At 45.2% G+C, this 61,789-nt stretch overlaps 15 protein-coding genes and 2 non-coding genes across 17 annotated transcripts; 6 read left to right on the top strand and 11 right to left on the bottom strand.

Annotated features, from left to right (window-relative positions):
- Window positions 1-7,395: 7,395 nt before the first annotated feature.
- Window positions 7,396-8,249, bottom strand: QC763_512207 (uncharacterized protein; the record flags this gene model as incomplete). The annotated part of the gene is made up of 3 exons (XM_062913781.1): window positions 7,396-7,673; window positions 7,741-8,178; window positions 8,218-8,249. 2 exons carry the CDS (start codon window positions 8,247-8,249, stop codon window positions 7,821-7,823), a joined length of 390 nt encoding a protein of 129 aa, XP_062764568.1. The 3' UTR covers window positions 7,396-7,673; window positions 7,741-7,820.
- Window positions 8,250-9,590: 1,341 nt separating this feature from the next.
- Window positions 9,591-11,701, bottom strand: QC763_512205 (uncharacterized protein). The gene is made up of 5 exons (XM_062913780.1): window positions 11,003-11,701; window positions 10,721-10,952; window positions 10,248-10,665; window positions 10,084-10,194; window positions 9,591-10,026 (listed from the first exon to the last, which is right to left on the bottom strand). Exons 1-5 carry the CDS (start codon window positions 11,075-11,077, stop codon window positions 9,636-9,638), a joined length of 1,227 nt encoding a protein of 408 aa, XP_062764567.1. The 5' UTR covers window positions 11,078-11,701; the 3' UTR covers window positions 9,591-9,635.
- Window positions 11,702-12,156: 455 nt separating this feature from the next.
- On the top strand, window positions 12,157-14,115 carry QC763_512200 (uncharacterized protein; the record flags this gene model as incomplete). The annotated part of the gene is made up of 1 exon (XM_062913779.1): window positions 12,157-14,115. The coding sequence occupies one exon, from the start codon at window positions 12,157-12,159 to the stop codon at window positions 14,113-14,115; it is 1,959 nt and encodes a 652-aa protein (XP_062764566.1).
- A 1,649-nt stretch (window positions 14,116-15,764) lies between these two features.
- QC763_512190 (uncharacterized protein) lies at window positions 15,765-17,854 on the top strand (the record flags this gene model as incomplete). The annotated part of the gene is made up of 4 exons (XM_062913777.1): window positions 15,765-16,029; window positions 16,087-16,267; window positions 16,330-17,753; window positions 17,811-17,854. The coding sequence occupies 4 exons, from the start codon at window positions 15,765-15,767 to the stop codon at window positions 17,852-17,854; spliced, it is 1,914 nt and encodes a 637-aa protein (XP_062764565.1).
- A 1,690-nt stretch (window positions 17,855-19,544) lies between these two features.
- On the bottom strand, window positions 19,545-20,860 carry QC763_0087660 (uncharacterized protein). The gene is made up of 3 exons (XM_062906217.1): window positions 20,620-20,860; window positions 20,093-20,494; window positions 19,545-20,025 (listed from the first exon to the last, which is right to left on the bottom strand). The coding sequence occupies exons 1-3, from the start codon at window positions 20,800-20,802 to the stop codon at window positions 19,630-19,632; spliced, it is 981 nt and encodes a 326-aa protein (XP_062764564.1). The 5' UTR covers window positions 20,803-20,860; the 3' UTR covers window positions 19,545-19,629.
- A 1,191-nt stretch (window positions 20,861-22,051) lies between these two features.
- QC763_512180 (uncharacterized protein) lies at window positions 22,052-23,565 on the top strand. Its single transcript, XM_062913776.1, is given in 5 exon segments — window positions 22,052-22,554; window positions 22,624-22,883; window positions 22,947-23,203; window positions 23,281-23,489; window positions 23,509-23,565. 4 exon segments carry the CDS (start codon window positions 22,065-22,067, stop codon window positions 23,381-23,383), a joined length of 1,110 nt encoding a protein of 369 aa, XP_062764563.1. The 5' UTR covers window positions 22,052-22,064; the 3' UTR covers window positions 23,384-23,489; window positions 23,509-23,565.
- Window positions 23,566-24,181: 616 nt separating this feature from the next.
- QC763_0087640 (uncharacterized protein) lies at window positions 24,182-25,359 on the bottom strand (the record flags this gene model as incomplete). The annotated part of the gene is made up of 3 exons (XM_062906216.1): window positions 25,133-25,359; window positions 24,391-25,072; window positions 24,182-24,334 (listed from the first exon to the last, which is right to left on the bottom strand). Exons 1-3 carry the CDS (start codon window positions 25,234-25,236, stop codon window positions 24,182-24,184), a joined length of 939 nt encoding a protein of 312 aa, XP_062764562.1. The 5' UTR covers window positions 25,237-25,359.
- A 672-nt stretch (window positions 25,360-26,031) lies between these two features.
- QC763_512170 (uncharacterized protein) lies at window positions 26,032-26,887 on the bottom strand. Its single transcript, XM_062913775.1, has 2 exons — window positions 26,366-26,887; window positions 26,032-26,299 (listed from the first exon to the last, which is right to left on the bottom strand). Exons 1-2 carry the CDS (start codon window positions 26,816-26,818, stop codon window positions 26,141-26,143), a joined length of 612 nt encoding a protein of 203 aa, XP_062764561.1. The 5' UTR covers window positions 26,819-26,887; the 3' UTR covers window positions 26,032-26,140.
- A 567-nt stretch (window positions 26,888-27,454) lies between these two features.
- On the bottom strand, window positions 27,455-28,195 carry QC763_512160 (uncharacterized protein; the record flags this gene model as incomplete). The annotated part of the gene is made up of 1 exon (XM_062913774.1): window positions 27,455-28,195. The coding sequence occupies one exon, from the start codon at window positions 28,193-28,195 to the stop codon at window positions 27,455-27,457; it is 741 nt and encodes a 246-aa protein (XP_062764560.1).
- Window positions 28,196-28,657: 462 nt separating this feature from the next.
- Window positions 28,658-28,894, top strand: QC763_0087610 (uncharacterized protein; the record flags this gene model as incomplete). The annotated part of the gene is made up of 1 exon (XM_062906215.1): window positions 28,658-28,894. The coding sequence occupies one exon, from the start codon at window positions 28,658-28,660 to the stop codon at window positions 28,892-28,894; it is 237 nt and encodes a 78-aa protein (XP_062764559.1).
- A 672-nt stretch (window positions 28,895-29,566) lies between these two features.
- QC763_0087600 (uncharacterized protein) lies at window positions 29,567-30,552 on the top strand (the record flags this gene model as incomplete). Its single annotated transcript, XM_062906214.1, has 2 exons — window positions 29,567-29,593; window positions 29,654-30,552. The coding sequence occupies 2 exons, from the start codon at window positions 29,567-29,569 to the stop codon at window positions 29,939-29,941; spliced, it is 315 nt and encodes a 104-aa protein (XP_062764558.1). The 3' UTR covers window positions 29,942-30,552.
- A 5,455-nt stretch (window positions 30,553-36,007) lies between these two features.
- Window positions 36,008-37,358, bottom strand: QC763_512140 (uncharacterized protein; the record flags this gene model as incomplete). Its single annotated transcript, XM_062913773.1, is given in 4 exon segments — window positions 36,008-36,604; window positions 36,610-36,650; window positions 36,715-37,144; window positions 37,314-37,358. Coding segments are annotated over 4 exon segments (1,113 nt in total).
- A 3,296-nt stretch (window positions 37,359-40,654) lies between these two features.
- QC763_512130 (uncharacterized protein) lies at window positions 40,655-43,077 on the bottom strand. The gene is made up of 2 exons (XM_062913772.1): window positions 41,176-43,077; window positions 40,655-41,106 (listed from the first exon to the last, which is right to left on the bottom strand). The coding sequence occupies exons 1-2, from the start codon at window positions 42,350-42,352 to the stop codon at window positions 40,880-40,882; spliced, it is 1,404 nt and encodes a 467-aa protein (XP_062764556.1). The 5' UTR covers window positions 42,353-43,077; the 3' UTR covers window positions 40,655-40,879.
- Window positions 43,078-43,951: 874 nt separating this feature from the next.
- On the bottom strand, window positions 43,952-44,040 carry QC763_0087570. The gene has a single exon. It is a non-coding gene; the product is annotated as a tRNA-Thr (tRNA).
- Window positions 44,041-44,775: 735 nt separating this feature from the next.
- QC763_512120 (uncharacterized protein) lies at window positions 44,776-45,636 on the top strand (the record flags this gene model as incomplete). Its single annotated transcript, XM_062913771.1, has 1 exon — window positions 44,776-45,636. One exon carries the CDS (start codon window positions 44,776-44,778, stop codon window positions 45,634-45,636), a length of 861 nt encoding a protein of 286 aa, XP_062764555.1.
- A 351-nt stretch (window positions 45,637-45,987) lies between these two features.
- QC763_0087550 lies at window positions 45,988-46,094 on the bottom strand. The gene has a single exon. It is a non-coding gene; the product is annotated as a tRNA-Ile (tRNA).
- A 112-nt stretch (window positions 46,095-46,206) lies between these two features.
- QC763_512110 (uncharacterized protein) lies at window positions 46,207-46,736 on the bottom strand (the record flags this gene model as incomplete). Its single annotated transcript, XM_062913770.1, has 2 exons — window positions 46,207-46,254; window positions 46,422-46,736. The coding sequence occupies 2 exons, from the start codon at window positions 46,734-46,736 to the stop codon at window positions 46,207-46,209; spliced, it is 363 nt and encodes a 120-aa protein (XP_062764554.1).
- Between the last annotated feature and the right edge of the window lie 15,053 nt (window positions 46,737-61,789).

Raw genomic sequence — 61,789 nt, 5'->3', positions numbered from 1 at the left:
TAAAACTATATTATATTTTCCTTATAGGATATATATTATATAAATATTAATATATTTTTTAATAACTTTATAATTCTAATACTAACGACTTTCTTACTTTTCTAATACTCTTTTTAGTTTTTATATAAAAGTTTTATAGGCTATAATATATTTTATAAAATAATAATTCCGTACTTATTATACTATTTCTTTAATATTATTTATTTAATAAGTCTTTACGTAAGACCCTCATCTTTAATAATCTCCGTAGTAACTTCTATAATAATCTATACTATTTATTTCCGTAAAGCCTATATTTAGAAATTTCTTTTTTTATACTTCGCCTTTAGCTTTTTTAATATTTCCTTTACTTTTTAAAACTCTATATTTTTTTATCCGGCATACTAATTAAAGTTTTTTTCGGAGCTTACCGCTCTACCTTATTAATACCCAATAGTTATTACCTTTATAATCCTTAGTTCCTTCGATATAATAATTAATACAATCTTTTTTTTCTATCCGAGCCGTTTAAGTACTTTATAATCCTTTTTAAAGTATTTTACTTTACCGTAATTAAAATACTTAAGGTTATTTCTACCCTAGCCTTAGCCTTACGGCCTTTACTATTATATAATATCGACGTTTATCGGTTCTAAGTATATAATACCGGAGTAACTAGTACTAAAGTATCTTCGCTTACGCCTATTATTAAAGTAGTTACCGTTAAAGTATCCCCTATAGCTATTACTATAGCTATTTTTACCGTTATTTTCTTTTTTCTTTATATAATACTCGAATTACCGATCGTCGATCCGTATAGCTATAGCGATATACTTATCGATAGTATCGGGCCTTATCTCCTTATATAACTTATCTTTTATTTTATTTTTAAGGTTATAATAGAAAAGCTATATTAATCCTTTATCGTTAATAGCGTTACGTAGGTTATCGATCTTAAATTAAGCCGCGTAATCGGTTATTAAGCGCGTTTAGCGTAAACTTAAGAGTTTACCCTATACGCGCTTTACCTTATCGTACTTCCTAAATACTTTTTTAAGTTTAGCCTTAAAGGCACAATAGCTCTCGAAATATTTTATAGTAATTTTCTTTTAATCCTCCGGCTCCTACTTATAATAATCGTCGAGGATAGGCTTAAATTATATAAAAGCCCTATCTTTAAGCCTAGTAACCGCGAAAATTATTTTCGATTCTTCGTTAATAAATTAGTTTAGGTACTAACGAAAATAAGTTTTAAATTAAATTAAAAACCCTTTAAGCTTTACCTTTTCTCTTTTATAGCGCTTCGGTACCGGAAGCTTAATAGTTAACTTAAACGTAACCGAAATAGCGAAAATCTACTCCCGGGTTTATTAAGCTTCGTCCTCGAGCTCTTTAAAACGCTTAATAACCTACTTTACGGTAAAAGGTATAGGTTTAGCGGAAGGTCCTTCGGCGCTTAGGTTAGGCGGGACGCCTCTTATCTAAACGTTTTTAAGTCCGGCTATAGTAGTAAAAAGACGCCTTTAATTTATCTATAATAAAGTTAAAATAAGTATATAACGTATAACGAACCCCTATTTAGAACCTTTAAAAGGAATATCGGTTAAAAGTACTTTTAAATAATTTTAGTTCGGTATAGCTAAATAGTATATAATAAGATATCTCGATATAAATATTAAATACCGTAAATATAATTTAAATTATATACTACGGAACTATTTATCTACGCTAGCTAGTTCCTCCGTATATATAGACCTATGGACCGTAGACCGTCGTTTTATATACGGTCCTCGGTCCGCTCCGTATTAGCCGATATTAGACCGTGGACCGTAAGCCCCGCCGCGGTCCCTGGTCCTTATCTTATTAGTCCGTCTAATCTCCTGGACCGTGAGCCCCGCCCGATAGCGCGGTCTAGTCTTGATTGGTCCTCGTGGCCCCACTGTCTTCCAGAACCGTGACAATTTTATTTTAGACGGGACATCGACTTTTATTTCTTTGTATTTTAAGCCTCGCACGTGTGCAGGCAATTCTGGCCCTCTGATCAGGCCATTTCGGTGTTTATTATATAGTCTGCGAGCCTATAGTGTCTTTTTTTGTCCTGCGTAAAGTGCGGCCTGCGAGCGAGCTACTGTCACGCAAGTGTATTTATTTAGGGACCTGTTAAGGGTTATATTTGTCTGTTTTCTTACTATTTTATCGCGTATTATTATTTTTATATATATATTACTGTATTTTCTTACTTATTTTTGGGAAATAAGATTCGGGAAGTCCACGAATTTTTTTGCTTTTATAAAACCATCGCCCGTAATCTAGATTATTTAAACGATATTATTCTGGATAGTGCCGAAGCTTTAACGGTTCTATAAACTATTAAGATGTCTAATAGTAATACTAAATCTCGCCTATATTTAGAAACTTAACTTAGATAAAAGCTATTATAAAACAATTCACTAGTAATTATCTTACCTACTCTAAATATAAAATATTCTTATCGATAATAAACTTATTTTAATATCGAAAATACTATATATATTTTAATAGAATATATAAAGTCTTTTAGTATTTATTTTTCTCTTATCTCTAATAAAGTAAAGCTTAGTTTACTTAGCGACGTAAATAGTTACTTAGTTTTTATTATAGAGTCGAAATTATTAAAGCTCTGGGCAGAGATACCTATACTGTTCGAAAATAATCTAAACGAACCCCTAATTAAGGTAACTATATTATTTAAAAGCTCCTCTAAGCGTAGTTACTGTTTCCTCTTTATGGATTTTAATAACGATAAAAGTATTATCCGTAGCAAATAGTCGGGATAAGCTTTATAAAAAGAAAGCTTAACTAGATAGATAAGGCCGATAAAGAAGGTAGTATTATAGATATAGGGGGTAGAGCCAGTGCTCGCTTTTATTTAGAGCCGGGCTATTAGTTATTTATTTTAATTTTAAGCGTAATATATAAAAGTCGGGACCTCGATCGATAAATCAAATAGTTTACCTCGGTTCTTAATATAAATAATAAAATAGGTGCGAGATTATAAATACGGTATGTATTTTAATAGGAAAGATCTTATAATATCCCTATCGAGATTAATATACTTATTAATTTAGTATGCGTTAGGTTTATAATAAATACTGCGAATCATAGACTATATTTCTAGATACTACCTATGGTTGGGGGTTTTAGTTGCTAGTAGAGGGCGGTCTACCGTTACGCTAAACGGACGGGGCCCTAAATCGATTCCCTAGAATTAAAGGCCTCGCTTATAAGTTGTAGGATAAAAGTCGGCCGGTGGGAATGCAGAGGATCGTCTTAGGCGTCTTGCTATTATTTATCGTCTAACCTCACTCCTGCCTTCTCTGGAACCGTGTACCTTCGTGTGAGTCGGAGGACTTTTTGAGGCGACCTTATTATCAAGCATCTGACCAGCTAGATAATATATTTCTGTGGCCACACTTGCCCGAGAACTGGTGCAAAGATTCCTGTGCTTCTACCGTATCGAACTTACTCTGCCACAAAAGACAAATAATATACGGGAGACTCTCGGATAACCCTTGTTCAGGTACCTTATGTACCTAGACACATGCAACTGAAACTGTAAATTCAATGCTTATATATACATCGGGAGTTAAATGTAAGTTATAGTTAACTGAAAATCTTAGCCGGGCTAATCTGCATATACGACCCATGGCTGTAGCGGTGCTACCACAACAGACATAGGATAAGAAATAGACATGGAATAAATAAATCTCTAGTTGTGACCATAAGGTACTAAGTTCCCGAGACTTTTCTCGTCCACCCAGCGTAACCTTAAGATGTTAAAAGCTACCAACGACAAAAAAACTTTAATTTTAAGGTAGGGTCTTAGAGATTTACTCTTACCCGCTCTCTTATACCCGGTCCCTTTCCACTATTAATAGCATTGCGGGGCGGTTTCCGGACGCCAGCACCGAGATCTTTAGTATACTAATTAACGCCCTCTACCGTAAGTATAAAGATATTCGGCTTCCTCGAACGTTGCAATATGCTTAAGGCGTACTCAGTTGTGAATCTAGCGGCAAAGCTTCGTTAGCTAGCTATTCTAGGTCTATATATAAGAGCTATACTCGCCGTACTTTATAGTAATTTCCGTTTTATATTGGACTTTAACCTGGCGGTAGCCGCATCTATTGCGAACTATTTTAAAGATAAAGAAATCCTGGTTTTAGTTACTAATTAGCTCGCCATGCGTTCGAGACTTAACTAGGAAGGAGGCCTCGTATTAATATTAAAAATAATTTTATATTAGAGCGAGGGTAACTTATTAACTCCTTTTCCGCTTAAGGATACTGTAATCTTACTTTTAGGTTAGTAAAACGCCTTTACTATAATTTTCAGTTATTAATTTGCTTACTTACTAACAATAGATACTATTAAAACTATAAAGGAAGCTTATTTCCGTCGAACTATTAACCTATTCCGTTCCGAAATCGAGGGTAAACCTAAAGTAAATGAAGCTTTCGACGTACCTTTACTCTCGAATATACCTAGAGTCCTTTAGTAATTTCGACGAGGGCTTATAGGCATTAATAAAATCGATTAGGGCATTACTAAACTGGTTGCCTATTATTATATATTATACCGGATATATACGATTTTAATTAATAACGTACGGAAAGAGCTTAAGATACTATACATGCAAAACCTTTCCGAAGACCGGTTTAGGGAGGTCTTTTTCTCTCGCGAGATGTATAACCTTCTCACTCGATAACGTCGTCCTTTCGTTCGGTTTTTGAACCCTGTGTTTATAGCTATTAAAAAAAACAATATTATTATAGGGCAGAAGTTTAAAACACGGTTCGTCTCTACTAGCCCTAACTCGCAGCTACTTATTTGGAAGCTTACAGCTGTATGCACTCCTAGCGACTCCCTTCGGGAAGAGCTCTACCTTTATCAAAAGTATAGCGAAGATAATATAGTGTTTTATCTTTGCAGGCTTAATCCATTTACCGCCGGACTTGTTTATGGCTAGGTGCTGGCGATGTTTGGTATCCACGTATATATAGTATATCCGACCGTCTAGATTAGGTTGTTCCCGAAAAAAACACCGTTTTCTTTACGTACTTTAAAATCCCGACGAAAGATCCTGATGACTCGGACTTGGGCTTAGATTCGAGTACAGAGAAGGCGCTCGAATTCACGACCGCTGCGTTACGATAGGTAGGCATTATAGTGCTCCGCATTTAAATACGTATAATTTCGAGTCCAGGAACGTAAGGAATAGCTTTCTGTCCTTTATGGTAAATTAGGGCTATGGTGTACTGAGAGTTATAAATAGGTGAGTTGATTTTCTTTACCACTGATTCGAAGTTCTAACGCAGTATACGTATATATTTCCCGGACTGGTGATGTGCGAGGAAGAATTTTAACTCTGAGAGCAGACGCGTTCTTGTTATCGGAAAGTCTGATGTTCTAGGTCAACCTCTTGTTTGGAGGTAGCTGGCAGTTAGATAGGTAATTTGTCCTTGCAACCAACTTGATCACAGTACCGATCCAACACAACTTTGATTCCGTGACCGTAATGGTCTGGAGCTGAGAAGAATATACCAGTAGACATCAGAGAACAGAGATGATGTGAGGTGGGTGGTTTAGCCCTGGTAAGCCGCGGAACATTTCCTTCCCGAACTTTCAAGGCGCCCACAGACTCGCCCGCAGCGACTGGGCGGTTGTGATTTGACCAAACCTTTCATACTTCATAGTCCCGGCCTTAAATTGACAATCGATCTCCTGTTTTCTGTCCCGAGCTCACTCACGAACTTCCTTTCGAACTACCTTATCTCATCTCACATCACGCCTCCTCTTGTGATAAAGATGATGGAACACGAGAGCTTGTAAGTACCTTGGCAGAAAAATGACGTCTGGACTCAACTATTTCTTATTAGACCGTTCTAACCACAAATGAATGCAAATGGAGTGTATGTTCTTCCTGGTCGCGGGAACAAATGTCGCCCATGTGTCTTTTCCGCCAACTTCCAATGCTCCTCTCTCATTTGGCGCCTCCATTCCTCCCAATATTTATCCAACCGTGTCAAATAATCCAACTGCTCCTCCTTCACTATCTAACATGGAAAAAGTAGGACTAATTCATCCCGCCCATGTTGGCGATAAACCCACCTTTCCGACACAGTCTCCACCGTATCCACAGTCTTGGGTTGAGTCGTGGGTTCAGTCGCTGCGTCGCGAAGGCAGTCACTGTAAAACTCGACAACGCCGCAGTCTTTGAAGAGAATAACAACATCGGCAGACGGATGCCATTTGCCTACTAGCTAGAGCCAGGGTAGCTGTGCGGATAGCGATACTAAAATCAAGCGGCGACGGCCCTATTCGGCCCGCTAGGGTTTCCGCTATTACTAGTGTATGCTCTTTAAAGGCGTGGTCCCCGAAATGCGACATGGAGATACACACTTTAATCGTGCTGGGGACCTCCCCCGGTAGTAGTTATCCACGGGAAGCTGTATAACAGAGGGACTACCAAAGGGAGGAGCGCGTTTCCTTTCTCGATATATCTAGAGGATTAATACCGAGTTTGCTGCGATGATGGGGAATGGGGCCTTACCTAACGTCAAGATCAGAGATAGGAAACCCACGGAAAACAAGCCTCGCCGAATCCAACTACCCATTTAAATAGTTAACGCTGTTTTGGATAAATATCTGTGAGGATTCTGGTAGTTCGAAATTACGGTGTGCCCACCACGGGTCCTCATGGGGCACTAATGACCCAATCGTCACACGCATAGCATGGGTATCGATTGCATCCATCACTGCCTTAACCAGTCGGCCTTCGTCGGAGAAAATGTCAAGAAGTTGGATGGCTGTTCCCGTGATTTGTTTCCGTTTTCGTTCCATTTTCGAAAGGGAAAAGGGCTCGACGGAAAAGGTCACCGGGCACAGGTCCAGGCTCCAGATATGCGTGTAGTCGCAGAAATTGCCGGACATCCTCTCGTATGTCGCCTAGCGATGATATGGTTTGATATAGCTTACCGCAGTAGCAGCGCCACTCGTGATCCGTGGAAGCTTGCATCGTGACCCTCGGATGCTAACGGAATTCTGTGGACTGTTGGTCTTGTGAGTTGGTGCGGGGTGTCATTGACGATATGCATCTAACAGTGTGTTAGATAGTTAAGTGGATACCACGATACCCAGTCTTGTCTGTTCCAGGTTCTGCGTGCACTCTGATTGGCGAATTCACGATTGATTCAGCAGCCAGCGGTTAATGGCTGTTACTTGGACCCAAGGGACCTTTTTGAGGGATACTGGCGTCGGCCTGTGGCAATATGGGTGAAAATATAGTGGTGGGCAAATGGAAGGAATTGTGTTAAACTCTGAGTCTCTGAGCAGGCATATAAATTCGTTATCCATTCCATTTCGTGATGTCCTATCCATGGCATTTCCCTTGGCCCATCTCGATGTTTGACGGTTCACCCCAACCTCGTTTCCAAAACTCTCTATGGTAATGCAAGCTATCAGTTACATTCTACTGTCTGCCTTCTTCCAATCCCATCCCTTTCACTCACATGTTCCTTAGGTTTCAGGGGGAGATAGAAGAGATCTTTTCTCTGTTGCCAAAGCCTGATCGATCTCCCTCAGAAGAGCTGAGCTTATACACCAGGCAGTGTGACTTTGGGTAGGTTCCCTTATGTTCAAGCATCATTTTTGAGCTGTAAGTTTCGCAAGGGATTAGTCCAAGCCTTTCAAAAAACGACGCAGGGGGTCTCTGAGACTTACCCAGGTGGGACTGTCTTGATTGAACAAGTTCAATGGGAAAAAGCAGATTCCGGATGACATAGTCTGCCGAACTGGTTATCTTACCAGCCTGGCACTGTTTCACCACGCTTCCCTGGAAGATGAGCTTGGATAGGCACCGTGATGTTGACTGAGCGACCGTCGCGAACATGAATGGGAACTATTATATCTTGAAGCTGCCGGCACAGATGCCTCTGGTTGTAGAGTTTGTTTAGAGAGGGGCTCGAGGGGCGTGGTAGAATGAGGGGATTGAGACAACTGGTTGACGATCGGTACCACTCTCCTCGTAGCTCGTATGGCCCAACCAATGTTTTATGATCTTCGGCCATCTCGTGCCAGCGCAAAAATGAGGGAGCCGGCCAGGAGGAAGCCAACCACGCTGGCAATGCCGTAGAGGCTGGAAACATCCAGATATTCGGGCTGTTCCTGAGGGTTAGTGCCCATCCTTCCAGAAATCACCAATGACGAGAGGATATCCTGTGACTGACCATGATTGTCAGAGATTGTAGAGCTAGGCTGAACTGAAATATGGATATGTTCTCCGGGCAAATAACGGTGTCTGAAAGCGATGCGGTTGCAAATGTTGGCAATGTCAAAAGGTCAGGAGGCTAGCGAGAGAAGAAATTGATTGGTGCGTATTTTGTGGCATGGCAACGAGAGGTCTGCATTGAGATCGATACTCAAACTCGAGATATAGGAGCCTCGGGTTTAAGGCTGCTCCAGCTCATTGGACCTTGGGGGTTGCCAGCTGATATCACAAAGGGCCTCCGCTCCCATGACATGGAGAATACGGACAGAGATTTCCTCATAGTGACCTGACGTTTTGTCTGCTTCATAGATTACGACCGAAATGGCTTACGGGCTCATATCGTGAGCTGTTCAGCATGAAATCTGATCAGACTAAGCTGTTTAAGAACACGGATCCCTCCACACATTATTCCACAACTTCTGCCTAATTCTCGGGGTTCTCTTGAACCGGCACTGTCGCTGATGAAAGGCAGTTTATGTGGGGCGTGGGCCAGGCCCACTGCCTTGCTCTTCTTCTTGCCTTGCAGCCAGAACCACTGCCTTTTCCTCACCAACTCACCAATATACAACCACGTATTGCCCACACTTCGTTGCCTCCGACAGTTTATTCCATTCTTACAACTAGATACCTTACTGCCGCGACCCACTGAGGTAGCCGTGAAAAGTGAATCCGGACCTCCAACGCTCTTGTGAGCGTTCCTAAAATTCCGACCCTCTCAGCCGCTTCACATACAACCAGTGTTCCAGGTTCCGTTTCAAATTACCAACACCGAGGTCCATCCGCATTTTCTCTCGAGACGAGTTTGCTCTCCAAAGCCCATCATCCTCCCAGGTCGGTCAATGCTGCTACCAGGTCCCATACTTCTGTTTACCAACAACTTAGGTTTTTTAAAGTAAAAGACATTATAATGTTTTACATTAAAATATTTCAGTAATACTCATTTCATTTATATCTTTATTAAAGAAAAATTAAATTTTTAGCTCTAGGTAAAATCTTTTATACGATCCTATAAGTAATCTATTTGTTATATAAAATAGGTAGTTAGAAAGATGGGCCCCCAAAAAAAAACGTACGGGGCACCAAACCATTCGTTTTCAAACCATAGCGGTATAGGTTATAAGTTCAGTCCTTGTTGTACAACTGGCTCAACAGGGAGCTTGGACTAATCTGGGCTGATTTGTTTGGGTCTGCAGGATTTCTTAGTTTACCTTTCCATAGTTTACAACAATCAACACTTTTATACCAACAGAACCTTCAAATTGACATATATCTTTTCCTAAATATAAGAATGAGGATCCAGTTGCCATTAACAAGCTCCCCCTCCTCTCATTCACACCCACCACCCCCCTCACGTCAAAGCCAGCGGGCACCCCAAATTATTATACTCAACCCCAAACAAGCTGATCAAAAGCGCCTCCGTCGCCTCAACCAAAGGAGTAACAATGCCATTCAGTGTGCTCGGAACCGGCCTCGAGAGGATCTGATACAACAAACAAGTGACATCCTGGGCAGTGGTATTGGCATTGAGCGCACCATCATTGATGTAAGGAGGGTGGTTGATGCCAATAAACTCCCCTCCAGCATTGCCACCAAAGCCAACTGGGTTCTTGGTGTACATCTTGAAGATCTCCGAGGCGATGTCTAGCAGGAAGTAAGGCTTCTCGCGGTTGACCCAGTTGGAGGGAATACGCTCAGGGACGCGGAGGTAGTTGCCGTCTGGGAGGCGGTGGGCGCCAAAGCTTTGACAAGATTAGCATCAAAGGTGATGTGATGGATGAACAAGCATCAAAACTTACAAAGTGGCGGTGTTGTGCAAGTTGGGGACATAGCCCTCATTTCCATTCGGCCAGAGTTCGTAGAGGAAGGAGGCGGCGCCGTATTGGAAGAGGCCGAGGATGGGGAAGTAGCTGGAGTCAATGGTTAGGGGTTGCCTTCCGCTGCTTTGCATGTCCAGACTCACAATTGTGGGTTCTCAGCCTGGCACTGATGCCACCGTTCATGACGGTACTTGGAGATTCGGTCAACGTCAAAGAGCCCACCGGTGGACTGTTCAAACATCTTGAACAGGGTAGTGTTGAAGCTGAAGTTGTCACCACCGGCAGCGAAGAAATCATTCCGGGTGAGTGACGCGTCGATCTCCATCTTGCTGTGGCCGTTCAGGCCGGGCTCGCTGCCGGTGATGATTGGGCTCCACGAGGTACGTGTGGTGGCATCACAGCCGATGGACAGCTTCTTGGTGACGGGATCTCCAAGGCCGGCGACGTAGATGGCGTAAAAGGCAAGGAAGTTCGCCAGGTCATAGCCAACGTTGTAAACGTTCTGAAGAGCGTCGAGTAACTCGTTGTAATCGGTAATACCATCACGGGCAATAAAGTTATCTACGTAGGTGAGGGTTAGTAGAGTCCCTTCAATTGTCTTGCTAAGCGCACGCACGATTAGCCAAAGCATTCAGTCCAGGGCAAGGACCTCTGATGTCTTTGTCCGTCGGCGGCATGAAGGCATGGGCAGTATCGCCATCAGCAGGGACTTTATACCCCCCTTTGCCTTTGCCTGGGAGACCGAGCTTTGCGTGGTTGTAAGGGAAATCTGGGTCCCATCTGGCAGCTGGCTGGTGATTAGGGTTGAAGGGGCAAGTCAGAGGACCGCCGGGCTGGGCACCACCGGACTTGGGCATTGTCAGTGAAAAGCCATGTCATGGAGACGAGGCAGACGTACCTGTTGGCGCTTGTCAGCCATCCATGGGAGGGCATTTGCAAGGCCCACGAAGGGCAGAACCTGGGCAATCTTCATGCTGACTTCGAGTACCGAGGATGCTGTTGCAATCTCAAAGATGCCCGTTCGGAGACGCTCGTAGAGTCCTGCTTGATCTTTAAAAGCCTAGGACGATGTACTTCTTGCCGGTTCGGTGACGCCCGAATTCAAAGCAGGACAGGCAGCTAGGAGCTTCCGAATCCAAAACCTTCTTGCGAGCCCAACCTATCGCCATGTTTGCAAAAATAATCACTCCGCTGAAGCCTGAAAGCGCTTTGATCCAGCAGATCATTGCCGTGTGAGGTTAAGGTAGAGGGCACTTCACCATGACATGTTCGTCAAGGAGAGAATTCCTTGGAAGATAGTCTTTTTCGAATTCGGATCTATCCCGCTCGACGAAAGAGTTTCCAAATCGAGACGATGTTGATAGGACTGAACCTACCGTAGACTTTGGGGTGAATGTCACGGTTGCAGTAGGGGCGGGCTGTACCGCTGTCGTCCAACCGTCGGGTGCAGCGATTTGTGATGTGTTGCAGGGGTTTATGCAGGAGCATGGCTTTATTGATCGATAAAGCTTGATGACGTCTATCATTCCCGGGTTCCCGAGCCGCTTCTACCCACGCCAATCACAAATGAGACCACCAAAAATACCTACCCCGGCAGGTCTGGGGGTACTAACACAAGAGTTTTGACAGCTCGGTTTAGGCGGATAGATGTGGAGTTTGTAGCCTGGTCCGATGGACCTGGCGATGTAGACCAAATGCCAACTTCTGGCTTCCATGAAAATGTTCAGTTGGCTATCGGCTGTCCCAGTGGACCCCCGGGCAGTTTCCTCCGAGTTCGACCCCACTGATCAGGGTTTGCCCTCCAAGAGACAGCCTACACCACTGCCAGCTGTGGAACGCTTCAGCTTCCATGCGAGTTGCAGAAACAAACCTGGAAGCTTGTTTGTTTTGCCTTGGCGTTTGGCTGAATACCAACCTGACAACAACTGGCCCAAGCGCGGTACCAACACTGCCATGATACTTCAGAGGGCGGCGATGGCTTCCTCATTCCCGTTGTGGACAGTGGTTCCTCCCTGATCTCCTCACCACGACCTGCACCCTCCGCTGCCCATCATGAGGTTCAGCCTCCTCTCTTCCTGCCTGGCATTCTCGGCCAGTCTCATCGCTGCTGTCCCAACATTCCCCAACGCACAGTCAACTCGAGATGTCGATTCTGAGTTTGACTATGTTATCGTGGGCAGCGGTGCGGGCGGCGGCCCACTCGCTTGTCGTCTCGCCATGGCCGGCTACAAGACATTGCTTCTTGAAGCTGGAGGCGATGCCAACGGCAACGTGAACATCTCGGTTCCTGGGTACCAAGCCGTCGTCACGGCCGATCCCAAACTCAGATGGGATATTTTTGTCAACCACTACAAAGACCAAAACCGCGCCAAAAGAGATCCCAAATATGTCTACGAGATCGGTCCTTACGAGTATCATGTCGGTCCTAATCCTCCTCCTGGAGCCAAGGACTTGGGCATCTTGTATCCTCGCGGCAGCATGCTCGGAGGCTCCGTCACTCACAATGCCCTTATCTGGATCATTCCTCACAAGCAAGACTTTGACACCATCGCCACCATCACTGGCGATGACTCGTGGGCCGCAAGCAACATGAACCAATATCTCAACAAGGTCTACCAATGGCTTCCAAACATGCCCACCGACCCGAGCATTTTGCTCAGAGATCTCCCTCTGGCTCGGCACCTCGTCGCTGGAGCTAACGCCGTAGGAATCGACGTTCCCGTCCTTACGCCGCTGGCCAAGCTGTCCCAGCTCTTGCTCATGAGCCCCAATAGCCGGGTCAACCCAGCAAGAGATGCCACTGAGGGCTACTTCCAGGTGCCCCTCACCATGAAGTTGGGTGAACGATCCGCGGTCCGGGAGTTCATCCTCAAGACCGTTGCAGACGGCCATCCCCTCACCGTGCGGACAAACACCTTTGTCACCAAGATCAATTTCAACACCACCGGTTCCAAGCCTAGAGCTACGGGGGTGGAGTACATGGAGGGCGAATACCTCTACAAAGCCAGCCCCCTTCACCGCACCAATTTCGGCAAGAGGGGGTCTGCCAAAGCCAAAAGAGAAGTCATCGTTTCTGCCGGCACGTTCAACACCCCTCAGCTTCTGAAGCTAAGTGGTATCGGCCCCGCCCCGGAGCTCCTACGGTTTGGCATCCCCATCATCAAACACCTCCCAGGAGTAGGAACCAACATGATGGACCGCTACGAAATTCCCGTCAACGTCGTTCACGAGGACGATTTCTCTATTCTTGACGGTTGCACGTTTGATCTCAAGCCTCATGATTTGTGTCTGAAGCAGTGGCTGGACAATCCTTACATCCTTGCCGCGAGGGGAGCTTATGCGTCCAACGGACTAGCAACCATGATGCTCAAGCGGTCCAGCTTTGCCTCCACGTCAGACATTGACCTCTCCATCTTTGGAGGGCCGCTCAATTTCCAGGGCTATTTCCCCGGCTGGCACGACTTTTCCGTCCGTGATCACAAGCACTTTTCCTGGTACAGCCTCAAAGCCCACACGCGAAACCGCGCCGGGACGGTGGAACTCAGATCAGCCGACCCCTTGGATCAGCCAGAGATCAACTTTAACTACTTTGACACTGGCACCACCGCCGGCGGGGCTGATCAGTTGGACTTGGGGGCCTTGATCCAGGCAATCAGGAAGTCAAGGGAGGCATTGGCGGATTACTACAAGTTTCCTATTTTGGGGGGGACTAACTACACAGAGGAGAAGCCAGGGGCGCATGTGCAGAGTGATGAGGCTATTGGGCAGTTTATCAAGGATGAGGCTTGGGGTCATCACGCTGCTTGTTCTTGTCCCATTGGGGAGGAGGGGAGCCCGATGGCGGTGCTGGATTCGGAGTTCAGGGTTAGGGGGGTGGATGGGTTGAGGGTGGTGGATGCGAGTGTTTTTCCGGATATTCCGGGCATTTTTATTCAGAGTGCTATTTTTATGGTTAGTGAGAAGGCGGCGGATGTGCTGATTAGGGAGGCCAAGGCGGCGGATGGGGAGTAGGTAGTGTTTGTTTAGCGTTTGTTTAATTTTGATTTTGTGTGTTGTGGATCTTCATGGTTGTGATCGTGCAATCTTGGTGTGTGAGAGGCTTTGAGCTGGTGAGCCATGCCGCGCTGATTGGTGTCAGAGATATCACCGTCGGGATGTTTGAAGAACTCATGCATGTCATGGAATGTGACGTCTGTTCCTGATTGCCTGGCCGCTGTCTTGGTGGCGGACCTGTTGGGGTTAGCATTGGGAGGACTAACCGTTTGTGAAAGTGTCAACTGCCGATCATTTCTTCATGGGGTGCATGGTCTGATCAACAAAGTGGGGGGGAAACGGTGCCTAATTCTGCAGAGATCCAGATAATGCACAAGAGTGGCTGGCTGATGAAACAAGGATGTACTACACCAGAAAGTTTCTGTACACTAGCTGACTAGCCCTGCTGAATTGGTTGGAGGTATTTTGTCTCTTTGACTAAAATGAGGATGATCTGATGATATGATACTCCACGTGTCCCGCGTCTGGCAACCGACATTCGTTACCGCCAGGCCGGATATGGTAAGGCTTCGAGAGACTGCAACCCTCGTGCGTCAGTGGCTTGGTTGACAGCAACATGCTGGAAGACACCGTCGGTGACAGTGCATTTGCAGTACTACGTTGAGATGACATTGCCCTGAAAACTTGATGTGGGTGGGTTCCATCATGCACAACATCGCCAATCATCAGATCTCAGCTGAGCCGGAGTAGGTTGTCTGATGGTTCTGGTTGGTCCAACCAAGTGAGAGGAAAAATTGGCGCGGGACGACGCCACTTTTGTGGTACAGCAGAGCAAGGAATTATACGCCAGTAGTGACTGGTCCAAGGAACCATGATAGGGTGTAGCTCGGGAAGTTTGGCATCCCCAGTGAGGCACAATTAATTACGGGAGCTTACATGACTTGGCCCACGCTATGACCGGGGAGAAGGAAGATAGCGTACATAATGGCAGCCCTCGATGTGATTACTCCGGTTACATTGTCTATTGTATTGCGGTTTTGTCCATGGCAGGATTTCCTGAAGTCCATTTAAGGTAGTTCAACAAATACGAATACGTCCCGTGTCGATTCTTCAGTCGGCAAGAAAGGGACAGCTCGCTAGCGAACATGTTGATCCGGGAGGATCTCGAAAAACTTGGAAGAAGGTGGATTCGTGTTGGCCGGAAAGGCTTCCGAGTTCCCACTTCGAAAGATGGAAGCAGCCTGACGTCTATCACTTCCAAAAGTGCCATAGCTCAAAGCCCTTGACTGTTCAGCTCATTCTCTGCCGCAGCGGAGACGGCTTCAACAGTTCTTTTTCCAGTCGTGCATTCTGATCTTCACAACCGATCGCGAATATGTTATCTTGAGAAGATAGAAGCTAGCTTGAGCTCTTTTCACCCAGCGCGGGTATTTCCTCTGGACCGCTGATGTTGTGGGGGCACTTTGTGTCAAGGAAAAAGCATTTAGAAGCGGACTTACCGAGTTCGCGGGTCGATAGATAGTGTATAAGGAGCTGCTAATCCCCCTGACGATCATGTCGAGTCTGAACCACGTCGTTGAGGTTGCTTTGACTTTCGGTCTGCAGTTCCGTCATCGTCAGACAGTGCGGTTACCTATCAACACGGGAAAGATACCCTCTGTTTCACGATGCTTCTCTCCTGGCTGTCCTTCACAGCCGCGGTCGCCTCAGCGGCTCGCATCCCACCCCGCCAATCCCAACAACCAAATCATGTTCTTGAAGACTTTGTTAACCGACTCAGGAATCTTATTCCTGACTCACTGGGCGGCTTAACTCCTGTGCTCGGGACATCAACGGAGTATGAGTATGTGGTGGTGGGCGCAGGCACAGCGGGTACCACACTTGCTGTGCGTTTGGCCCAGAGCGGTGCCAGAGTTGCTCTTGTTGAAGCAGGTGAGATTTGTTGTCCTTCCCTTGCTGGGCTTGCTGACCTGACTTCGCACATTCAAGGCAGCTACTATGACCTGACGAATCCAATCATCAGCAGTACCCCTGGGCTAGATGTTCTGCTGATCGGCAGCGATCCCTTGAATTCCAATCCCCTTGTGGACTGGAACTTTGTTGCCAAAAACCAGCCAGGTACAAACTTTAGGGACATTCATTTTGCCAGGGGAAAATGTGTGGGCGGATCGTAAGAACCTTCTTACTGGAAGACAGCTCTCTTCTGTCACATAACTGACTGTTATGATACAGATCAGCCCTGAACTTCATGATCTACCAGCGTCCAACAGTCCAGTCGATGCAGTTGTGGGCCGACTCTGTCAACGACTCAAGCTACACCTTTTCCAACACTCTACCGTACTTCCAAAAGAGCGTCCAGTTCACACCACCAAACATGAACAAACGCTTCGCCAACTCCACACCAGGGTACAACGCCGCAGCGTTCCCGGCCACCAGCAACAACCCTCTTCACGTCTCCTTCGCCAATTACGCGCAATCGTTTTCCACCTGGCTGAAGGCTGGTTTTGCCACCATCGGGATAGGCGAGACACCGGACTTCAACAGCGGCAGCCTCATGGGAGCTCAATACTGCACCTCCACCATCCGGCCGGTAGACCAGACCCGTTCCAGCTCTGCGTCTTCCTTCCTCAAGACGGCTCTCGTTAACAACCTGTTCAACCTCAAAGTCTACACCGCCACCCGCGCAGAAAAGATCCTCTTCAACAGCAACAAAAAGGCCACCGGTGTCCGTGTAAAAACAGGGCTGGTTTCGTACACCCTATCCGCAAGCAAAGAAGTCATCATCTCCGCCGGCGCCTTCCACTCCCCTCAACTCCTCATGGTGTCGGGTATCGGCCCCGCTGATCAACTCCAAGCCCACAACATCCCCATCCTATCCAACCTCCCAGGCGTAGGCCAAAACATGTGGGACCACCCCACCTTCGGCCCCTCCTACCCCGTCGACCTCATCACCCTCACCAAAGAAGCCCGAGACCCAATCTACCTCGCCGAGCAATTGGTTCAGTACACAACGAACCAATCCGGCACACTGACCAACCCCGTCGCGGACTTTTTAGCCTGGGAGAAGATTCCCCCTCCCCTCCGCCAAACCCAGTTCTCACCATCCACCCAAGCAAAGCTCGCCCAGTTCCCACCTGACTGGCCAGAGGTAGAATACATCTCCGGCGCTGGCTTCGTAGGTGACTTTAGCAACTTTTTGCTTGTCCAGCCCTCAGACGGGAGGCAATATGCTACTATTCTCAACGTCCTAAACACTCCCCTGTCAAGAGGGAATGTGACGATTACTTCTGCTAGTACGGCTGATTTACCTGTTATCAACCCTGCTTGGTTGACGGATCGGGCGGATCAAGAGTTGGCAGTTGCGGCGTATAAGAGGGCGAGACAGGCGTTTACCTCTAGTGGGCTGGCGCCGATTGTAGCCGGGGAGGAGGCCTACCCTGGGCCGGGGGTGCAGAGTGATGGGGAGATTTTGGAAGCGATTAGGAATAGCTTGATGACGCTGTGGCATCCGGCTTGTACGTGTAAGATGGGGAGGGATGGGGATCCGATGGCGGTGTTGGATTCCAAGGCAAGGGTTAGGGGGGTGAGTGGGTTGAGGGTTGTGGATGCGAGTTCTTTTCCGATATTGCCGCCGGGGCATCCGCAGAGTACTGTTTGTGAGTTATCGCCCGTTGGATGCTCGCCTTGGGGGTCGGTTGGCTAACGTGTGGTAGATATGTTGGCGGAGAAGATTGCGGATGATATCCTCCAGGGGTAAGTTCAGGGCTGATAGTATTGGTCACATCAGTAGGTGTGAAATGTCGAGCAATAGCCACACAGATCGCTCTCGGCATTCATGAACAATTGCCTCTCTCTTTTGTCATATATACACCATTGACTTGATGTTCACCTGCCCAACGTAAAGCGCTACCCCGACGACATAGATCTGAGCTCGCCAGGTTCCACAGCTTTCCACATCATCTTTACCCCTTTCCTGTAGATATCACTCTCGATAAATTTTGTGCCATATCTACCCTCCTGAATCCCGTGTTGCCGCCTTCTCGGTGGTGGTTGCTGTTTGGGGCTACTGATTTTGCCAGAGCAGTGAACTTCCCGACACGTCATATCCGCGTGACAGTCGAGTCGTAATTAACTCTTTTTTCTGTGCCCCTTTGTTGCCATACCGGTGGAGGTGGAGGCAGGTTCAGTATTTCTTCGATTAAACGCGGTTGAGACCGCATTATATGCAACGGCAGTTCAGCTGTACTTGGTCTCGCACTTGATTTGCGAAGCCTACGTCTTAGGTAAGCCCCCAGACCCTGGCCATCTTTTCGGACCAATGAGCAGCATATGTACAGGACTCCGCCGGTGACAGCGAGTCCTAGCACAAGGTAATGAAAACGTGATCGAGCTAAAACACTTGTACTAAGGTTAGAAGGCTCAGTCTTCCGTAGGGCAGTGATGTTGCTTACCATTGCTTTTGGCGAAGAATAGAGACAACGTTTGACTGGGTAGGTACTTGGTTGTCTACACCAAGAGGACTTAGTGTTGAACTCCAGTTGGGAGGTTGACCTCCAGTTCGAAATGCGAGAATCTGGAACTTCTTGTCAGCAACTCAAGGGCAGTAAGGAAGGTTGAGCAGTGGCCTATAAACATGTTACGGGAAAACAGGAAAACAGAGATTTAGAAAATCAATAAATACGATGATAACCGATGGAGTGAATACATGGCGAGCGTTAGCTGCAATTCACTTCTCCAGCACCACAACCAGTGTTTCCAAGTGAATTAAATATTAGACGCTGAAAATTGTGTTACTCCAAATTCCTTCTTCAACACTACTCACAGCGATCAAACGACATCTTGTACGTGAGATTTACCGTTGGAATATCGAAATCGAAAAAGCGATCATTGCTGAATGGCTTTTATGTTTTCAAGGGTCCTCGTCAGATATATTTGTGCCTTCGTGTGCAAAGTTTCTATCTGCGCTTTCTATTGTTAGCTACCTTTATCTATTGTCAAGCCCACGCTCCTTCTTGTGCTCCTGTTAATTTGCTCCCTCCAGAGTAAACAGCTGCAGTTTCCAGTTCTGGAATTAAGTTGGATGTGTTCTAGAGGTTAGGTCAAAAATAGCTTGGACTTTGGAGAATTACGCATCAGGGTACACGAGTTATGACTGTCAAGTAGATGTGTTTCACCTAAGATAGTGCCCCAGTGTACGTAGCCTTTTAGCCAGCTTCAGTCTTGAGCACACTTCACACAGCACACACCCTGCAGTAAACCCTTGGCTCTTATCTCTCACAATTACCAAATGTATTTCCGCTATGTCTAAGATACTCGACAAGCTTGTGTATGGTGGTGGGATAGAGCAATGCCTCACATAGGTGGTCACTGTCTTCATGGAAGATAAGGTACTTGGGCACTAATTTTGGGTTAGTACCTACTCAGTACCAGAGTATGTATTTTCCATAGGTAGATAGTAACTGTGACGAGTGTTTTGGCTCAAGACTCGGCACAAAAGCCCTACAGACCAATGTAAAAAAGTGTCTACCTAGATTACTTCCTTGGTGGTCCTTTTGAATATGGTTTGGGGAGCCCAGCTTGATCCCGCAGTTCTCGTTCTGTTGGCGTAAGCAGCCGATGATCGAAGCGTGGTGTATGAAGCTGCCAGTACGCTGCCCAATGCTCCCGTTCAGTGACATGCATATCAAGAGACCTCGCGTCTCTGTAGCTGCGGAAGTTGTCAAAGTAGGCTAGCGTCTGATGATCACGGTTTGCCGTTGGCTTGTTCGTGTGTTGGCTACTACTGACAAAATCCTCATACACTCTTTGCTCTCTAGCGATCTGTGCAGTTTGCCGTCCCGCCACGTTTTGACTCGCCGGTGCCGAATCGGGATTATGGGCCATGATGTTGTCCCTCTGCACTGGCTTTTTGGATGATGCTCCTTTACCCTGGTAATGACATTCGGGAGTTAACGACAGCAGCGGCACGAACGCCATCGTGTGCCCCATTACTTACCCCCATCATAGGCTTCCCTCCCTTTTTCTGCGGCCGGTCTTCCTCATCACTAGCGACAGCGATGGTTCCAGTTGGCTCCACGCTAAGCAGAAGCTGACCAAAGCAGGTCATGAACCTTTCGCCGAGAAGCGGCATCCGTATTCCGGATCCAACAGGAAGGACCACCCAGCGATCCTGACGCTCAACTTTGTCACTTCCCATCCACGTGATGTCGACTGCCTCGGTACAAGACATGATGGCGCTAGCTGTGTTGAAGACAGTCTCTGGAATCTTGATGATGGGACCCAGGTTATATTCAGAGATGGTACTGGCTGGTACAAAACTGACAGGTTCGCCACTCGCAGACCTAGCCATGCTGTCGAGCCCTACAGTTATCAAGCGGAAGCTCTCACGCTGTTCGTCCTGTACCCACATCCGTTTGAAAAATGGACCCTGGATGGCAAATGGTAATTCCCATCAACAAACGGCGCCACAAAGTTATGCAGCGTGTATATTAAACTAAATGAATTAAAAAAAAATGCACATACCTTCTTCCACTCCTCCATCCTTGCCTTCTCGTCGGCGTCTCTCAGTTCAGTTGCACGATCCTCATCCTCAATACTTACATAGCCTCCTCGTAGTGCAGCTCCAACATGCAACCAGTTCAGGCGATCAAGCTCCAACTGTCTGACGTGGTCAGGGTGCAAGTAAGGACGTCTATAAAGTGCCATTTCCCTGGGTATTGTCTCTTGATAACAGACAGTGATGTTGCAGAGTTTTCCCAAAGTATGGTTCCCATTCATTTTGGCTGAGAGGAGGCATAGTTGGGGGAACCCCCCCTTTTTACTCATCAACGGTGTATTCATTACCGATTGGAATATTCAAACAAAACATGTTTGAGACCAGCGACCATACATACAATCATTATGAACGCATGACGACACCTGAGACGCAATGATGTTTGATGTATTTTCCATATGACAACTATTTGCTTAATGACTAGGCAATAGCTTGCATCGAAACCTTCGTGGCCATTGTCGGCTTATCGTCGACTCTTACTGCTCTGGCATGAGGCACCCTCCGGTTGACCATGGCACTTGCGTCCCAACTGTGTTTTGAAGACAGCTGTATATTCCTGCCTACCGTGTCGTGGTCAACATGACTGTCATTGCAAAGAAAGTATCAACTCAAGACAGTATCCTAAACCACAATTAAAAGCTATACTGAAGAGGGATCGAAATATAATGAATAGGTTAATATGATTCTTTACTATTAATAAGCCAATCGTTATTACAGTTTTTATTGAGATGCAGTGGGTACCAGTTACTTGACCCAAGAGGTGCCTGCCAAATCAGAATCACTTCTAGTTTTCGGCAAAATGTCACGACATCGAATATGATGTTTTGGGTTTATTTAGCCCAAAGGACGGTCCGAATGTTTTCCGAATCCCTATTTTATATACTTGAACTTCTATCCCATTGTCGGTCAACAATCATTAGCCACAGGATCAGGGATGAATCGTACAGTATTGGAATTGTTGGGTTCATGGTCGAAGGTTGGCGTGCACGGGCCACCGGTTCGGAAGAGTGGAGCTCAGCATGCCCCTGAACCCCTATTCAGATGTAAACACCGAAGCTGACTTTGGTTATTCAATAAGCCCACATGAAAGATATCACACCGCATCGATTTATTGCCGCTCTGTGAAACCTTTGTACCCAATAGCTAATCCCTGGCGACCCTCGTGCGACACAAACTTATGTTGCTATCCGTGAAATCACAAGTTCCCAGTTCCAGGGCCTCATCCAAAGCTGCCCACCATTAAGGCAAGACCAACAAAAGCCATGCCGACCTAAACATCAGTGAGGTGTGCAACAGTAATACAACATGTCCTGGTCTTACGTACGGTCTCGAGTCCACTAACTTCCCCGCACGGGTTGTGGTTAAATAGACAGAACGAGGTCTGTTCTAAACGCGAAGAGATTTTCCCAATACAATGAAACAGCCAGTCCACGTGCAAGGTACCGTTCCAACTTTAGAGATGACCGCAGCTCAATCCCAAGCAACTCCCCATACCATAACAGGTAATACGAGTCCGCGCCATAGTGGCTCAGCCGAGAACTTCGCGACGCCAGATGCCAATGCTTCGGCAAGTGATGCAGCCGAAAATAAGAATACCAACGGTACTGCCGATACAGGCAGCAAAGGATATGGCAGATTGGCAGCCCTGCTCGCTAGACAAGACGAGTATGCCATTTTCCGTCGTTTCAAGTACCTGAATTGTCTAAGCCTACTGTATCAACAGGCCGAGATCATTTTCCTCCAGGATCACCTGGAGGAGCTGGCGGCAATGGACCGAACACACTCCTGTCGAATGCGACAGTTCTTTGACAGGGACTGGATTACCCTTGCACATCCAGGGGATCCGGAATCAGGCCAACAATGGGCAACCATGCAGCTGATTCAACTGAAGCTGGCAAAGTACAGTACGCATTATCGTTTCTCTTTTACCTATTCTGTCTTTTCCGCATCTCTAACTTCCCTCGCTTCAATAGATAAGGCCCTCCTCACCCAAGCCTCACTCGCCAAACTCAATCCTCCCAACTTCCAGGATTTAACCTTTCTCCGAGAATGGATTGGACGTGCCGACAACGGGAATTATCCTATTCATGGCCCAGATCAGCATGCATGGGATCCAGAATTCGAAACTGATCTCATGGCTATCAGCCCACGGGTGCCGTTGGATCGCCTCTCCCGCTGGGTGAACGACATCATCTTCCCCTGGTATCACAAATTCTTCGGGGCCAAGATCAAGGTTAGCACAGCATTTCATCACTGTTCCCTGCCCAGATGTAGGTTGTGGCTGATAAAGGTGTAGGACCCGGAGGATGCGGCCAAAAACCTCGGCACTGGTATCTACATCTACAGCGAGTCTCATCTTCAAATTGTCATCGAGACATTCGTCACCGTCGTCGCAGCCCTGCTTCCAGTGCTGAGCATTGTGGTGCTCTACTTCCTGGGCGACAATAACAAGTTCAAGTTCATGGCCTTGGTGATATTCTCGGCGATCTTTGCGTTGGCGCTAGCAATCATGACGAAGGCCAAAAGGGTGGAGGTGTTTGCTGCCACTGCTGCGTATGTTTCCTCCCCTTCTGTGAAATTGATTAGTCAAGGATTACTCATAGTGATGCTTTCTTGGGTCTGACATCTAGCTTTGCGGCCGTGAATGTGGTGTTTCTGTCCCAAGATCCCACCGGCGAAGAGCTGGTTGAGCTGATGAAGCAGTATTTAACTGGAGAGAAAGGGGGAAATTGACGGCATCACTAACGGCTGTTTGAGGAGCTCCCTTGTATTGTACACCGGGTGTTGAGGATTGAGGATACCTTATTACGGGCATATATCAGGATGGATAGTTCCAAGGGTCAACTTTCTATCCAAGGGTACCTACCTACTCGACAGAGAAGGAATGAGCTCGCAAGTGGTCTAATGACCTGCAGACACTTTAATGCCCCTGATACCCATGTCACGGTGAAAGACAATCCAAATCCCAGTCAGGTTGGACAGTGTGGCTCAACATCCGCAATACCTTTGAAGTTGACGGCCCGTCAACTTCAAGGCACAGTCGGCGTCTTTGATGTCTTCATGGTCATGATAAAGCTCTACTACTACTACCCACGGCCTCTTCTCTCCACCGGAATCCCCACTGCATGCTTCAGCACGTCTCCTGATAGAATGGGCAAATCAAAATCGCATTGATCATCTTTCGGGGGTCATTGAAAAGAAATTGAAAAAAAGTAGGCCCATTGAGACATTTTAAGGCCTGGCCACTTTCTTTGGAAGCATGCTAGTTATCTTTAAAGGCACATTGACATGAATTTAAAGCATATCAAACTATCTTTGCACTTGTGGGCGAGCAATGGGCAGGAAGAAGAGAAGGATTCTAAATGTAACAGACGTAAGTGGACAAGCCCAAGAGACAACTAAGTCAGATATCTCCAATAATGACACCCCACTAATCAAGTTCATCGCTTACTATCATGCTTCGCTACAATGCGGTATAATAACCAACAAACACAATCCCCACATGTCCAAGTTTCGTTCAGCCCATACACCTCATTCAGTCTGCTCCAACCCCTCCATCTCATCACCAGAGTCATCCTTCTTCGCATCATTCTCTTTCTCTACACCATTCTCCTTCTCTACACCATTCTCGCTCTCCCCACCATCCCCCTCTTCATCCCCCCCCCCACCCACCTCCTCTTCGATCTGTTCGCTCTCTCATCACCCGAGCTATCACTGTGGTCCCTTTTCTTGCTGTTCACATCCTTGCTCAAAGAATACGACCCACCACTGATAAGTATCATCCTCTCACTCCCAGGAGTTTCAGCGTGACCGTTCTGCGTCGGTGATGCCACCTTACTTGAACCCTGCACCGCCCTGGCATCCGCAGCCTCATGATCCGCCTTGCTCCCTGTTATAATCTCAACACCACCATCCTCCTCAACATGACCATGATTCACAACCATCCCCCAATACTCAACAGGCACCTCACTCCCATCCTCCAACCTCCGATACGGAGCAGGCACAAGCCCCTTCACGTTCCGCTTAAACGCCATAAGATACATCATGTAAGTCTGACACCTTGGCCCAGTCTTTGTCCTCTCCCAAGCGCGGTACTGCCCCGGTGTCATCAGCTTCCCGAGCGGGGGCTTGTGCCATCTCGTCTTCTGTCCTGGTAGCCAGAATCTGGTTGGGGGTGCCCAAGGCACATGTTTGTTAAGGGGAAAAATCTTGGATGTGGGTTCTTTTTTCGGAGTTGGTGGGAAGGTCAAAGGGGATGGGGCAAAGCGGCTTCGTTCACGGTCGTACCCAAGTCCGTGTTTGGACTCATCCTTCTTGGAGTTGCTCACAATTGAGGTGTAGGTTGGTTCACCTGGTCGGAGAGCGGAGATGGCGCTGCGGCGGGGGTGGGGGGGGCTGACAAGGTTATACGGGGGGGCGGCTCTGGTGGACACGAGGGAGGAGTTAGAGGAGTGTGATTTTTTCAAAGTGTGACAGTCTAACAATTCCCTGTCTTGTTCCTCTTGGTGTGCATCGGTCTCGAGGATGGTCTCGAGGATGGAAATTGACGAGGAGGCTCCGTAGCGGCGGTCTGGCGGCATGTTCATGTTGCGTAACTTTGCTTTGGGCTAAGATGATGGAAAGTAAACCGTTGATCTGGAAAGAATGGAAATAGCGGTGGTATCTCTGTTGCGTGGCCTGGGGGAGAATAATGACCAGTTGAAGATCGATGATTCATGATCGAAGAAAGCCAACCTAAGCTGGAGTCGGTGCTCATTCTTGCCTGAGCGACTCTGGCAGCTCACGTGGCAGGAAGATGACGTATGAAGTGTCAAGTTGATGTATTTGGCAAGCCCAAACGTGCTGACATTTCTGGTGTGGTGACTCCTTCCTGAGGCACAAACAAGTGTAAACAGCAGGAAGAGTAACTGCCGACTGAGCCTTCCAATTCATGTCTCAAATGACCCAGCTGCCAGTTCATCTCAAGGCGTTTCGACTCAGGCACAAAGAAGCTCGCCGATTTATTTCGGTTGTCAAATATTAAGGGCCTACGGCTGGGTACAGGCGTAGGTCACAGGTAAAGGATTGAATTGTCGGATAAAGAAAAGAAAGAGGAAGGTAGAGTACACTGCCCACGACGTCCTCTTATACCTCACAAACCCTCCGGACTCCCCCTGCCAACATGCGTAATTTCAACCAGAATTGTCCGAATTGACTACGTCAAGCGCAAGCCTCGCACGTCAACCGTCCTCTACATTAAATAACCCTAACCTGGATATCATCCCATACCATCAAGCACGGGCAGGAGACATCAGTAATTCCGTAATCATATCATTTCAACACAGTGTCTACACAAGCAGAAAGGGAGATAGCGTACGAAAAAAGCCTAGCTGATGTCTTGTTTGCTGACTAGATCACTCCAGGCCGCTATTCTCCAAAGTCCAGGCCGCTCATCCGCCTGTTGCTCCGCCTCCATCAACAAGCCCTCATGTTGCCGCAATGCTGATCAACTTAGCACCTGTCGCCAGTCACATAGATATTCCACTCGTCCTTCATGAACTCCTGGGCGGAAACCTTCTCGGTTCTTCTCTCGTAGTACAAGCAGTTGTCCTGGAGAAACCAGGCGCTGCTCGCCATGTTCTTCCAGGTGGTTTCCTTGACGGAGTCATTCTACAACAACTAGTCAGCGCATATCTGCATAGAAGATTGGGATAGAAAAAGAAAATAGAAACATACGTCATTGCACCACCAAATAGCGGAGTTGTAAGCGCAGCTAACACGGCCGCAGCTGTGAGGGGAGTTATTGGGGGCAGGGCTATCGATGGATCCAAGGTAACGGGTGCCATCACGGATGTCGACACAGTTGGCAGCTCCCTTTCCACTGTCCAAGTGGCAGTTGACAGACTGGCTCTCGGGGCTGCTGCCACGGGCCATCAAAGCGTGAGGATCCACGGTCTGGATGTTGCTGGTGAAGGTCTGGCTCCAGCCGGGGTGAGCGGCGTCCATCTGGGCGATGGCTTCCTCGATGGTACCGGTGACAAACTCGCGGGCGCCGTTGGGTTTATTGGGGTCGACTGGGAGAGACCACTCGACTTCGACGACGGAGTAGCTGGAAACGGGGGGCTCCGCAGCTCCGTGGACGAGCTGGGTGAGGAGAGCGCCGACGGCGAAGAATATCTTGGTGAGCATGATGATGGAGTTCGGAAACAGTTTGGTTGTGGTGGGTGATGGTCTGGAAGCTCAAAGGGTGCCTTGATGCTGTGGAGGTGAGGAGAGGGAAAGGAATAGTGCTTGGTGGAAGTGGTCGAATATTTATATCGAGACCAGGGCCATTTCAAGGAGCAACCCTCCAGGAGCCCCATATTTAGTGAGCCTTGTCTCATGTCCCCATTCTCTTCATTGAGTCACTGTCCCAATCATGATGGCATTGAATTTCAAAACCTGGAGCCTCATCAAGTCACGAGTGCTGCAATGGTATATCTGCGGATCAACTGCGGCTATATAAGTGGGCATTACTGGAGTGAATCCAGGCTGGTGACTGCTCACAATCGCTTTTGTCCATGCTGCCCCTTTGTCCAACAAAACCATTGCTCCTGTTTTTGGTGAGATGGATTGAGCCAGGTGAATATTCTCAAACTCCCCATCTCCACCCACCACAGACCCTACAGTCATGACCCTTTTCGCTCCGCATCACCCATCACTCAACAAACAATCGACACCTTGCTGTTGAACTTCCCCAGTGTCCTGGCATGACCTTCAGCCTCTCCGCCCTTCATCACCCCACCGCCCTGCCAGAACCCCAGGAGAACCCATCTACAAGCTCCTTTACTCAATCCTGTACAATGCCTCCCTCTCTTTGTCAAATACGTCTCCAAATCCATCGCCGCCGGACAACCGATGCTTATCCACCTCCGCCTTCAGCTTGGCTACCTCTTCTTGATACGTGGTATTCCTCTCGACTGCCTTCTCGAGCTCAGCCCAGATCTTGTCAATCTCGTTTTGTGAATCTGCGACTTTCCCCTCAAGCGTAAACTTCAAGCGCTCATACCAGCCACACATGAACTTTGCCCTGGTCAAATCCATGTTTAGTGAGCTGACCTCTCGCGCCAAATTGTCGTGGGCCTCTTGTAGCTTTTTGTGTTGCGACTGGAGGTTGTCTTTCTCTCGCTTGAGGGTGTCGTAGAGGGCCTGAGACTCGCGATGCCAGTCGATGATGGTTTGGGCTTCGGTTGTGGTCAGGGTGTAGGCGTTTGGTTGTTCGGTGCGTGAGGGAGGCTTGATCTCCTCCTTCGGGGCGGGCTTGGGGAGGGGGGTATCCGGTTTGGATGCGGGCGGCTTCTCGTCGGTGGTGTCTTGCGTCTTGGGGTCGACTTGCTTGTCCTCGATTTTGACGGGGTGGTCGGGGTCAGGGTTTGTGGCATCGCGTCTTGCATTCAGCTTGGCCAGCAGTCTTAAGTCTCTGCTGTAGCGAGCCTCGGGATCGGAATTATTTTTCATAAGCTCACAAATCTCGTCTTGCCTAGAGCGCATGCGCAGGCACCGCAGTCGGTCGCGGAAGGTCCCCATGTCGAAGATGCCACGTTGATGGGTTGCGTTTGGCCAAAGCCAGTGGTGGGAAAGAGGAGGAAGTCTGTTTTGGGTACCGTACCAACCCGATAGGCGTGGGTTGGGGCAAAGCTAAAACGCGATTCGGGCTCTGGACTTGTGATGGACTGCTGATTGCTGACAAAAGCACTGCCCAGCATATAACCTTTTCTTCTTTTCACCTATTCATCTTCCTCCTCCGCATCCTCACCGCACAAGCGGGCTTAACTCAACATCATGAGCCCAATCATTTGGGCTTGCCCCATCTGTGGATGGGACATTGACGGTCTAACCGAGGAAGCTGCATTCTGGTTCAACCAAGTTCGCGGATGTATGTGACACATTTCAATGTACCTGCCATGCTAATATGCTGCTACTTGCTAGTGTAGATGGATGTCGCCAATGGACAGACCATGTTGACTGGAAATGGCGTCTAAAATGGTGATGAGGCCCACTTCGGATCCTTCATTGCTCCTCAGAACCCAGGCCCGAGATACGACGATGAAGGCTACGATAAGTCCGATGACGACATGTTTTCCTTCGATCGTCATCGGCCTTTTGAGAACAGACGTGGATTTGCTTTCCACAATGTCTGCTGGACGCTGCTGGAGGAAGCCTTCTGGCCCAAGCCTATCCCTCTCGGTACAACTTTCCAGATTTTCGATTCACTCACCCTGGTGATTCGGGTAAAGAAACTGGACTGGGGCTACGGCTATGGGGTAAATTCAGCAAAGTACTTTCTTTGGGAGATTAATATTGAGTCGCAGGAAGGTGGTCCGCCTTCATTCCATTATCACACATTCAACGCGGACGATCAGGACACTAAGAATGCGCTTCATAACAGGAATTACATCTTGCAAGCTGTCCAGAAGGTTGCTGACCTTATCAAAGTCAACAGTCAGGTGGCTGTGGGCATTTCAGTGCCGTCATGGAATGCCACTGCTGAACCAGATGATGGACGCTGGTCGATGGTAGCGGGAAGTATGCAAACTCTCGAGTTTCTACTTTATCCACTGCCAACTGCCTGTCGAGAGCTATTGAATCATAGGATCGTCGTTTCTGACAACATATTGCGGGTCTCTGTGTCGACTGTCGAGGTTGGAGACTTCAGCTATATCTCCAGCATTGCCCTCATCAGTCCAGGCCACACCATCACCATAGGCTATATAGGTCCAGCCGAGAAACAGCAAGACACATACTTTGGGTTCAACGACTTGATGGGTTTCAGAATTGTAGTCGGGATAGGCGGCATTCACGCCATACAATGTACCGGCCCCCTCGTCATCGATTGGTGGCTGGCTGGGCTGTCCCAACAACGGCCTCATAACAAAGCGCTTGACGTCATCATGTCCAATGAAGGGGCTCGGATGCGGCTTTGATGTATGTCAACTCCTACAGTATCCCTTCAGGGAGATACATCGCTAATTGTATATCACATAGGGCTTCCGTCTGATCAGGATTGGCAGGACCAAAAAGTGTGGTGACAACAGTGACGAGAGTGCTGTCGGCATGAATACAAGTGACATCTCTGAAAGCATGGCGGCCCGACAACTCAAGAAAGCCGGGCTGTGGTATCCCGACGTTCCACCCGACGACATCCAACTCAACGGTGACAAATTCCACCCACTGAAGTTATACTTGCTGGGGTTCAAGCCTATCTTTTGGACGCATTTTTGGAGGGCCAGGGGGCAGGTATCTCCAGCATCTCTCCAGCATCTGTTTGCATGACTATCGCCGTTTGGTTTTAAGTACTAGACAGCGGATATCCCTGATCAATGCAAGACCTTTGGTCGGTGGGCAGAAACCGAACCGCAACGCCAGAAAACTACCCGTCTCGACATTGATGAAACTGGGCGAGAGAACTTTTAGTATTAGAATTCTTCATAGATTCTGCAGAGATGGTCAAGGCCTTGAGTACACCGATGGGGTTCTGGTTTCTTTCAAGGTATGGGTTTTGTGTTGTGCAGTGGGGAGATTATTGATCGCTATCTTGGCCGTGAATTGCCAACCGGATACACCTACACCAGATCACGAGGAACAAGGGGAACAGTTGTGACTTTGAGGTTAACAGCGCTGAGGTAGGCCGGGGTGGTTGGTTCTTGGCACCACCGGCAGAATTTCAAGTGAAAGAGGGGAGTGCCTATTACGGGGTTCTACAGCGTACAATTTCGTCGTTATGCAGGCAGGCTTCCGGCGCTTGGGTTTACGACTAAACCCAAGTCGCTTCAGTCATAAAGGAGGCGCGCCCTGGAAAAGATGGTCTATAAATTATCGACAGGCTTGCCTTTGGGTTTATTTCCGCGATGCTCTTACTCATTAGAGAAAGGCTAGGTACCTAGATTAAAGAACCTGACATTCGGGGGACCACTACCATTGAATTCCCAGCACCTGTGCCTATGATGTATCAGAACTGTAAGAACCTCTCGAGACCAGATTCCAAAGCCTCATCCTCTTGCTGCCTTTAGTAGCGCCGTCTTCGTACTGCGAATCATTGCCATCTACCGGTCGTTTCGTCGGTTTTGTGAAGAGTCCAACACCAAAACTAAGGCCTGCTCCGTTGTTCTCAGAGATGGAGGTGTTTTCGGTTGTTGGGTTGATACCTGAGCATTGGTTGAATAGGGTACTGTGCGAGATATTCCCAGTGGTGTTGCCGACATGTTCTGGCTTGATGCGTCGGTATCCACAGTGTTGTCTGAGGAGCCGGTGGCACTTGAACTGTTGGCAATTGTTGGACAGGGAAGTGGGACCTTGATCATCGGTCCTTGTCGAGCATGTCGAGGCTATGGCCTGACCGGGGGGGCTTGTTAGATCCTCTCCGTGGCCCCGCCTTAGTTTCGCTGAGAGGCTGAATATGATTCCGCCACGTGGGAATGTTTGTGAATCGACGTTCTCAGACTTGGAGAACCTGTCCAGAATCTCGACCTTTGCCTCCGGTCTGTTGACAATAATCTCCTCCAGGTCTGCCAAAGAGGCTCCCAGAAAATGTAGGACAGCGGCTTCGGAAGGTCGCTGACCGCGAAAATGAGGCCCAGGAAGCAGGTGGAAATTGATCAACAAACAGTATTATTGAGTTTTTAAAGTTAAATTTACAGAGTGTGGAAAACCAACAGAAATACGCCCCAAGAGCAAACACCAGGTGTGGGTCTAGTGAAAAGGTGGGCCTTGTAGGCGTCTTCTCATGTATTCTTTCCTCGCAGCAGATATGAAGCTTTCTGTTAGTCGAATTGAGAAGAGCTTGGACGGATGAGTCCCTTTCAAATCGTGTATTCGGTTCTTCAAAGGCGTTGAAGTCGTAGAGGAACTCAGAGCTGAACTTATCATCACGAAAATGCTCTAGGGACGCTCTGACTAAGTGCAGCAAGGCCCCGGTTCCTTTAGCAAGCCAGCCCCGTTTGTCCTCTTCATCCCACATGACAACATATTTCTGATCTATCCCCCTTAGCTTGGCAATATAACCCTGTTTAGTTATGTGGAGAGGGATATCTTTCTTGCCAATGCTAGATTGACATCCGCCAGTCACAATCTGTCCCACTGAAAATGACACTTTCTCGAGATATTTCGATTCCGGTATTGCCTTTTGGGTGTTGTGACATTGGATACCCTTTGACGACAATAGGGTTGCCAAACAAGCTGTGCCAGGACTGTCCTGGCTTTGAATCTTCTTTCCGCCACGCCATTCCAATCACGCCGCTCATTTCGAAACAAAGTACTTTCGAATGCAATTCGATAACCTTGTTGATTTGTGGTGTGCCCGAAACGATTTGGCCTTCTGTTGGACATGTCCGAAAAGCAGCACATAGCCAAACCAAAGATTACTCCAACCTCGCAGAGAAAGGCAGCTGTGCCTACAGCCTTAACCAGCCCGTCGGAAGACGTCACCAAAGCTGTTATAGATGACCGGTCGGGGTATGTTACTAACAGTATTAGTGTCTCGCATATATACATGTAGGTACCTGTGTGATAGCTTAGAGGGTGTCTTACCTAATTTCCTATCTGAATCACTACAGTCCATTCCATCACCGAATACATCCAAAATACGCAGAACATATGCATCGGTAACAGGCCATGTCTGACATATATATTCAGCACAAGTGAGTCCTTGCGCATTTTGTTCGGACCCCGTCAGAGTAATTACGTCGGGCATGTGCCAGCCTAATGACTTGTGTGTCTGGTCGGCATGCTGATGTCTTATTGTGGGGCACCTACAAAGGGCCTGCTTTTCACCAGACCCACACCTTTTTGCTTTGAAGGCTGGATTTGGCTTACTGTTTACTTTTACTCGGAACAACTAACAACAACCAACTGTAATATCAATTTGTCAACCAATTTCTCTGCCTTTTGGCCTCTCCTTTGTGGGCAGTGACTACACTTGGCCACCGCCCTACACTTACAAACCCAACCGAATCCAGCCCGGTCTTAAAACATACATAATGGACCTCAGAGGGAATACAACGACTCACTTGTCGCGTACGGGGACGTTGTGCCAGGATGTTGGATCTGATAGCGTTCATGGCGTGGCAGGACACACTGTTGTCTCGAACAAGGCTGGATAGAAGCCATTGATAAGATGGAGACTCAAATAACGCTTCTCGATATTGGTGGTCGTCCGGCATGAAGTTAATTCCGTCGGCTTCAACTTCAACTGGCAGTTCATCTGGTGTCTCTTTGGAAGGTTGCTGCTCGAGTCCAGTGCTGTCACTGTCTTCATCATGTTGAATCCAGTTTATGATCCATGATCCCAGGGCTTCAGTGCTAGTCCCATTATATTCTGATGCCGGCTTCGCTGACAGTCTATCGTCAGTAGATGTTGTCAACGAACATTGGCACAGCTCAGATATATCGCTGCTGAGGATTAGCGATCTGCTCATATGCTCCAAATTGCACCTCAATTGGACGTTAACTTACTCGCGATACTTGTGCACAAAGAACATAACATCACTCGGCATCTACGATGAGCCTGTATTCCTATTCTCAAGGCGAAGGCTCTGAGCAACGGGGGTAGCTTCCTGGTGATGTTGACATAGCCTTCCGGTCCTACCTCCAGCTGGCGGATATGATTGGCAAGGGAATCGGCCACCTCAGTCTTGCAGACATTGAGGATGTCACCATCAATGCTGCCATCGTCCGAATAATCTGTCTGATTATCAGACTGATCTTCATGTATATTGCCATCGTCCGTCTTTGACTCGTTTTGGGGCCTAATAGACAATTCCCTGGGCAATCCATATCCTAAATCAGGTACGGATCCCATGGCAGTGTCGTCCTTCAAGGGTGCAAGCTTCACTTCCACATCTTCCGGCGCTTGAATTTTTTCAGATGCCACTAAGGCTTTGGCTTCAGATGTTCAGTCGGGCTGGTGTCCATAAGTCCTGACAGACCAGAGTTTCTCAGAAGGGTACTAGCTTTAACGGATCCGAACCTCTGAATTTTGGGCCCATCTGATTTGTTGTTATCTTCCAAAACAAAATTTTCCGATGGTGCGAGATCGCTACTATGGTCTGTAATCGACTTTGGCAGCCCTGTGCGTGTGACGGTCCGGTCAAAGCATCTGGTACCCCAACGATCTTCAGCCATTGGATCGTCTGGATGTTTCCCAGATATCCAATCATGATCGCAGAGGGGGACGTCATGGCTCTCCACGAGATGCGATCTGGAGCTCTGTAACGGAATGTCATGGGCAGTAGTGGCCTTCAACATATGCCTCATATTGAATGTACTCCATGGCTGATTTCCTTCAGCGACCAGCTCATCCATCCTAAGAATGCGATCATTGCCGTCGGCATGTTGTTTGTTCCAGGCCTCACGATATTCTCGGTCCGTCTGTTCGCGATACTTCTATCCTTTTTAAATGATAAGTATGTAGATACCTAGCTAGGTAGACAAGGAAACGGGGGGGGGGGCCGGTGCGGGGCGCTTGAATACAAGGGTAAGATGGCAGAAAGATTCACTATTCCGTCAAGCAATGCTATCAAAAATACGTCGTCTCTCCTCTTCCCGATCTTGCAATGTGACTAACTTCCATAACGTAGACTTATCCTTCCCCTCCCTGGAGTCTACATTCTGCGGTCTTCTCAAGAAAGGTTTCTCTATCTGAGGGACAGTCCGCTCTGAATCTTCCCCCATACTTTCGCTTGTCACGGCCGCTTTCCACTTTTCCTTTCCTTTCATAGGGATGCGGTAGTCAACCTCGTCAAAATCGGACTCATCGTTATGACTTCCCTCCCCAACTTTGTAGGCTACTTTCGGAGTGTCTTCACCCTGGTTTGTCAGCGCCAAGGCCGTTATGTTGCCTTTCCATTCATAATGATCCTCCGAATGTGACACAGACAACCTGGGAGATTCAGACAGTGGCATGGCAATCGTCCCCTCTTGATGTAGCATAGCTGGACTTGTTCCACGGGGCATCGCCCTCACCACAATGTCTTCCTGGCCCTCCAAAGCACACTAGCCCTTGATCGGGACACCTTTCGCACTTGCGGTCCATGATGTGCACGGCGGTTGGTTGGGTGATGTAGTATTAAATGATGTTATAGGTAGTAGTTGTTCTGCTCGATATCAACGACTTGTGTTCGCCAGAAGAGTTCGCGGAAAGGTGTCAAAATTCAGATGAGGGGTCACCCAGACGACCAATGATATGACCGCCCACAGAGCCTGCTTCTCAAAGCTGGGTGATGGACTTGGCGGGATCTGCCTCACGTACTGCCTCATAAAAATTTGCCATAGTGAGCTGAGTCCAATCAAAATATGAGGCGAGCTTGCATATTTACTAATTCTGCCCATATCCCAGTAGGCAGTGCTGTGGCGCTGTGCAGTCCGAGACAACCCCATAGCCATAATCACCTGGAATCTAGCACATGGTGCTAACTGTGGTGAAATAACTGTCAATCCATCTTCATTCTCGAATCTCAACACCACCTATCAAACCCCAAATCCCAAAGCCTTCCTCCCAACTGCCCATCCGTCAAAAGACATCAAGACCAATACCATAATATCATCCTTTCCCTTCCAAGCCATCACCAAATATCGGTCCGACCGACAAGTCCTCATTGTTATGTCTATAATGTGCAACTTGAGACATCTAATCACAAGTTAGAAATCGAGATATCGAGACACGCAGCGCAAAATGCAACCCATCCTCATGTTATCATATGACCTGACATGACGTGAAAAAAAGAACAAAGAGCAAGAAAAAAACTATGCAAAATGGTATCATTAAAACGACAGGAATGAAAGAGAGAGGAACAATGAACAAAGAATCGCTCTCAAGTCCGATCGGCCAGGTACCATGGGCCATTCAGAATCGGATATTGACAAAACGCCGCGGTCCAAAATGTGAAGAGCATCTAAAATGCATGACAGGAGGAAATATGCGTTGAAAAAATTCCCGACACCGTTGATGTTTGAAGAGATGCTATGCAACCCGCATCCGAGGATCCGTGTTGATCAAGACCCGACGTCGGGTGCGACCGGCAGTGACAAAAGGTCAGGCGTGAAATAGGCATGACCGGAAGCCCCAAAGGCAAACGAACGCAGCCATATGCTTAATAACCGAGCTCGGAATGCTGTGTGACCCATGAGGAGGAAATCACGAGTAAAACGGTGTTGAATGGGTGGTGGTGGTGGTACAGGACGGTTGCAAACCACACTCGTACGGAAGGGTTCAGGCCGAGAACCCCAAAGCACAAGGCGACACCGGCTAGGCCTGCCTTTGCTGGTGCCAGGTGGGACAGACATGCAATGCGTCAGACATTGTGAGACTGACTGAGGGAACGGTATCGATAAGCGGAAAGGTTTTTATTGTTGCTTTGGGTCTTTGGTGTTCTTTCCGTGGTGGCGATGTTGTTGTGGTTGTTGGGGATGGTGCTGATGCGAGTGGTGGGTTGAGCTCTCGGTGCGCTCCCTCTGTCGGCCCCTTGGTTCTTCCTCCTCGTCTTGGCCAGAGCTGAATCTGCGGCGGTCCTCCTCATACCAAGCACTGAGAGGCTTGCCGCCAAACATCAAGTCATCATCTTCGATGACGGTGGCCATCATCCATGAGTGGCTGTTCAGGTCCATCTCGCTGGTGTTTGCGTCTGGTACGTGGAGGTTGGGGACGAGCATGTATGACTGGGCGTTCATGTCGTTTGGTGAGCCCTGTGGAGACGACATTGCGCGTGTGGTGTTGAAGTGGGGAGGAACTGTAGAAAAGACAGGACAAAATATAAAACCACGTGGCACACAAAGGAGGGGTTCGGTCTCTCTTTGTTGCTTTATATGCTTTGTGAGGCTCTGGTGAAGGGGTCGGCGTCTTTGTGGTGGTGGGAGAGGCGGGGTGGCCTGCCTAATAAGGCAAACGGGAGGCTCGGTAAGGGCGATCCTACACAAGTGCCTTGTTGTTGGGCTGCCGTCTGACTGACTTTGCAGTGACACAAGTCATCAAAATGCTTGGCCAGCAGACCTGAAGATGAAGAGGCGGTCAGAGGATGGTTGCAGGGCGGGGCGACAGGAGAGCAACAACTCACTGGGTGCTGAGGGGCGGCTGCCCGAGACACAAAAAAAAGGGCGAAAAGGTTGAGATGATTGCTCAAGGAGTTTGGGGGAGGCTGGCTGACAAGGCGTGTTTGTTTGTGCGTCGTCAGGTCGCGGGGTATAAGTGCTGTCCAGAGAGGCAGAGAGGGTGGGCAAAACGCGGGGTACAGCAGGGCAACGTTTCGCCAAAAGCCAAAATCCCTGCCTTGTTGCGCGGGGTAAAAACGGAGCTGTGGAGTTGAGCTGCCCGTCTGGGATTGTTCGAGTCTTGTGGTAGACACCAGCAGGGGGATTGTCGCGATATGATATGTATAGATATCGGTGGTGACCGGTGATAACAAGGTGAAAGGGCCGAAAAGATAGGTAGGCGTCACTCAATGCGTCCGGTGGCTGTTTCTGCGACTTATTCGACGGAACACGGGCCTCGGTCGGCGCAATTCGATATCAGAGAACGTTTTTTAACTCGGTGCTGAAGATTTGATAGTGGGGTTGGTGGACAGGACACGCTAAAAAAGTGTCAGATGGGGGAACAATTGGGACCTCGTGGGCAGGGCGGGCGGACAAAGCAGCCAGATAAATAAATGCAAAACACTTGAGCAGTCAGATTGCCGTGCAAATGATCAATGATTTGTCGCATAAGCGTATCGGTCGTTTCTTGGGACCAAAGCGAGCAGGGAAACGCGACGAGCTGAGCGATGACGTTTTGGTGAGGCGGACAGACAGAGCCGGAGTATCGCCGCCGCCACTGCAAAGAGAATCGCTGAAGACTTTTCAAGTTTTTTTCGGGAGGACATACAACAAGTTATAGCAGTGGGACTTGGCTTCTTTTCGGATCTGTTGCTCTCAATGCTGCCGGCTCTTTGCGCAAGGGCAAACCCAGGTTTTGCGGAACACTAAGTCCCGTTGCTATGGTTGCAGGCGCTGCCCCGCCAAAATATCGACGGCGGCAGAGACAGTGTTGCTGAGGTGAGGTGGTCCTGCTCGTACCACGCTCTAGCCGCCAAAGTGAGTCGTGGAAACTGATAACCGTTTATTTGCAGATGCCGCGGAATACGAAGTAGTAATGACAATGAAGCAATGTCTCACTGCCGCACTACGTATCCGGACCTCGAGGCTGGAGCGGTGTCCGGACGGTGGATGGCGCCCTGTTAACTAACGGGCAGCTGCCGGCGATCGGAAGTGCTGAGCGGGACCCGTTGGGGCGTTGGTGATGGATCTGCCCGGATGCTGGCGGGAACGGGAGTTGGGGTTGCTGCACTACCACTGACAGCTCAACTATGACGCAAAGTCTGCACCTCAGCGCTGAAATCCCCCTGGCTTGGTATCCCGGATCTGGTTTTTTGGTCACTTGTCGGCGTTGAAGATCCAGGGTCTCTCGGGGCGATCACTAAGAACTGACGATGGGCAGTGGTGTTGAATATTCGGCGTGTTATCGCCGATATTTAGCAGGCTGTCAAGACGCGACACTAAATCCCAACGTTGAACTGTCGTGCAAGGTATTGCTATTCCTAGCACTACCACAGGTTCATCTGTTAAAAAAAAATAGTTTGAGATGAGACAACAGTACGCAGTACATGAACCAGGCATGACGGGACCGCCTTCCATTATGATTTGAAATGGCGGAAAATTGCCACGATTGTTCCCGGCGATAATGACAGCGTCAGAGATCGGGTCAACGCTGAGCCGTGTCCAAAAGTCCGCTTTGGGCATCGGCTGCCAAACCCGAAGTTGGGAGCAGATGGGACCTCGTCGGGATTCGATGACACGCATGCTGTACAACATGATTTCTTGTCTTTTAGAATCCCATTCTCTGAGCTGTTCCTTGTGTCGTCCACGGGTCACCATGTTGGTCTGCCACGACAGTTGGGCGTTGACCGCCACCAGCTCCGTTTCACAGCTGAGTCTTCCACAGTGACGGGGCGCAAAGCTCGGGCTAAGTGGTGGCTATTTGCTGTCAACGCCATAGGGCTGAGCCTGCGGGTCATCGACTGCTTCCATTCTTTTCTTGCCTATGTGCTTGATGACCACCAGGCTCGATTACTGCGACAATCTAGTGGAAATTCCTTGGCTAGAGTTGACATGCAGTAGCACAGCGATGCCACCTGCATGCCGCGTGTAGCAAACCGCCGTCCTTCCTGAAGCGGACATCCGTACTTTATGTGAGCTTAAACTCATGTAAGTGAAGCCCTGCGCCTTCCTTCTTGGTCAGGCATGTTATCTTGGGGCATTGCGGAGAATATCGATAGCAAAGAAAGTTTATCAAGTTTCAATTCTATGCAGATTAATCGCCATCTTCGAACTCTGGCTAATAAGCGATTGCTTAAGTTCAATGTCCTCTCCGTTTTGTCCACCCCACCCTCCGTTTGTCCTGTCCTCACTGTTCCCCCCACCTTGATCCCAGCATACTCACCAACTTCCCCACCATCTCAGAAGACGCCAGAACATCACATGCAAATATCTTGCGACTACTCTCCAGAGCATGGAGTTGGGATCAGATGATGCGTTCAATCTCGTCATTGATTCCCCAATCCTCACCGCGACCATGTCTCTCATATTCAGCTCTCCTCAAGCCCAGAACAACACAGACCATCCGTCCGTCTGCAGCAGCAAAAGCTTCAGCTAGATATCTTGCAGCAAGCCTAATATCGACGCACCTAAAATAAGCTTCTAACGACCACCACCATCATTCCCACCTACTGTAACCCGTCGCGATGCAATAATCGCCTCTCCAGCGGTGAGTCTATTTTATCGAAAACCTCATAGCCAATTCCAGAATCCCAACCTCAATCTGCACGGATCTCCCGAATACTACCCCGCGATTCTTCATCAGCCCAGGCATGCGCCACACTCAAAATATTTAGCGATTCCCGATTGCCAGGCTTACGACGCATCCCAAAAACCAATTATAACCACCGCATCACCCATGGCATGAGAATGATGAACTCTACCCGTCAAAGTTGAAACCTGTATGTAAAAGAAAGAAAATCCAGGGGCCTTGTCAAGCTTGTCCAAGATTGCGGGGTGCATAGACAAGAAGGTTTTGGTGCCGGCGCGCCGCCTTGATCGCACAAAACAATGACGTCACTTTTGGTCCCTTGATGCTCCCGCGCTTTGGACCCCGGATTTGGGATTGGGGGTCTGATGATCGGGACACTGGGATCTTGGAGGTTTGAGGGTATGGGTAGAGACGGTCAGGAAAGGTAGGTTATCGTGAACGGTGCTGTTCGTGGATAAACGGTGGAGAGACAGTTGTGGCGAGGGGTCATTGTGTGGTCATGAGCTTCATCATTATGAATATGGGGTGATATCAATAAGTAGACGGGATCTAAGGTAGTGAGGAGTGGCTAAGCGTCGTGTATCCTCCCCATATACTGGGAAATATAACTGCTCGACTTGATAGTCCTTTGGTGTCAACCATGCCACACCACAACCCCATACGCAAACGCCGATGGCTAACCAAATTACTCCGTCTCGCCTTCTTTGGTTTCTCCAGATATCGACTGTGTTATGTCTAGTTCATGGCCATAGTTCTGTGTATTCTACTTCCACATATGCCATTTTTCTTTTCCCTCAAGTTTTGAGTAGGTACCTATCCATGCCGCGGTCCCGTATTATGACCAGGGGAAACTGGTGCAACCCGGACAAGACCGAGACATCTTGGTAACACAAGTATAGAATAAGTCACACGGTTGATCTGAGTATTTGAAGTCTTCAATCTTAGCTAGGGAAGCTTGAACTGAAACCTTTGTATGGGATACCTAACCCTAGAAGAACACTACCTTTGGTCTGTATGAAACCACTCACTGTAAGTGCGGAACGGTCGACAAGGCTTGATGGTAGGTAACTACAGACTGCAGTAACCTTTGTAGCCTGTGGAGGGTCTCTAGACTTTTACAAGACATTGATCTACAGTCTTGACTTGGACTTGTCTTTCTGCCCAATGTTGGAAACTCCCATGTTGATTTATTTCCAACCTCCAGCCTAGCGAAACGTATCCAGGGAGGTATCGATATCAGTCCCATCCATCTCACATAATATGTGTATTACAAGACCGAGATATACATCCATCCCTCACTCATATCTATATATCATACAAGAAAACACCCTATTCATAAAACCATTAAAATTCACTAACCAAAACTCCCTTGCCTTACCCATCTACCAATCCTTCTCCACCATCCAAGCATCATCATACTTCAATTTAGCCCCCGAAACCAAATCACACCCTCTATGTCCCCACTTCTGCCTGAAAACCTCCCTTCCCGTCTCCGTCATCAGCTCAATCGACTTCGCCAACCCAACGGCCGGATAATAAAACGGCTCCCCCTTCCCACCCTGCTGCCCAAGTTGCCAAGTATTCCTCTCCCTATCCCCATGTTTATGTTCTGTTTAATTTACCTGAAGTCAGTCCTCCATCCCAACATCGCAAGACCAAAAAGAAAAAAAAAACTCACGAAACTGCTTATCAGCCGTAATAACCAAATTCCTCCACTTCCTCCAATTCGGATCCTCCTCCCTCTTATCTCTATCCGCCGGCAACGGCCCCCCATCCTCCCCATAACCCACCCTCTTAATCCTACTCTTCCCCCTCTTCTCCTTTTCCTCCTTCTTCGGCGGAGGCGGATTTGGATCAACAAAACTCGGCTCCGGCCCCCCCTCCAGTCTATACAAAACACTCAAATCCGCCAGCGCGCTCGCCACATCGGTAATAATCCCGGCCTTGGCATCCTTCTGCGTCCAGTTCCTCATAATCAACTTGGAGTGCATATCACAATCAGTCATGTAATAAGGGATATGCGTATCCCATCCTCCTACATCCTCAAACGCAGCTGGGTTCACCAGCGCGAGATGGTCATAAGCAAAAAACCTGATTCCCCACCTATCATCCTTCTCTCTTGCTTCCTTCAGCGCAACAAGAGCGAGTTCGTACAGGGATTTGTAGTTCTTCTCGTTGTATTTCCCGCTCAGACCGGGCTTCCCGTCTTCGTAGGCGTAGGCTACGACGTCCATGTGCGACCAAAAGTAGTAAGGCCATTTGTGGGTGTATGTCAAACTCAGGAAAAAATTCTGCATCTGGGCAAAAGACAAAAGTGTCGGGGTGGTGACGACGTTGACGCCCAGTTTCTTCAACGCGGCGTGGTTAAGGTAAAAGGGGTTTTGAAGCGAGAGTTGACCCCTGACATTCGACTGTTGGACCCCCGTGTTTTCAACAACATAGATCTGGCTTGGGGGCCAGCCGGCAGTGATGTAGGATACCACAGCTTGTTGGAGCAGAGGCCAGGTGCGTGTGAATCCGATCAAGAGGGGGGGCGCGACGGGGAGATCGTATTCCTTGTGGAGGTCGGGGGGAGGAACGTTCCATTTCGGGATCGGGGGCGGGGTGGATGTCGCGAGGAGGGGGAAGTTTTCTTTTACTGGAGGAGGAGTGTAGGTTGGTGTGGGTTTGTATTTGGGTCGCTTTTCTTCGTTGTTGGAGGAGGGTTTGTTGTCGACGCCGGGGAGCTTTTCGCGGACGAGGTCGCGGACTGTGTCGCGGCTTGAGGGGATGATGAGGCTTAGGATGAGGAGACTGGCGAGGGCGACGGAGAGGATGGTGATGAGCTGGCGGGGACTGGGCATGGAGATGAGCATTTTGAGGGTTGGGGGCCACCGAGGGCCACTGGTGAGGGTCGTGAGCCCTGGGGGGCCGGGAGGTTGAAGAATTCGTTCTTAAAGTGAGGTCGCCAGAGAGTTCATGGGTGAGTGAGATTCCTGGATGATGGTGGAATTGATGCGACAGGAGCGTTCGATGGATCGATGACTGGTCGCGTTATCGAGCAGACACCGACCTGACGTTCAAGCTGATGACGGATTCGGCAGTTGGCAATTGCTGGCAGCACTGGAGTGGTCTGCAAGGGATAAGGACGGCCGCTGCCGAGGCTGGATCGCAGAGGACGGCGTGGTATGGTCCGGCCGAATGTTGAGAGTTAAATCGCAACGGACAAAAAGGGGGACAAAAAAGTTCAAAATTCTCCCAACCGGGCGGGATTGGGGGCATGTTGGACCTGGGGTCGGGGTTTAGTACGAGGCAGGGCGAGGTGACATGGGGTGTACCGATTTCCAAGCCGCGTTGGACAGTGTCAGACTCTTCATGATTGGTTGCTGAGCTGCGAAGGCGTAGGACACAAGTTCCAAACAGCGGCTTTGAAGCCGTTCGAAAAGCAGCGTGTTCGTCAACGGTTATCATCACTGGCGTACGGGCGGCGTCTTCCTGGACCCTGAAACTAGTCCAACAATGCCAACAGCCTGTTTCATTCACAAGAGAATTTTGCTCGCTATTCTACTTTAAAGAGATGAGCCAATTGAGTGTGTACCTGCTAGCCGTCCTGATAAACAAGAGCGGGGCAGTCCCGCAAACGTGGGCATGGAGCTCCTGTGGTGGAATGGATCGATGACATCACCGGCGCATTTGACACATGAGATTTTAGGCGCGAACAGTCAACATTGCATCGCCAAAACAACAGTTTCTTGCTATCATAAGGACAAATCCTCACCATAAACAGATTTGCTCGTGCAAGTTCCGAATTTGAGAGGGTTAGCCAAGCAGTGCCAGTGAGCTGACAGTCTGTTGGTTGGTTCCAGAAGATGGTGTCATTGGCTGGTGCCAAGTTGTCGCATTGGGAGAAGGATTTCAGGCACCCAGTATTTTCCCAATGCGATCTGACGCGCGTATCGATAAGACGCGACATGAACCTTTTCTTCGACTGATTGCCGCTCTCACGAAGGCCTGGGGAAGTCCAAAAGGTTAACAGAGATATATCTTACCGCCTTCACTGGCCATTTGTGCTGTCTATCGAGAAGTCAAAGTTTACACCATCCTGACTTGGCTTAGCCACCAGATGTCAGCACTAACAAGTTGAAACGGGAGGCTTTGCAAGGACATCTCCACTCGCCTTGCCGTCTTCCGTGGCTAGCTCGAGAACCAAAAACCTCGTACCAACAAGACTGCCGCCGGTGCATTCTGGAAGGGGTGCCGTCGCTGATCCACAACAGTTCGGCGATAATGCACGGGCCATACGGGCCGACCCGGCTCCGTGCGCACGTCCCATCCGCATTTTAGGATCGGATTCAAAAATATCATTCCGCCACGCCTTTTTACTTGAATTTTGGAGGTAAAACAAACGTGGCCGGACGGAGGAAAGGTTTCTCTGCCTCACTATATAGGCTTCAAATACCAAAAGGTAAGGATTATGCCCCCACGCGGGATTGAACCGCGGACCTCATCATGTCAAGTCGAGATGTCTTACGAGTGATGCGCTCTACCACTGAGCTATACGGGCTGACTTGAGATGTCAGCTGATGTTGGAACTTGAGAACATTTCGAGAGCAGGGTTTCCCCTCTCAGCAAACGTAGACCTTTCAAGATTGCGAACACAGGTTTGAGGTTTCCCATCTACTTGCTGAAGACCTGTCACAAATGGCTCCACCTACATGCTCTCCAACCGCGCACACACACCTCGACACTCGGAGATGCAACTGGCTCACCACCTCACTCTGCTGTGCACACTCTTTGCATGTGCCAGCAACCACCTGGCGCGGTGAAGCGACCGAGTCGGTAATCATCCAAACCTGGCGATATCTTCTTTTGGTCAACTAATGACTGGTTAAACTCAGGTTTCACACTGACCATGGTGGCTTTGCCGTCTCAAGTTCTTGTTGGGCCCGGCTGAGTTCTTGGAACATGATCCACCCGGCCCGGAAAGGCGGCCCCCCCGACCACCACCGGCTTCAGACCCACTCCACGGACTGGATCTCGCATTCATGAAAGTGCCCTCCTGTGGTCATTCCCAGGCACTGTCGCTGTGGTCTCTTGCAGCCGCTTCTGGGTGACCGAGCTCCGCCGCCGGGCGCATGAAACTTCACACGAACCACTTCCAACATGCTTCCTCTTCTGGGCATGGCAAATGGGATATAAGTCCCGTCTCAACTCCCCCACCTATCTGAAGTCCTCGAATCTCCAGTCCGTCCAAGCCCTACATACATCACTCATTAAATCACCAAAACTCCGTATCAAAATGAAGCCCGGTCCCGCCCTCGACGTGCCCGGCCCTCACTCCCTCCCCAACCGCTTTGCCGTCCGCAACGCCGGCCGCGGCTTCAAAATCACCGGCTCCAACTATAAAGCCCCCCTTCACTACCTCTCCAAACACTCCTCCACCCGCGACACCCTCCGCCTATCTCTCCACACCACCTCCCACAAAAAAGACAACCCCCCCGCCCTCGTCTCCGTCCACAAGCATCAACACCGCAAGTCAGGCTGGACAGCAACCACCCAAATCGGCAACGTCAAATGGACGAGCACCCCTGCCCAAGGCGCGGAAAACTACCAAATCATCCTCCACCGCACCAGCGCCCACAACGAAACAATCGACATGCCCCAGGCCAGTCAGGACATCCACCAGTTCCGGATGAGAATTAATACCCGAGACGAGGTATTTGAATGGATTAAGGCGGATGCCTTGACGCAAGAGATAAGGACAATCTGCAGGAGGGAAAACCCTATTGTCAGTACTGGTATGACCAGGGAGAAATCCCCTCGGATGGGGGCAGGGGGCGGGTATTACCTCGTGAGGGTCACAGGACGGGGTATCCAACCCAAGGGTAAAAAGGGGGAGGAAACACCACTCGGTTACGACCAGCAAGGCCGGGAAATCGTCGCCTCCTGGGCGTACGCGAGGAATTTCGGGTGGGGGAAGCCAGTGTTCTTCTTTCAATGGTGGGGGAGCGGAGCAACGGGGGAGTTGGGACAGGACTTCACCCAGGTTGCGGCCGCGACGGGGGCGACGTTTTATCATGAGGAGGCGTTGAAGGCGGCGGAGAGGCAGAGACAGAGACAGAGGGCTAGGAATAGACGTCATGGGGGTTTCCATCACTAGGGGGGAGCACATGGGAGTCACGAGTTTTTCATGTAACTTTGGAAGATGAATTTAAGGGATCATGTGGGGAGTGATCTCGCTGGGATCTGGGGACGGCGTTTGGGTGTTGTCTGCTTAGGATGTCACGCCGCAGCACACGTAAGGGGGACTTGCAATAGAGGATGATCAAGGCCTCGAATGCTATATATATATATCTGGGTTATATTCAGAGCCTTCAAAAAATACTAATAATATATACACCCTTGGAGGTCTTGCTCTTCACTGCCGACTTTACAAACTCTAGCTTTAGCCACTCAATATCTCAATGATGTAGGGGTTAAAATCATTGCAAAAAGGAAAAACAAAAACTATTAGTCCCGCCGGGGTTTGAACCCGGGTATCCGCATTGATCATGACCGTTAGACGTGAAACGACTTAAAGATATAAGAGCGAAATCTTAACCACTAGACCACGGGACTGTTTTCCTTTGTTTGATGATATCAATTGGCAGAGATTGGGCATATCATGCCACTTGGCGTGGTATGGTGGGGGCACTGCAGGTAAGCATGGGGAGGAAGGTGGTAGGCAAGTTTAAGCCACCGGGTAGCCACGGGGTAGCCACGTGGCAGAAGACTGGGCCTGCTGCATTAGTTACAGGGCTTGGAATTGGTCCGGAGACGACAGTGAAACATCAAATTCTGTGGAAAGGTTGAGTGCATATTTGACAATCCAGCTTCATGTGTTTGATGGCCTTTTCCTTTTAATACACCAAAGGACTTCAAAGCGAGATCACAAAAGAGACTGACCACGGTCCACAACGATATCTGCCCCAGTGATGTGGCTTCCCGCTCGCCAATCCCCCCCATCGGGTTCCTGGCCAGCCAAATCTTCTTCGCCTCATAAAGTCCCTCTCCCTTGTTGAGAATGGTGTTCATATAGCCGGGGCTGATGGTATTCACCGTAATCCCATACCGATCCCATTCCACAGCCAAAGAATTCTTCATCATAATAACAGCCGCCTTGGAAGCGTTGTACCCAGCCTGTAGCTGCGGGAAGTTCACCCAAGTGCCCGATATGCTCGCCACCCGAGCAATGCTGCCCCCTGTTTTGGCTTCTGCCATTCTTTTGGCAACGGCCTGAGCAATGATTAATGACCCAGTGGTGTTAACCTCGAGAGTTTGCCTCCACGAGTCTATGGATGCTGCATAGCATGCTCGCTCACACAATGCAGACAAAGTTGGCCAATATCGTGATGGGTCCGAGTTCTGAACAACGGCGGCCACTGCCTTTTCCACAGCATCAGCATCAGTGATATCGACTTTGGTGAATGTGATCTTGGCAAAGGGGAAGTCAGAACTGAGTTGGAAGATGACGGGCTTGGCTATATCTTCTGTAGCGGCGTCGAGTATGGCTAGTTTCTGGAGTCCATGTTCAAGAAGGCTTTGCTGGAGGCAGCACTTAATCGCCTGCTCCGCCAGCTACGACCGCAACTCCGGAGACTCGGAAGCGTTCGATGGCTAGGTTTGTATCGGCATTTCCATCGTGCAAGTCGGACGGTGTCGGAGCTGGAGAGCTTGGAAAACAGAGCGTAATTGATGGGATAGCCCTTGAAGTCAGATTTGAAGGTTCGGCCATTATTTTGGTCTGTGTTGTTGGACGAGAGATATGAAGGTGAAGATCGCCGCGCCGAAGGTATGAGGTAAGGTAAGTTGTTGATGAAGGAGAAACCAAGGGTGAGAAGTGCAACAGGCACAAGGCCGGTGAGGAGATATGTCAACACCGGCATTATGGGGCGGGATTAGGATGTCCGGTTTGCGGCGCCACACAGTCCATGAAACTAACATGTTCAATAGATCATCTGCTTTTGATATCGATGCATCTGAATGTTTGGCTGTCAGCTATCTGGGAATAAGAGCGGGGTCATGCATGTCAGAATGAGGACAGTTGATAACTGTCCGCTAAGGGTTTCCACGTCTGGAGAAGATAAACGTGATTCTTTTCAGCGACGATCTTTTGAAGCGACGATCTCTCGAAGCGCAGATGTCCGTCCACGAGAACCACTAATTTCGAACACCTCACCACACCACACTTCTGGACAATAAGAGGCAGGAGCCGGGTATTCGGCAAAGTCTTGGAGTATTTGATACTATTACCGAACGAGATGGAAATAGAGTTGTCATGACTCGCGTCAACGTTACTTTCAACAACTGTCCATTTTATCCCAGATATAAGGTCATTCCGGCCACGATGCCGTCCTCAACCATACCTCAAAACCCTTTCATATACCTCACAACCGCCACCTCGCCATTCCTCGCCACCAGCCATACCCCTCGTCGACTTATGACCTGCAGCGTAAGAGAAGAGTGAACCCAATCGCTAGAGAGAAAGAAATGCTGCTTCACTGCCTCCCCTACTGCGAGCTGATGGTGATGAAGAACCGCTACCGTGCAGATCCAACTGTCACAGTCAATGAACGCCAGTTGGTCCTGGACAAATCCAAGAATGCGACGGACTCGATTGCTGAAGAGGGGTGACAGTTTCGTTCGTGAGAAAACCTTGTTGTTTATATGGAGGAGGTAGAAGGCTTTGCCTCTGTCTCTCGTGGGGTGGGAGGATCGAGTTTGGTAAAGAATGTACTGAGCGTTGGTGGGCTGCCAAACTGCTGTAATTATTTCTTGTGGGACCTGGAGTGGTGTTGTTTGTAGTGTGGAATGGGATGGGGTTTGTGAGATCGGTGTATCGGGAGTATTGCCTTTTTTCTCGTCATCATTGCGGTCCTTGACAGCCGGCATCTCATATTCCAGTTCCTTGTCATTTGTCAAGTCAGGCCAAGCATGAACGCAAACTCCCTCTGTAGTCAACCGAATAAGACGAGCCGAAGTATCAGGATAGTTCAACCACCTATGGCCGGCCATGGACTCCCATCGCCTCCTACACGTCTCAGCCTTTGCCTTCACATCTCATACACGGACTGACGAATCTGTACTTATCAACAACAGAGTTTCATCCCTGTTAAACAGCATCTGTGTCACCACATCTCCTACCCGCAAGTCAAAAACCGGAAACACGGCCCATTTCCCATCCTCCTTGACCCTGAGCCTCTTCACCACGACCTTGCTAGAGTCATCAGCTGAGGCAATGTATCGCCGGGAGCGCGACCATTCAATCGTGACAACCTCAGAAGTGTTCCCGTGCTTGTATGCCTTTCTGACCACTGCACCGTCTTTCAGGTCATGGATGTTGATCGACCCGTCATCGCGGCCAACACAGAAAAACTCCTCGTACTCGTCACATACCAGAGCTGCAATGTGTGCATCCTGTTGCTGTTGTTGCCTCGTACTGTCGACGGAAGGTGAGGAATCCAAGATGCAACGCGTTTCATGACCAATCACATCTGGTGAGATGAGAACATCAGGTGCCCACACATTACATCCTGACCCCCGAACATCGTAGATGCGCTGGCCGTCAGGACTGACACGAATATCACGAACGAACTCGTCAGTCCTCAGCTCATAAAGCCATTGGATAGAGGGAAGACTCCAGAGATGGATTGCTCCATCATTATTGCTGGTGACGAGCAAGGTGCCCTAGCTATTGATGGCCATTTCCTTCGCCCCGGTGTTGTTGCGCTCAATCTGGTCGTCTTCTGCGAGATCCCACACAAGTACCGTGGTGTCTTGGTAGAGGATGTAGACGATGAAGCCGTCAGGGGACCATATTATCCTCTCAGCCGAATTGAACATCCCTCCCCCGTGCACCTCTACATCTTTGTCAGTTCTGCGCACACAAAGCCGCGGCCTTGGGTTTCCTTCCTGTGTCTGTGAAATATCCCACAAAGCCACAGGCTGACCAGGAAATGCGATTGCTATCTTCCTTTGGTTTGGGCTGAGAACCATCAGCCTAGGGCAACTCAGCTGTGGCACTTCGCTGAAGGCCACGGTGAAAGATAACTCCTCCTTTGCGGTTTCGAAGTCGTACAAGGACAATTTGCAGTCATCATAGCCGATCAGAAGCTTGGTATCAGCCTGCGCGAAGGCCAGGCTCACGGTCCGCGAAGGATTGGTCTTGGGGACCTTGTAGAGAAGCTTGCCGGTGACTAGTTCCCAGACGCAAAATGTGTGCCGTCCCGCCGTGGCAGCCAGCCGCCCACTGTTGTCAGTTGACAGCAGCATGACCCATTCGCCATGCTGCAGTCCCCTAATCTCTTGGAAGGTGTCCTTGTCCCAGACATAAACAACCCCGTTGCAAGAGTTGAGCGCAATGAAATAACGCCCAGCACACCGAACAGTGGATAGAATCTCGTTTTCTCCAATGGTGATGTGCGCGAGCCTATCGTCCCATCCTGTGGCTGTTAGGCCTTTCACAGACAGAAGTGAGCTGGCTCCTTGGCCATAAGTATGCGACGTGACGGATCTCTTTGGACATAATGATGGGACGTTCTTGTATATGGACGATGGGCTTCGGAGAAGATTCGATCCAAACTTTGCGACGATGTGTATCAGATCGGTCATCCAACCCTGCAGAATAAATCTTTCGGTGGTGGACTGCTTCTTACCCGTGACACACAAGCCTTCTACGTCCACCTGTGGCTCCAGTTGTCTTCGACCGGCCCATGTGCTAAGATGACGGACTGCGGTAACCACAAGGTCCAACCTGCGAGAAAGAGCCAGGCCGTGGACCCAGTGCAGAATGTATTTGTTGCAGAAGACTTCCAGAGCTGGTATCAAATCGGAGTAACTGGTCCTTGCATTGCTGACGTGATAGGCCTAGTGGCTAATGGCGTACCGTAAGAGAGGGAATTCGGGATACAGTGCTTCGAGTCGATCTGCGGAGATATTTTCTTGTTGGCACGCCAAGAACCTGTGTCGCCACTCATCCTGAGATAGGAAACGTAGGCACCAAATGGCAAGACGTCCATGGCCACTCTGTTGATCAATGGGTGCAGCCGAGCCTTGGGGTGATGCATGGAGGAGAAACTCGCGCGCAGTGGCGTGAATGAGTGACACTCGGCCTTCGTTCACACGGACGAACTGGTCACAAACCTGCTCAATTGATTCCTCGAGCTTGAGAAAGCCATCGAACTCGGGTTTCAAGGCCACAGAAAGTTGGGATACGGTTAAAGGTTCGTAGGAACAGCAGACCCAGGTCAGAATCCGCAGAGCCAGTTCTCGTGGCCGCGCCGATTGACTTTCGACCTTCTCCATCATTCGTTCGTATGTCCCGTGCATTCCATTTGGTACATTCCCCAAGGCAATATTGATATCAGCCAGCGTATGCCAGTTGTCTCGCAAGGTGTCGAGTGCCAACTTTGTCCAGAGGAAAGATCCTTCCGCCCTTTCAAGTATTTTTTTGATCACCTCTTGTTGAGAGAGCTGGTGCGAAGTAAAGAGTTCCCTCGCTATCGGCAAGTGTAATGGTCGATGTCGCCCCGTGTCTGTTCAGCAGACACTTCTATTAGGCTCCCAACACCATTTTTGGTGGTCAAAATTGCCGTCAGATTTCTTGGTGGTCTGCTGATAAATAGTATTTTAATGGTTGTTCGGCACTGCATGAGCATCAAACGCCGTACAAGACAATGTGGCTGGTCCGCCTCATCCAGACCATCGAAAACCCAGTGCAGCGAGTGCCCGAAGTCGATTGGAAAGATGATGTTCTCGAAAATATTATCCCAGACACGAGCAAAGGTTTGCTCTGCAGCTGAGAAATTTGTGTCTCGGTGGAACTTAATGAGTCGTCCAGCAAGAGGTGGATGGGCAATGGCCAACTGCAGGGCAATCGCTCGAAGACACAAGGACAAATCCCGTTTCAGCGGGTCACTCTCTGAAAAGAAATGGTACTGGCAGTTCGATTCATGAAGAGTTTGCTGGATATGGTCGATGGTCTTCGCGGCCAGTGTCGACTTTCCAGTGCCTGGTAACCCACCAGGCACTGGACGTGCGGTGTTCTTCCTCGTCGAGGGAAATATGTTGCCGCTTTGGGATTTGGGGTGGGGTGTGGGGTTACACGCTCCAGTCTGCCACCCCACTCCTCTGGCAGCATTAATTTCAGCTTTGAAATGTACCTAAGTATATATATATCTAAATTCATTACGTTTAAGTTCGAATACTCTGCAAATAAATTAAACAAAGTAACATAAAAATTAAGTTGATTCGTCTTAGAACGTCTTAACTACAGCTTAGTTTTTCTTTCTTACATAAGTATATACCTTAGCTTAAATATTTACTTTATCGCTTTCAATCAACAATTGATACTTATAGCGTTATATCTACTTAGTTTTTTAGCTTCAGCTACTACTCTCGCGAGCTTAATTACGATAGTTAAATTATTATAAGAGTTATTTTATATAATAAAGAAAAAATAAAAGTAATATATATTAAAAGATTATATAAATAAAATTAATATTAAACTATATAAAGTTTTGTAAGATAATAGAATTTTTTATCAAAATTATAATGTTTAAAAGAAAAAAGTTTTAACTATAATATAAAAAAAGGATTATAAGTTAATATATTTATAAATACAACCTTATTTATTTACTATAATATTTAAATATTACTCTACTTAATATTAACTCTTACTTATATTCAAACTAAATCAGACAATAGTAAATTTTATATTCTAAATGAATAAAGTACTATATAATTTTAATTAATTAAATATAAATTAAGTATTTAATTTAATAATAATCTTTAAAACTTCTTTTATATATTCTTTAAAAAAGAGAAATCAATAGTAAGAAACGTTTATTTTATTATATATATATATTATATAATAGATACCGATTATGCCCTATTCTTTTTTAATTATTAAAATAAAAGCGATATAGTATAACGTATATTAGTAGTAAGTAACTTATATTAGCAAGTGACCTACCTCTCACTATACCCTAATAAACTATCCTCAATTACACCACATTAATATAAGGAATTAACTATAATTATATTAGAAATAGCTGAATTAAATGCTTCTGCAGCTACCTAATAAATATACATATTATAGCTAAGCTTACTATATATATTACAGCACTAAACCTTCGTATAAGCTCCCCTTATATTACTACTTTCTGGCTGCGTTTTTTACACTCCTTCCTTATCTACGGCCTTCCAATTTAGTAGATTCTATACCTTTTATATAATAAGTAACCTTTTAAGCTTTACGTATATTTTTTTTAGCTCTCTAGTATTTGCTTAATGCTTTATTAGCTTTATAAAGTAACGAGACCTTTATATAAAAGAGAACCACCTAATGCATTATAGCTGTTATACCTTTAGTAAGTTAATCTACTATTACCAATATTAAAGTCGGGAAGCTATTTTAATAATTAATAATGCAAGTCGTAATAAACATTAACTATAAATTAATTTCTCGAGGATTATATAGTATTTAGAAGACCTAAGGTTATATGATGCTAAGCTGTAAATTTGGAGGTATTAGCGTATAAAGCTTTATCTTTGACTTAGAAAGCACCGTCTCAAAATTATATAGTATAAAACTAATACCTATAAAGCTACCCTATATATTCTTCTTTATTATAAAGGCAAAAAGAACCTCACAGAAAATATAGAGGAACTCTAGCTTATTTATATAGTTAATATATATATATATATATTAAGTCCTCAATCTAACAATTATACACTTACTTTAATAATCTAAAGTAGCTAATATTAAATAGCTAAAGAAACTAAAAGGAATGTAAAAATATATAGAGCGTAATAGTATTATTCTGCTGATAATAACGTTCGAATTTAGTCGAGTAATATTTTTTATAGCTATCGAAGATTAATAATTAGTATTTACCTTTTATATAGAACGCTATATAATAATCAAAGTATTTAATTTAATCTAAGTCTACTATATTAATAATTTAGCTATTTTCGGTAGTTATAGTATACTAAGTAAATAGTAGGTTATACTTAGTATATTAATTAGTAAGGTAGTACTGCGTAGCTAAAATAATAAATAAAGAGATAGCTTAGCTAAGAGTTTTAACTTTTTAGATTATTATTATTTATTTATAGTTATTAAACTCAGCTAGTTTTGCTTTATTAAAGCCGTTTAAGCTTATAACTACTATATTTGCGAAGATAATACTTATTATAAACCTAATCTCGTCGAAGTTATAAATATCGTAATCCATAATACCGTATTTAGCCTTAGTATTCTATACGAGCGCAAACTACTCGGCAATAACCTTTAGATCCTCGCACTTAGCCCTTTAGTAGTTATATCTATATATAAAATATATAGAGAGCTATAGTTAATATTTTACAAATCGGTATACTTAGAACTTCCTAATAGGAAGCATATTATAAGCGTGTAGTAGTTAATTAATTATATCTTCTATACTACTTAATCTCGGTAGAAAGGCTTACGTAGATATCTTAATAATATAGTAAATAATAGCCTCCTTTTTAACTAAATAAGCTTCTTCGAATTAAGTATAGTATTGCGTTATATAGTTTTGCCGATGCAGTAACGCCTTAGTATTTTATAGTCGACTCTATAAATTTTAGCTATAGCTTGTTCGCTTAGATTCTCGTTATTTTAAAGAGCTTAAAAAGCTAAGATTATCTAGCTTTCTTTTAAAGTAGTAGGTATTTTAGATAAAAAAGGAAAGTTATTATAATGTACAAAGATATCCTATTATATAGAAAGTAGATTACTTGCTAATATAGGTCATTCGCTAATAATATCTATTATAACCTTAAATAATTTATAAAATCATATATATTTAAGATCTCCTTTATTAGTATTTATTATATCTCGATATATATATTATTGAAATAAGTATCTTATAAGCTTATATCATTTAAGCCTGCATTAAGTATTAGCGTAGTATATTAAAATCAAAGAAGGATTTATCTATAGCTTATAATAGTAGCTATGCACTAAAGGAAGATACATTATACGAGCAGCGCCTTATAATCTATAAGGTAATTACAGTAATATAGACTTATAAAGTACTGAAAGATAAAGTAAACTAATATATTAAATTAACTTAAAAGTTAATAAAAACATTATAGTGAACAGTCTTAAGGCAAGGCTTCTTATAGGCCTTTACTTCCTATATCGCTTCCTAAAGCTCTCTCAATTTCCGAGTCTAAATGTCCGTTAAGTGCGCTAGCTACAGAGCCTAAACTATAACGAATCCCTATACAGAACTTCTGAAAGGGATAGTCGGTTAAAGGCTGCTTCTAATAATTAGTTTAGTATAGCTAAATAGTATATAATAAAATGTTTTAATATAAATATAAAATACTGTAAATATAAGCTATAATTATATACTGCGGAACTATCTATTAGCTATCTAGTTCCTCTATATATATATAGACTTGTGGATTATCTAAATTACTCTTCCTAAGGGTAATTTAATTACCTTTTCCTCCTATAGCCTATTACACTTATCGTAATTTTATCGCTTCGTTTACCGGAATCACCGTAAGCCCGTTATTTTACTTTTAATTAGTGCGTAATAATTAGCTAGGAGTGCTCCACGCTTTATATATTAATTTTTTATTAACGATTATAATATAATACCTCTCCTTCTAAGCCAACGTTTCGATAGCTTTAATTTACTTTATTTTCTTAATTATTCTTCCCTTTCTTTCCTTCTATAAATCTCTTTTACTTTTTACTACTTACTTTCTTTACTATATTTAACTGCCTTTTTAAAACTTCTAGCTCGAAATCTTTCCAGCGCGTATTTCTAGCAACTGCTATATTTTAATTTAGATACGAAACTATACCGTGCTTTTTTTCTTTTTTTAAAGGTTAAATGTATAAGATAGCTAAGTATTTTTTTCGTTATAATAAATATATTCGTTGCGGACGTATTTATAATAATATTAGTATTTTAATTTTAGCGTATAAATATATATATAGGTGTTTGCTAGTAAGCGCTAATAGGCCTATAGTATAGAACCTATACAGGATTGCTATAAAATACAGCAGCGCGCAAGTGGAAGCGTGAGGATACGACGGCAGTGCCGAAGGAAGGTAAAGCACTGTAATACAATGAGGTACAAGGAATAAGAATTGCCTTTATTATCTTTGGCCTTAGCCTTAAACTTTTACCCTTAAGGAAAGAAAGAAGAGAACTATTTTACAGGAGAGAGGAGAGGTCTATATATAGGCCTTTGTAGGCCTACTGTGGGTCTTGTAGGCCCTAGAAGCTCCTATACCACTTTGGGGTATTTAGTGGGCTTAGGTGAGTATAGTGTAGACTTACGGAAATCTATAGAACCTTTAGTAGCAAGGTGCCCTGTAAATCACACCATTGTGGCAACTTACTACGTAAGCCTGTAGCCACTTTAGAAGGTTCTAGTATCTATTGATTAAGCCTTAGGCCATAGAAGCCGGGAAGTTCCGTTACTGCTTATACCAGTACTGCCTACTGTAATATCAATTTGTAGGGCAGTAAGCAGGGCACTTAGTAGTACCCACACGTTAACAATAGGTTTTCCTCCTTCTATTATTTTACTTAACTTTTAGCTTTCATAAATCGTATTATAGCTAAATTTAAACGTTTAACTTACAAAGAAGAGCTTATAGAAAAGCGCTTTTAACGTAGTTAGTATAAAGTTTAAGAGGCCCTCGCTACGTTATTTTGACTTTAGCGTTAACGCTAGTATTTATGAACGTAAAGTAACGAGATAGTCCGCTAAGGATTTACTTCTTTAAATAAACTTAAGAAGGTAGAACGTTATAAATCAGAGGCCGTTATAAACGGTTAGGTTTATAATATTTTAAATATTATTAATTGAAATACTATACTAAGTAACGCTCCTTCAATTGATTATTTTCTAGCTATTTAAATTTAGATCGCTCTAGATTCCTTTGATAAAAGTTCTTTAGTTTTTAAAATAGTTAAGGTTTATAATGTTAATTATAGGTAAGTCCTTAAATATTTGTTTACTTTGTAGCATAGTATATTGTATGCCAATTTTACATTAGAAGTATAGGTTCGACTCCCGCTAAGGTTTTATATTTAAATTTATAAGTATTGCTTATAAATTTAAATATTTTTTATTTATTCAAGTTTAAGTTAATCTAAATATTGCGGGTAGAATTCTTTTAGTTTTTTAAAGTAGTAAAGGTAATTAGTTAATTTGTATAAGTTATTTTTAGGTTTATAATTTAACTATTTAATCAAATACTTTAGCTATCTTTTACTAATTCGCGAAACTAATACTGCTTTTATATTATACTTTTCTTTTTCGTCTTTAACTATAGCGTTAATTTTAATAATCATACGTAAAAAATATACGACTGTAGCTTTATTAACTTTAGAATCTCAAAATTTATACGCTATTTTAAAGATCTTTTTAAAGACTTTAAATAGTTTAATCCTCTGGTAGTTTAGCTTTTTAGATAGTCTTTTTATATGCAAATACTATATAATTAAGAAGACTTTATCTCTTTCTTTTAAATAAGGTTCATTAAGCCATTTTATATTATAATATTTATATATTTTGTCTTTTTTAAACTCGAGTTTTTCTAAGTTTATTATATAATATTGAAATGGTGAGAAAACACACAAACCAACCACAACACCACAAATATACCCTCAACAGGGTGTATGAATGAGCGCACCTCCGTGACAGTAGCTCGCTCGCAGGCCGCACTCCACGTAGGACAAAGAAAAGACTCTATGGGCTCGCAGACCACATAATAAGCACCTGATCGGCCTGATCAGAGGGCCAGAATTGCCTGCACGCGTGCAAGGCACAAAAATATGAAGAAATAAAAGTCGATGATCTGTCTAAAACAGAATGTCCGAAGCAGACCGCTTATATACATGACCCCTGAACCTCCGAATCCTCCGAGAGCCCCACTTCCTTACTCAAACCCTCAGGCCTGTGGCCGCACCCCAAACCAATATATATAGCTTTTTTACTTTAATTGCTGCTTTTAGTACTTTTACTTTTAGTCTTTATTATAGATTTACTTTAAAGCTATAATTTATAAAGAATAATATAACTTTTGTTAATTTAGTATATACTATTTTATATACTAATTATACCGCTAATAGAAGCATAACTTAATTATTTTGTTCGAAGTTAATATAGTTTTTTAAATATTATTCGATAATTTAATTTAAGCGCTTAATTTATTTATCCGTTTCAGGGTAATAAGCTAAGGGAAACTTACTTTCTACTCTGAATTATATTATTAAAGCCCTTTAAAATTTAAATATAAACTTAATATCGTAATTTATGATAAACTCCTTCGGTTATGAATAGGTTAATATAATATACTACAGTATTATATTTATTAATTACTTTACTATTTAAGTCCTTTTATACAGTAAAAAATATATTTATCCCATAAGCTTACTGATTATTATAACGATATTATTTTATTTAACATTAATTACTATATTTTTAAATTCTAATACCTTAATAATAAAATATATTATTATTAAACTTTAAGGTCGTTGTATAATTAGTAATAGCCTTAGAAATTTATAAGGTTTATATTTAGCTACTTTAGTCTTTATATGTAGTTTATACTTTTATAATATATTTATAATACCTTCTTTAATCTTTATTTAGTTAAAGTATAGCTTTACTTTAATTATAGTTTTAGCGATACTTATATATTTTCCGAGCTTTACTTTATAAACTGTCCAGATTAGTATTTTCTATTGATTTTTTATAACTTAGGCTCGGTTATTATACTAAAGCCAACTTTATATATTAGCCTAAACTTTAAGATCTTCGAATATTAGCCGATTTTATTATTATAGTTATTTATAGTCACTTAGTATTTTTCTATAAGCGATTATTGTCAGTAGATAGTATAGTACTTAGTTTTTAGTTATAATAAGTACTATAATATCTTTATTTTTATCTTTTCAAATAATAATAATAACTCTTTTAATCTATGTCTATAGTAATTTATTCTTTAACTAAAGACGTTAGCTTTAGTATTTTCGGAACCATTTTTATAACAAATCTAAAAGTTAAATTTTAATAAAAACTCCGCCTACTGGGTTTATTATATATTAAGGACCTTAATTATAATAATATACCGTAAGCTTTTATAATCGGTATATATTTATACTTTATAGTAAGTACTGCTAAAATAGAGCCTTTACTTTTCGAATAGTTCAATAATAGTAAAAAGCTCTTTATTATAAATTAGATAGTTCCGTTGTAAACCCTTGAACTTTTTCGAAACAAAGGCTGTTACGTATATTTTACGGCTTTTATTTTACTAATTTAGCTGCTCTCTAATTATATAGTCTAATATATTGGTTTTTATTTCGAATAGCTTAATAAAATCCAGAAGCTATAATACCGGATCCGCTATAATAATATTCTTAATATTTTACAATACCTACTTTTGTTCTTTTCTTACTTAAAATCCGCCTTTTTCTTTCGTTAATTCATTTAATAGCTTAATTATAGCTTTATAGTTTTTAATAAAGATATTATAAAAGTTAGTAAATTTTAAAAACACCCTAGTATATATCTTGATTTATAGTTTCGGCTAACTCTTTAGTATTTTCATCTTCTTTAATTTTATTTAAACTTTTTTTAATAAAATAAAGTAGCTTAAAATATAATTTTTTAAATATAGAATTTACATTTTTACTTATTAACTAAAGGCTTTATATTATATAAACCGTCGAGTATTTCCTTTATGTACTTTTTATATTTTTAAAGTATATAAAAGTCCCAGGCGGTGCGATGACAAGCACTGTCTAGTCCTATATACTCCTTACTACGCTGGGGTATATTACACCTCCTCTACGTGAAGAGGTGTAGGGCGAAACACTTAGATGCGGGGAACTCTCGTTAAGTCAGCAGAATATCGTCGAGGTAGTAAATTACTATTTTTTCGAAGTATCGCCGGATTATATAGTCGATGAAAGACTAAAATATCGCAAATATATTAATAGAACTAAAAAGTATAACTTAGTATTTATAGTAGCTATATATTATATAAAATACTATCCTTTATTTATCTCCTTTTTTGTTTTATATATAAATGTACGGAATTAGTAAATCGAGGTATATAAAGTATCGTGCTTTATTAATTATTTTCGAATCTTCGAAATTAATAGTAGTAGGTAGCTTTTTTTTAGTATTTTATAATTTAATTATTAGTAATTTATATATAATTGTTAGCCTCCGTCCTTCTTTAATATAAAAAAGATAAGGTATTTAACTAATAATATAGACTTCTATATATATTTTCTTTTTAAATTTTCATCTAAGTACTTCCGTAACTTCTTATTTTATTTAATATTAATATAATAGACCTAAAATAACAATACCTTAGCTTCTTTTTTAATTTTAGTTTTATAATCCTATAATATTTATAATAGTAATTTCTTAAAATATTTAGTCTTAAAGACTAGATAGTTTTAATATTTTTCTAAAATCCCCTCCTTCTTTTCTTACTTTATATTATTATAATAAGCGTATTTATTTTAGTTCATTACTGTAAATATTATTAACGTTACTAACTTTATTTCTTCGACTTTACTATTTACTTTAATATCGATAAAATATATTATTACTTCTAATGCTTTTTACGGTAGAATTATAGGGGGTACTTTCTTAGTACTTTGTCTTTAGTGTGCTTTTATTTTTTATCGTTAGCTAAATACTTCCGATCTTCTATCGGTTATAAATAGCTACTATCTTTTTAATTAATCTTAAAGTTATAGAGTTTATATTATAAGTATTTAAAGATTATATTTTTTAATCTCGTTATATTTATAATTTTGAAGATTATAAACGTCGTTTTTTCTTTGATTATAATATTAAAGTGTATTATTTCTTTATAAATTTATTAAGTCTGAAATAGTACTTTAATAATAATTTAATTTATTCGTTTGTTTTATAATATTTTAATTTAATATAAAAATTATAGTAAAATTAAATTTACTTTTATACTTTTATTTATTAAAGTTAATTGTGACGAACCCCTATCTAGAACCTCTAAAAGGGATACTAGTTAAAGGCACTTTTAAATAATCTTAGTTCAGTATAGCTAAATAGTATATAATACTAACTTATCCTAATTATAATAATTTAATGCTAACGATTATAACTTATATTATATATTACGGAATTATCTATTTATACCGGCCAGTTTCTCTATATATATAGACTTTAGGACCTTAAAGTATTTATCCTACTATAGCCTTAATTACTTCTAATATATTATATTCCGTAATATACTTATCGTACTATACCTTTAACTACCTTTAGTATTATATATCCTATAGACTATTAGTAAGCTTTAATACTATAATACTTTTATTTATATTTAATTAGCCGTCCTCTAATTTCTTTAATAATTAGCTAGGCGCTCCGCGCCTTATATAGAGCGTAGTTTATTATTAGTTTAATTATAATATAATACCTTTCCTTTTAAGTTAACGTTCCGACGACCGTATCCCTAAAATAATATTTATACCTCCGCTTCCTTTTTATATTTTTATAATACGTCCTTTCTTCCTTTATTTTAATTATTATATTTAATTATATAAAGAAATCGATTTATATAAATACCGACTATCGCCGTAATTAAATATAATTTTTTACGAAATTTAGTTTTATAATACTTAAATATATTTATTATAAAGAGAATAACCTTTAATATATAGCTTTTCCTCGATATAATCGGTACTTTCTATATATTAACTTTAACTGCTTTTATTATAATATTTATAATATAAATCGTAAATATTTTTCTCGACTTTTTTTTTCCTTTTTAACCGGCTTTATAGTTTATCCTTTAATTAAAAAGAAAGAACGTTTAAATACCGAAAAATAGGTTACTTTAAGTAAATTTCTTTATTTTAAGGCGTAATCGCGTACCCTTAAGACTCGAGCCTTTACTACCTTTCGTCGCGAATCTCAGCTCCTTAAGGAGGAAAAGAGAGAAGCTTCCGCGCGTCTTGCTACCCCGTATAGCCCGCCGGCTACGGACACCTTCACTACTCTTTCTTCTACTACTGCTGAAATGGTGAGAAAACATATAAACCAACCACAACACCACAAATATACCCTTAACAGGGTGTATGAATGAACGCACCTGCGTGACAGTGGCTCGCTCGCAGGCCGCACTCCACGTAGGACAAAGAAAAGACTTTATGGGCCCGCAGACTATATAATAAGCACCTGATCGGCCTGATTAGAGGGCCAGAATTACC

Source organism: Podospora pseudopauciseta (assembly GCF_035222475.1).
Source record: "Podospora pseudopauciseta strain CBS 411.78 chromosome 5 map unlocalized CBS411.78m_5.2, whole genome shotgun sequence".
NCBI lineage: Eukaryota > Fungi > Ascomycota > Sordariomycetes > Sordariales > Podosporaceae > Podospora > Podospora pseudopauciseta.
Note: the sequence above shows the minus strand (reverse complement) of the source record. Positions and strands in the feature narration are given on the sequence as shown.

What these genes read in the sequence shown, in the direction of transcription:
- QC763_512170 (XM_062913775.1), bottom strand. Translation starts at nt 26,818, where the DNA reads ATGCTCACCAAGATATTCTTCGCCGTCGGCGCTCTCCTCACCCAGCTC. An exon ending in CTATTTGGTGGTGCAATGAC is followed by an intron (nt 26,300 to 26,365) that starts GTATGTTTCTAT and finishes TAGTTGTTGTAG; the next exon opens with AATGACTCCGTCAAGGAAAC.
- QC763_512130 (XM_062913772.1), bottom strand. Translation starts at nt 42,352, where the DNA reads ATGCTCATCTCCATGCCCAGTCCCCGCCAGCTCATCACCATCCTCTCC. An exon ending in TACGGCTGATAAGCAGTTTC is followed by an intron (nt 41,107 to 41,175) that starts GTGAGTTTTTTT and finishes TAAATTAAACAG; the next exon opens with AACATAAACATGGGGATAGG.
- QC763_512180 (XM_062913776.1), top strand. Translation starts at nt 22,065, where the DNA reads ATGAAACAGCCAGTCCACGTGCAAGGTACCGTTCCAACTTTAGAGATG. An exon ending in ACTGAAGCTGGCAAAGTACA is followed by an intron (nt 22,555 to 22,623) that starts GTACGCATTATC and finishes TCGCTTCAATAG; the next exon opens with ATAAGGCCCTCCTCACCCAA. An exon ending in TCTTCGGGGCCAAGATCAAG is followed by an intron (nt 22,884 to 22,946) that starts GTTAGCACAGCA and finishes ATAAAGGTGTAG; the next exon opens with GACCCGGAGGATGCGGCCAA.
- QC763_512205 (XM_062913780.1), bottom strand. Translation starts at nt 11,077, where the DNA reads ATGAAGATTGCCCAGGTTCTGCCCTTCGTGGGCCTTGCAAATGCCCTC. An exon ending in TGGCTGACAAGCGCCAACAG is followed by an intron (nt 10,953 to 11,002) that starts GTACGTCTGCCT and finishes ACAATGCCCAAG; the next exon opens with TCCGGTGGTGCCCAGCCCGG. An exon ending in ACTGAATGCTTTGGCTAATC is followed by an intron (nt 10,666 to 10,720) that starts GTGCGTGCGCTT and finishes TCACCTACGTAG; the next exon opens with ATAACTTTATTGCCCGTGAT.
- QC763_0087660 (XM_062906217.1), bottom strand. Translation starts at nt 20,802, where the DNA reads ATGGCACTTTATAGACGTCCTTACTTGCACCCTGACCACGTCAGACAG. An exon ending in GGATGGAGGAGTGGAAGAAG is followed by an intron (nt 20,495 to 20,619) that starts GTATGTGCATTT and finishes ATGTGGGTACAG; the next exon opens with GACGAACAGCGTGAGAGCTT. An exon ending in GAGGGAAGCCTATGATGGGG is followed by an intron (nt 20,026 to 20,092) that starts GTAAGTAATGGG and finishes TGTCATTACCAG; the next exon opens with GGTAAAGGAGCATCATCCAA.